This window comes from Terrapene carolina, unplaced genomic scaffold (assembly GCF_002925995.2).
Source record: "Terrapene carolina triunguis isolate 2854851 unplaced genomic scaffold, T_m_triunguis-2.0 Scaffold714, whole genome shotgun sequence".
In the NCBI taxonomy this organism is placed as follows: Eukaryota; Metazoa; Chordata; order Testudines; family Emydidae; genus Terrapene; species Terrapene triunguis.
This window is the reverse complement of record NW_020665065.1, coordinates 4,531,538-4,592,485: the sequence shown is the minus strand read 5'-3', so window position 1 is coordinate 4,592,485 and position 60,948 is coordinate 4,531,538. Positions and strand designations below refer to the sequence as shown.

Genomic DNA, 60,948 nt, shown 5'->3' with positions numbered 1-60,948 from the left:
TAGGGGCAGCCAGAGGGCTCCACACACTAACCCTGCCCCAAGTGCTGCCCCTGCAGCTCCCATTGGCTGGGAACCATGACTATTCACGGCCTGCCATACAATTTCCATGCCCAGATGTGGCCTTCGGGCCAAAAAGTTTGCCCACCCTGGTCTGTATATTGAGCTCTTTCTATGATTGTCCTGTGAACCAATGAATAAGGTATATTTTTAAATTGCTTATTTTAAATCTTCCTTGTCTCTTTAGCCTACAAGCAATTGTCTCTATAAAGCATTTGTGGTCTGCTCGGTAAAGGTGCTGAGCACTCTCAAACCCATATGTGGAGCTTCCCTTCTCTCAGGATTGGGTTATTGGCATGACTGAATACCAATGATAAACATAAAATGCATAGCAAATGTCTTATTTGCTGCAACAGTCATAATGCTTCCATTTGACCTCCTCATTTGACATATACAGCACAGGACCTCTTGAGACAGCTAAAGAATGTTAAAGGTAAAGAAAATAATAGCAGTCGACAGTATATTAATACAGTAATTATTCACAAACTTTGCACAGCCATTTAGAATTTCCCTTCAATCTGATAGAAGACTATGTGCTAGCCAGAATTAATTTTTAGACTATCTTAAATTTTAATAAATGTGTCAAAAATAATTGAAAAAGATACTGGATATTGAAGTTTGCACTCCTTGATCTTTCCTTTACTTGAATTTCTTGGTCAGTTTTGCTCTAATGTTTGTAACTTGCTGCACTGAATCCCTTGATTTTGCTGTACACAGTACAGAGTTCATATTGTGCCATGCAATGCAGTGTGTATATAAAAGATACTCAGAACATTAATTGGATGGTGCTGTATATGGTAAACTTCTAACCCTCTCCTTTGTTCTCACATAAACAAAAACCATAGCCAATGGATCCTTGGGCAAAACCGAACAGATTAATGAACGCTGCACCCGGATGCCTCTCGTTTAATTCTTGTTTTTAGTTTCTTGAGTTCATTATTGTTTTTGTCAATTATTAGACCATAATCCACAGTTTTCCAGGCCTCTTCATAACGGGGAATTTCAAAATAATGTTGTGCAATTTGGTGAAATGTTTGGGCCAAAAATTTCCTACCGGGGCCATTAATGATGCTGCACAAGGCCAGTGACTGGTCTAGTTGCAATGCCCGAATGTACTGTTTAACTGCGGCTTCTGTGTCTGCAAGTGATAAGAGTATCTGACCCTTTGAGCAGTGATCCTCCACTTGAGCTCTCAGGCCATGAGACTCGTGTTTCTGGATCACCTTGTCCACGTCCTTTAAAGCCTGGCCATATTCCTTCAGGTGCATTAGGCAGGCAGCACGTTGCCGAAGGTAGCGTGGATGATTGTTGCTTGTTAAGATAGCCAGTGAGTAATAATTTAGAGCCGTCTCATAGTGATGGTCCTTAATCAATGCATTTCCTTCCTGGGCGGCTACCTATAGACAGAGAAAGTGCTGGTAATTATTCCTTTAAAAATGAGCCAAACAAGTAGTATTTCAGCTACTATACACATCCATCCATCTGTTTAGTCTTTGTACGCTGTGTTGTTTCCTCTCTCTAATACGTTTATGGTTGAAGTTCTGTTTACTGCCTTTGATAGAGTCTGTTCTACACATGAATTAGTCTCTGCACGAAGGCTTTTCTGCTGAGCACTTTCAGTGCTGACCCATCTCTCCGTTCCATCGATACTATCCCTAACTTTAAGCATGTGAGTATTCCCAATGACTGCAGTGAGATTACTCATAGGCTTAATTTAGGCATCTTGCTGAATCAGGGCTTTAGAGTCCGCTAGCTTCTTCGTTAGCTTTGTCCATCACAGTCCTTTGAGCCATATCGCCTCCATAAGGCCCTGATTCACAAAAGTATTTAAGCACATGCTTAACTACATCCCTATTCATCTAAGCACTCAAGCCGGTCTTAAAGGCAAACACCAGATATTCAAATATCAGCGTGGAAGTCCCAATCACATTCAAATGTAAACTTGAAAGGAATTTTGGTCTTGGCAGCCATTCCCCCATGGAACAGGGTCAGCTGCCTGCTCAACACAACCATGGGCCCGGACGTCACTCTGCAGGACCCTGCCTCTGCTCTCCTCTTCAGGGCCCCTTAATAACTCAGTCCGGAGGGAAGTTAAACATTCCTCTCCTGGGGTCCTGTTTCTTTGGTCCTTCCACACTGACCTTCCCGGCCCCAACCCCAGTTCAGCATCTCTGTCCCCTCCGGTGGGAGTCGTGAGCCCTTCTTCCCAGAGCTGGGTCCTTATCAACAGTCACTCCCAGGCTCTGACTTCCCAACTCCCCTGGGGTCAGTAGCTTCCCTGCAGGAGCCTTCCTGAACTCCCCCTCTCCCCCCATCTTCCTGCTGCCCTTTATAGGGGAATCGCTTAATCCTCCATCAGGCCCCATCAAGGTGAAGCACAGGTGGGCTGAAGCTCTTCCTTCTGTGATGAGGTGTTGGCTGGCCGCTGGCCTCCAGCCCTTAAGGGGAAGCCACCTCGTTACCCCCTAAAACAATCCTCTACAGAGTGTGTGTTACTAAAGAGGTTAAATGATGCATTATTTTCATCCAGGTTGTCAAAGAGCTTTGCTTTTCTGTGCCTTGTTTACCCAGCTGTAAAGCAGGAACACACTGACCAGTGTCACATGGTATAGGGGTTTGTTCATATTTGTAAAGGTGCTTAATGTCTTTCCTACAAAACTAGACCAGACAAAGCACTAGAAAGTCCCTCATGCAAAAGTCCTATAAAGTATGATGGAAAAGGACCACATTAGATTTATAGAAATTGTTGCAAACCATAGAATTGAACAGAGCGTGGTAATTTATCCATGGGTTTTTGACTGCTTTTATAGAATCGACAACAGGGGACATTTTTGTGTGTGTTAAAGTCTATAGGGTGCGGAGGGTAAAAAAAACTACAGAAAAGTCGTAATTTTCCATTATACAGTGGACTTTCTCATAACGGCTAGATTAGACCTCAGAGGTCTTCTCGATCTCTAACTTCAAAGATTCTATGGAAAGACTAATGAATAATATGTAAAAATGGACCCAGACTTGCAGTTCTTGATCATTAGAGAAAGTTATTAAAAATGTCAGGATATGTCCATAGTGGAACCCCTCCCATCTGAGACAGCAAGTCTCAGAGCCCAGCTCAGCTGACTCAGGCTCATGTGGCTTGTGCTACGGGGCTAAAATTAACGGTGTAGACGTTCCCGCTTGGGCTGTGGAACTGGCCAGAGGGGTGGGTCTCGGAGCCCAGGCTCCAACCCGACCGGGAACATCTACATTGGTATTTTTGGTGAGCCTGAGTCAGTTCGCCCCGGCTCTGAGACTTACTGCCACCGGGTTTTTTTTTTTTTTTTTTTTTTGCAGTGTAGACACACCTTCAGTTTTGTTCACTAGAGGTGTCATGCATGATTTTCAAGGGTTCTAACACGTTGTGTCTGTGTAATCTTTCCAGGAAAGTATCTGAATTCTCTTCATTCTCGGATGAGCTTTTGGCGGTTACTGTGAGCTGTTTGTCACCCGCGGCTGACAACAATAATTACCTAGTTGATATTTTCTTCATGCCCCTTGGATAAGACACTTTCCTGGAGTCTCTGTCTATAGTAGCAGCACAAAGGGTCTGTAAACCTCTTGTGAGGGCTGTCCCGTGGGAGTTCTGAAAAGGTTAGCCTGGGATTCAGTGAATTTCACAGACTGTATTCCAAACATCTGCTGATAAACCTATGTTTTGATTTGGGAAAGAACATGCGCTTAGTTACTTTGGTTTTTGCTAAAATTTCCAATGGCATTTAATAACTAAGAAGCCTATTACTGGAAAAGTGTCTGGAAATGTAGTCTTGTATCTCTAACGCTATTATTAGTTCAAATCCAATCTGTCCTGGTCATAGGCGTTGACTTTCTAATGTGCCGGGGGGTGCTCCCCCCGGTTCCGCCCCAGGCCCCGCCCCCACTCCACCCTTTACCCCAAGATCCCACCTGCCCAGTCTCTTCTTGCCCCGTTCTGCCCCCTCCCCTGAGCACGCCCCGCCCTCGCTCCTCCTCCCTCTCCCCCAGCGCCTCCTGCACGTTGTGGAACAGCTGATGGCAGTGAGCAGGATGTGCTGGGGGAGAGGGAGAGGCGCTGATGGGGGGGCTGCTGGTGGGTGTTCAGCACCCACCATTTTTTTTCTGTGGGAGCACCCTCGGAGTCAGCGCCTGTGGGCCTAGTAGTGACCACAAACTGTTACCTAAGATATATTGAGAGACATCTTTCCAATGGCGAAATGATGAGCTACATGTCAAGTATCCGTTTGGTTGTGGGAGCAGTGAGGGTCATGCAAGCTTGGTATTGTGCAGTTTTGCAAGTTTCCTCCAGGGACAAGAACGCTGCTACCCAAAAGAATCAGGGTCTAATGGGTATGACCCTGTACTAACAAAATCCATAGGCACTTTGCCATTGACTTCAGTGAATGCAGAATCAGGCCCTATTTTGGGGATGTGTACTTTTGTTATTTCTTTCTCAGTGTGTTCCTTCTGAAGTCCAGTTTCCTCTTTTTAAACTGCTATGCGCAGAAATGAAACCCCTTTAATGGAGGAAACAAACCACGAATCGCAGACAGAGCTATCTCTTGATGGAAACAATTTGCTCCTCTCTGTTTAAAGTGCGGTTCTGCTCTGAAAGATGACTGTATACAAATTACTCCCTTTTAGTCAATTGCTCTGTGCCTTAGCTGTAGACAGAGTTGTATACTCTCAGATTAGGGATAATAAAAAAAATGTGCTACTTTTTACTTCTGGTCACAGTGCAGAGCCAGCCCAGCAGTAGAATGAGCTGAATTATTATCTGATTCACACACCCTCAACAGGTGGAGGCCCAGCTGGAAGGCCAAATTCTAGCTTCTTTCACACATTGAAGATAATGGGGCTGCACAGATTCAACTGGGGATAAAATCCGATTGGCAGAATCTTTGTCACGAGTGATGATGCATGAAGCAGAAAGACCCTTGACTCTTAGATCCTCAGTTGCATTTTAAGTCTGGTGGTGAGAAACCCCTTCAACACACCAAACGAAGGGTCATTGAGAGATGATTAACATGCAAGCTCATCACGCCACATTTACCTCGTCACTTTTGGGACAGCTCCAACAAGACAGAGAACAAACAGATCTTCTGAGAACTGTTTGGATTTTGCTGTTTTCATCTGCTTTCGGATGGTTTGCATCAAATTATTTAAGTTGTTCCCGTGCATTATGTCCCTGTCACAGTTTCAGGACAACTGTGCCTGTACTCCTCCTCCATGGTCCATCAAGGGCACTCCCTTTAGGCATCCAGCTCTCAGCAGCACCACACTTAGGTGGACGCCAATGTCACACTCCATCCTGACCAGGGATTTTAAGTCTACACAGCTGCCTGCCTTGCACTCTGTTATACCCAGCAAGCCAGTCTTCCTGAAAAGGCCAGCACCTGCACTTTGCTTTCTCTCCCAGGGCAATGGCCAGTGTGTCATCCGCAATTACAAGTTATCACACAACTCCTTCTAAGCAAGCACATTTATTATGAAGGTAAAAGCATTATAGAGAAAACATATAAAAGACAATAAAGAACCTACATGCATGCTAAAAACCTTAACAGAGGTCACCCACCAGCTCCAACCTGGAGTTATGGTAGATTTTAGTCCTTCAAAACCCACAACTGGGTTTTCCTGGTGGTTACCAATTAATCCATCTTAAATCCAGAACCAGAACAAAGACTGGACAGATCCAGCCATTTCTTTATACAGCTCAGGCCTTTGACCTTGGCTTTCTCTAACAGGCAATCAGCAGACAACGACCCTCTCCACAGAGCATAGGTTCAAACATCTGGGTTTTTGCATAACTGGAGTTGGGGAATTTGCATTCACCTTTCCCCAGAGATTCCCCAGGAAATCCACTTAACACGTATTGTCCCCAAAGTCCTCACTTGTCAGGCACATTTTCAGTATAGTCTTTGGAACTTAATACAATAAGGTCTTGCAAGGATATTGCAGGAAACCGCCATATCTGTCAGAGTACCAATTCTGCTGGCTCATTGTTTTCATTCAGCTATACCTGAAGCAAAACGTGACAAATAATTCTGAAGAACCCATGATAAGAACACAAAGGGGGAAATCTCCATGTAAACACCCATGTCTTTGTAGCAAAGATGGATCTAGACTGAGAAAGAAAGATTCGGGTTTCAGGGAAAACTGGCCATCTGATGGTTTTGCTCACCATTATTCTTGAACGCAAGTTAGCTATGAGCCCTTGTCAAAAGGAAAAACAACAACAACAAACAAACAAAAAAAACCCTCACAATCCAACAACACGACTCAGAAGGCTGAAAGAGCCACATAATTTTTTAGGTTCAGAAAGATCAATAAGGAAAGTTCCATCAGAACGATGTGCCTCTAATGCATTTCTCATTATTGCTAATACTAATAAATGAAGCAGTGCTTTTACATGCTGTAGCAGAGGGAATACTTAAGTTATAAACAACACGATCACAAACGTAAGTCTTAGGCAAGGCTCGGCTAAGAGCATTTAAGCCCTGGATGGCTGGTTTCATTAGTGTCATCATGAATTGAAGCAGATGTTTTAGCCTGTGTCAAAAAGCTGGCAGTTGGGGAAAGCATGTAGCCTTCTCAAGTGCTACTGGTGAGCAAACCTTCCAAACAGTGGAAGATTTCAAAAGTTATGTCACAGCGCTTCTTGATATGATGTAATTATTTCTTCAATGACCCGTTTGTTTTCAGACTGGCCCAAGGTTGGCTGGCCTTGAACATTCCAAACACATGGGGCCCCTCTGGGTGAGGTTGCTTCCTGATGAGTTTCTCTGAAATTTCTATCAATGGCTCCACCTGCAGAATCTTTCGGTGGGAGATGGATGTGCTCAGCTGGTCACAGGACTGGGCCCTCTCTTAGGCCCGATGCAGGAAAAACTTTAGCCCATATTTAACTGTATGCACCTGCTTAAATCCCATTGGTTTAAAGGTGCTTAAAATTAAGCATGTGCTTAAGTGCTTTCCTGAACTGAGGTGTTAGGGGAAAAGGAGGTAAATGCTGGCCTTCCTTATTCTCTTCCAGCAGCTTTAAGCATTGTTTTCATTACTTGGTGTGAATTCTAGTGCTAGTGGAAGGCTTTTGACTAACAGCTGTGGAAAATGGAGTCCTCTACTCCAATGGTTCTCTAACTAGGACCGCTGCTTGTTCAGGGAAAGCCCCTGGCGGGCTGGGCTGGTTTGTTTACCTGCCGCGTCCGCAGGTTCGGCCGATCGCGGCTCCCACTAGCCGCGGTTTGCTGCTCCAGGCCAATGGGGGCTGTGGGAAGGGCAGCCAGCACGTCCCTCAGCCCGCGCCACTTCCTGCACCCCCATTGGCCTGGAGCGGCGAACTGCGGCCAGTGGGAGCCGCGATCGGCCAAACCTGCGGACGTGGCACGTAAACAAACTGGCCTGGCCTGCCAGGGGCTTTCCCTACACAAGCGGCGGCCCTAGTTTGAGAACCACTGCTCTACTCATCCATAGTATAGATACAGCATAAACAAGCTTGCCTCCCACCAAACATTTACCCACTTCTAGGGTAGATCTTTTGTGTGCACCCAAAAATTCCCTTCTATGGAAAGGGCAAGGACAGGGCCTATTAGGAAAGCTTATTTAGGACTTCAGTAGTCTATAAGCCCTGTACCGGCTCTCTGAATTTCACCGCCAGTGCATGGCTTTTTTTGAGGACACTGCCAGTTGTGATGGTGATTTTTATGTCACACTGACATGGCTCAACCAGGAACTGGGTTGAAACCCCACCACCTCATTTCACACAGGTTACTGCATGGGCACTATATGGGCATAACTTCAAATTATTGCCAGCCGGAGCTGGATTAGAACTGGTTATGACTCAATGAACCCACTTAAAAGATGCGTCAACATCCGTGGTCAAATCTGAGAGCCTATAAATACTCCTTTTCCTGATACGGAGCAACTCTCTGCTCCTAATGGTCTAGGCAGAACTCAAGGCCAGTCATTCCTACATTAAGAATGTGGAATTCTATTATGACCAGGCTCATCAACACGGAGACTCACACGCCTGCACCTAGAAATGCATGACTCGGGGCCAGATCCTCAGCTGCTGTAAATCAGTGGCGCTCCATTGACTTCAATGGATCTGGCCCTAAAGGTGCCAGGTGGTTTATCTGAAAACAGGTCAGACCTCTGTTTGCCTATACAATGTAAAGGTCACCAAATGTAACATATTTAGAGCTGTTTTGAAAGCAACTATCCAATATATTGGGATTTTCTTAGCTGCCAGATTTTAACAGGAGGTCAAGATAGAACCAGGAACCAAAAACCCCGCAGCTTTATGTCAGGAGCGTCCTAACACGACAGAATTTTTCCCCTGAGTGCTAGATCACATTGCCCTAAAAAGCACAGGGCATTTCTTTGAAATACATGTTTGTACAGTTAAAAGACAATGCTTCACCCTTTTAAGGATAAATATTTTCTCAATGACAGAGAAACCACCTGTGCACATTTCTGTTGCTGTCTTGAAGACCTTTTCCTGTTGGCTCCAATCTTTATTGATTAACTTTGCATTGAACTTCGTCGAGCAGGAATCAAGTTAAGCTCAATACAGCAGAGGCAGCTCCGATTGTTAAGTGAGTTTCTGCTTTGACTCCTCTGACAGAAAGCAGGTATCCCTGACATTGCTGGATTAAACAAGCTGGTTGGTGGGAAATTATGAATTACTCCCCTCAACCAAACTCACAGGAAGAGTTTGTGAGAACTAAATTATACTCTTCTGTTTCCACTACTGGAATAAACATGTTTATTATAGTTTATTATAACGGAATGGCAGAGGGCCCATTTGAATGTACAGTACCGATAAAACACACGCATTAGCAGCCCAGTTTGTACAGCTGCTTCTGAACAAAGACACTTATAAAGCAACTACAGAAAGGGTGTGCAGGAAACACCATGGAAAGCAGGCTTAACTTTGCTTTACAGCAAGTTGCTTTGCAGTCAAGAAACATCTTTCTTTTTTCCCCATCACCAACCTGACCTCGACTATTTAAATGTTTGCAACAGGAAAAATTAGGGTGAAAGCAGACTGCCAACTCCGTATGCAGATAAGCTTCTCTCCTCTTTCAGATTGTTGTTAAGGCCTTTGGCTGAGATTTTCAAAGCAGTTTGGGGCTTTGAATGTCAACAGGACGTATGTGTCTAAATCCCCTAGATTGCTTTGAAAACCAAACCAAAACCTCTGTTTTCCCAATGACTAGCACTGCTCTCAAAGCCAGATCTGAGTTTTCCTGCATGCAATAGTGTGTGGAATGGGCCAGCATGCTGCCTAACACTGAGGGCCAGTTTCAGATGTTGCTGGAATCACACCAGCTCACAATGGGGCTCCACTGGGCTCTGAACGTATTACTGTGGGGATGCAGTTGCAAATAGCTCAGGGGAAAAAACCCAACAGCTGGTAACCAGCAATAAATTTTTAACCTCTGACATCAGAAACTGCAGGGTCGGACAGAGCAAGCTCCTTTTCTCTGACCTTCTGGAGTCAAATAAATCTTTCAGTCTCTTAGGCCCAAATGACCTTTCTGCTATTTTCAGACTCCTCGGCACCGGTATTCCTTGACTGTAAATACCCTCTGTAGTGGGAGGGTTTTATTATTTGTAATTACTTTGCTTATTAAGTTTTTAATAAGGGCTTCTTGCTAAGTGTCAGGAGATCTCTTTTCACCACCCTTTCTCATGCAGATAGCTTTTCATTTGTTTTAACTTCTTGGACCAGACTCCAGGATAACGACGACATATTTCTACAGCCCCCTTTGTCCCCAAACACTTTAGCATCAACGTGTGCAATAATACTTTTCTTTCTGAGTAGTTAGAGCAGGGACTGGGGGAATGGGGTCAGGACTCCTCAGCTCTATTTCCAGCTCTGCTACTGATTCCCTGGGTGACCTTGGGGTGACTCACTGAATAGTTCTATGTCTCAGTTTCCCAGTTTATAAACTGAAGGTAACAATGGAACCAACCCCACCAGGGGTTTAATTAGGATTAACTGATTCATCTCTGTAAAGCACTTTGAGGTCCTCTTTTACTTATTTTAGCACAAAGTCTGTCCAATCGTTTCTGTGCTTTTACCAAGAACTTCCTTTCACACACGGGTATTTAAATTACCATGTGTGCCCAACAAGGGTTTACAGGTAAAACACCTGGAAAACAGCCCAGTGGGGATTTCAATCACTGAACCATCCGGGGGTGCTTAGTTCACAAGTTTCATTCTGGGCTAATCACTAATAAAAATAATTGCAGCAAGTTGAAATCAAGACGAGTGTTCTGTGAAAAGACCTCCAGGTGGCTGAGGTCCAAATGTGCACCCAGTTCCACCGTGCGTGAGATTACAGACAAAATATTCAGAGAGTCTAGTTTTATTTTTAATACTCCTATCAACTTGCTTCTTTGAAACCAGCCCAGCTGCCTCCTCTCTGGCAGGGGAGAGGAATATTTCAGATTAAATCAGCCACTGGCAAAGGTTTTGTTCCGGACCCATTGCCAAAGCTGCCCACAAAAGGCAGAAAAAAGCTGGCTCTCCTGCTTCTGAAGATTTCATTATCTGTAGCACCACTGAGTGCCCCAAAAGTCAGGCTGGTTTAAACTGTGCAAAAATTAGATTTTTCTTATCAGCAACTTGAAGGAACTCCTGTGCTTTCAAAGCAGTGAGCAGGGATATAGCTATGAGACTCCCATACAGACAGAGTGACCTGGCCACTTGGGGAATTCAGCTGTAAACCTTATCTTCACTGAGAGGCACCTTCTCTTGGGTCTCCACAGAAACACTTGATTGCACCTTTATCTTCTTTATATTGTTGATGGTTGCAAATTACTTCTAATATCTCCTAGCTCTTCCCCCAGCAGAGTGAACTTTGTATATTATCCAGAGGAGAGAGGCTTTTTTTCACGGTAATGGAGCGTATCTAGGGACTGGTAAATTAATACTTGTTTACTTATGTCCTCCTGCTGGTTCACTAAAATACATACAAAGTACTCCTCTCAAGATGCATTTAGAGTATCAGCATGTTCCTTGTTTTATAACCCAGGAGAAAGCATAACAATATAGCTTCCCACCAGAGCGCACACAAACCACAATCCATAAATTGAATAAAAGGAAGCAAACTGATTCTGATTAGGAAGGAGCATTCTCAGAACACAGAGATTCTGGGTAATTGGAATTGCAGATGCTCAAGTGAATATTAGCGCTGCTCATCATCAGACTGACCTTCTCCTGGTTTATCACTTTTCAGAATAAGTGATGCCTTGATGCATGCAATACCTTGGGCAATGGTCTTGTAAAATTTCTATTTATTGGTCCATTTCACCCTCCCACCCATATGGCCCTTGTCACCATAGTATTTGAACTAAATAGGGTTAGGGTTAGTCAACACTTGGAGTGGAGACTTCCAAGGAATTCCCATGAATGGTGCAGGAGGTGGTGCTGGTGACTCAGTACAGACTGAATCAGGATCACTGATTATACTCAAGCAATAAAAACAGTCATTGGGTTCAAACTGAGACTCAGTCTCCCCTCCAGAATCAAGAAGGAGGAGGAGGAGGAGGAAGGCAACTATTCATTCCTCCGTTATTTAACCCCCTCTCACTCCTCGGCAAGCTTGGAGTTCTGCAAATCACAGGGCCCGGTGCTAAGTAACAAAAAAAGTCCATGTTACCCACCATGCTAAGCCTAATTTTGTCTCTTTCCCAAGCCACTAGCAGGCGGCACAAGGCTCCCAAAGTGGATCTGTTTATTGTGGCTTTAGAGGAGGCATCAAAGAAAGATGTACCTGCGAGAGGTTCTGTCGTTGCTTAGCGTCTAAAAAGTTCAAGAGGAATCCCAGCTCCCCGGGGCCTTTCTCAGCTAAAGTGCTCAAGGAGCGAGCAGCCGGCAGCATGTTGCTCCTCTTCAGTTGCAGCACCACAAGTCGAGCGTTGGCAGATTTGTCGGCTATCGCCTGGCCAAACGACTCCTGAAGATGTAGAAGGGCGTCCTCGTACCTCCCTGTTGGTCAATATAAATAAAGTGACTAATTAATATAAACCCAGCCCAGAAAGATACACCCAGGAAACCTACAACAATTATATCAGTGTTACAGCCAAATCACTCTGTTGTTCTAAGCTGGCACCGAGGGTTTTGATTTTCACCTTCTACTTGCAATAATCAACTTTTAGACTATGGCAACAGATGCTAAGCATTTGGAGTTCTTTTGTAAGTGAATTGGTTACTATGGAACAACTAACTGAGAATCTGTAACCATGTCTGATTGTCTTGGGTCTTCTAAACATTTCCTTTGTTTTCATCAGTATAAAAAAATGTGACTTTCTCAACCAGTTCCCTGTGACTCACTATGCTGTGACTATGATCACGCCATCTCTAGCCTGTTAAATTTTGGGACTAGAAGGGACCAGGTCTCATCTATGTTCAGCACTGAGCACCATGCTGGCACTAGTCAGATGTGACATAATCCCTCCTTTCAGTGCAGAACTCAACTCAGCTTTAACTGTGGAGCTGCCACTGGCCCCCCCATAAGAGTAAATACCTGCCAGCCTGTTCAGTAGTTAGGTTGGGAGGTCTCAAAAGAAGGGCCCTGTCTGAAGTGTAGCTGAAGTGATGGCTTCTGGGTCGGCACTGGTGATGACCTTGCATGGGGATAATAGGCCCCTTTCCCATTCCAACGCTCTCTTGGAAGAGATATAACACGGAGGTCATGCCCACTGAAGATTTCATAGCCTTTTCCCAAGAGGTGGGGTGTTAGCCTGAATGTCCATCCCATTCTAGTTTGAGTTCTCACCTTCTGCCTCCTTACATTCACCTGCAGTTCCAGGGCGATGAAATATTCTGGCATTTCTCTCCTAAACGGTTGTATAGTGTGGCTGTGAAACACTTGCTGCCTTCTATCCCAGGAATCTCGACATTCCCACAATAGGCAAAGTGATTCCCGCATGCAGCATATGTAAAGTACTTTGGGGGTACACAGTGATGCATAGTATCATGGTATCTATAACCGAACTCTTACAGTTAAAATGACCTGCTGAACAGGAGGAAAAGAACTTACCACCTGCAATTAAGATGTCTGTATATAAGATGTGACATCTTGCTTCCTTGCTGTTAATTTTAATTAAAGATCCACCAATCACAATGAGATCCTTGAGAGTCTCTTCCTTTGGAAGGTCCTTATTGGCAACAAGTTCGGTTAACACAATCCTGCAGTGGTCAAGTAGCCACTGAGTGATGAGCACTTGGGCTTCATGCTTTAAGGATAGGATCTCTGGGATTACCACTGCTGCATCCTCTTTGAGGGCTGAAGTCAAATCCTGCACTGCCTCCTACATGGAAAACAAGAGCTAATAATAAAATAATAATAATAACAACAATAATCCTATAATAATGTGTTAATAATTGGCCCCTCTCTAGTGACTTCTATTCCCAAATCTGACACTGGCACACTGTGGGATCTTGGGCAAGCTGCTTAGCCTTATTGTGCCTCGATTTCCCCATCTGCAATACTGGGATCATACTATTAATAACCTCACAGAGGGGTTCTCAGATTCAATGAACTACTGCTTGTAAAGTGCTTTGAGATCTTCAGATGTGAGGTGCAAGAGAAGGACAAAATGTTATTTCTGAGAAAAGAATAAGCTACATAACCAGAGCCCTAATTTTGCAACCAAGAGATAGAAGGAATAGAAGTTCTTACTAGTGACCTGCTGAGCTGCTTCCTAAATGGAGCCATCAGCAGTGTGGACTTCGGATATGTCTACACTACAACTGGGAGCGTCTCCCCCATCACTAGCGTATGTCTATCTAGCACTAGCAAGGTTCAAGCTAGCACGCTAAAAATAGCAGTGTGGATGTTCCAGCTTGGAGTCTCAAGCCTAGGGGTGATGGGGTAAGTCTGCAGTGTAGACATACCCTTAGTGTCTGACATTCTGCTGTGCTCCAGGAGGCCTGATAGGGTGTGTGCATGGGAAAGAACCAGCTAAAATTCCTCACCACGGCATTCAATTCCATTCAGTGGGTCAGCGCATTGATCCAATGGCAGTAAAGCCCACCAGCTTTAGAGATCTTCTTCACCTCGCTCACACTTTGGGTAGACAAGGAGAGAGGAGGAAATACAGCATAACCGTGCGAGTCAGATGGAGTGTCTGATGACCCTGGATTCATTAGAATTCCAGTCCTGGTAGTTTCTCTCTCTCTTTCTCTGTCTCCCAAATCTCAGTCTGACTCCATCCAGACACTCCCCACCCCCACCGCTAGGAGAGAGATAGTAGAGGACAAGGGGAATGAGTAGCAAGTAGCTTATTCCTCTGGTAGGCTGGAATGGATTGTTACTCCACCATGCAGTCCATTAGAAAAACACTCTTTGAAAAGTTTAATTAGATTGAACAAGAAAGATCATTACAGTTCACTTTTATGCTCCTTTAAAAAAAATTTCCAAAGCCAAAATGGTATTTAATTAAAGCTTTTTAAATTAGTTTGTAAACCAAAGAAACAAATGCCTTCCATTTCAATAAACCATTCAATAAGTAATCTGACTGGCAAAATTAAAGCCTATTGCTTATTGTGATGTGCCTGCTATCTCAAAAAGCAGGCAAGCAAGCAATCATGGGACTATCATTAGGCAACCACTGGGGGCCTCTTATGTGGAATATTTTGCATTTAAAGGCCAATTAATAATAACATTTTCTATATCAATTCTGTTTAATATTCATAAAGAGGTTTTTGGAAATCACCTTCATAACGGTCTCCTTTGGTAGGATCTGGGAGGGAGTATTTCTCCTCATCACCTCTACACTGTCCTTAATACATTCATGGAATCTGTCTGTAAACGTAACCTAGCTCTGTTAGTCCCAGGACAGAGAACGTCCGGAGTGCTGCGTGACAGTACCGGTCCAGCCGTTGATCTGTGGATAATGCTGCATGTTGATTCATGCAAGGGACTTGGGAGCTAGGACACTTGGGTTCAAGTTTTGTCCATCACTCACTATCTAACATTGTTATCAAGTCATTTATTCACTCTGTGCCTCAGTTTACCCCTTTTGGTATATGAGTAATATCTGTCTACCCCAGAGGGTTGTTCTGAGGCTTACTAATGGTTTGTCTATGTTGAAATAAAAAACCTATGGCTCCGAGTCTCACACCTCAGGTCAGCTGACTTGGGCTTGCGGGGCTCAAGCCACAGGGCTATCCAGTTGCAGTGCAGACGCTCGGGCTGGAGCCCGGGCTCTGAGACCCTCCTCCCTTGCAGGGTCTCAGAGCCTGGGCTCCAGCCCAAGTCCAAACATCTACAATTCTATAGCCCTGCAGCTGAAGCCCCGTGAGCCTAAGTCAGCTGATCTGGGCCAGCCGTAACAGTGCCACAGGTCTTTTAACTCAGTGTAGACGTACCTTTAATGTTTGCTAAGGGCTCTAGGAATGCAAAATATTGCTGCCCCTTCTTCTGCCACAGGAACTGACTGTGATCAGAGTCTAAGGCAGGCAGCAAACTCAACTGCTGCTGACGCAGCTCCCTCTCCAAGATCCTGTCTACAGAACCTTGAATGATTAAAAACTAACAGCAACATAGCATGTCTTCCCAAGACTGAACATTTGCTCGCATGCTAAGAAGACAAACTCGGAAGACCACGTGTAAGTACCTTCTTGTGATGCCTGCCATGACGGTATTACGCCTGCCACAAGTGGAGCTAGTGCATGCCCCAGCTTTAACTAGATTCCTCCATGGCAATTGCACCGCTACACAAAATGTGCCTGTCCTTATCTGTGGTGATTAATGTAGGAAGGCTGGGAATGATGTAGAAATGGACAGTTCCATTTGGCAAGTGTAGCCACCTGCCATACATCCTCTAGCACATTTTAATGAATGATTTCCGTGCAGTGTGTTCATATCTGGCATGTACACAAAAGGGCTCAGACCCAGAGCCTGGGAGAATCTTATACAGTACGGGTGAAATTCATTCCTGCATAGGAGGCTAGCACAAGTCCTAAACATCAGTTCAATTAATTAATTAAGTGGGGCATAGGTCTTGCGTGGGGCGTCTGCATAGGGGTGACTTTTACCCTTTGAAATTTTTCTCTGTGCCTATCATTTTGCAAAGCTTTGCAAGCAGATGCTAAAGATCTCTGGTCTCGGCAGGTAAATAATGTTAGGCAAGCTGTTCTCTATGGCTGCAGGGTTGTCCTCTTATGAAACAGCTTGCAGGCTCAGAGCCTTAAAGTGTGGGCTCCTCAAGCGTGAGGCTTCCCCCCTTTTTTGTCTATCCAGCACTGAACATACACTCTGAGCTTTAATAATCGTAATAATATTTCTTGCCTAAATTGGAGATGAAATCCACTTGTTCCCCTGCCCCTGGCTTCCCTAACATCCACATGAGCATTTTGCAAATTGGGTTTTAAAGGAGTTACAACAGTGCAGTGAAAATGCACATTTGCTGTTTTATACTCTGAACATTTGGGAAACGGCAGGCTTTTAACAAGCAGTTGAGATGACCACCCAATGGGCTATGGAACATCTTGCCGAAATTGAAAGCAGACCTTCTAAAGACCTTGAAGGGGAAAAGCAGACAGCACGTGGAGAACTGGAACAGATTGAGCGCTAAGCAGGACTGCTAGCTAGACAGCAAGTCCAGGGCTTTGTTTCTGAAACTTTCTTATCTTAATGGCATCTTTTATTTCTTTCTCTTTCCTCAGCCTTGAGCCCTTAACAAAATCAGTACATGCTGCATCAGGTCCGAGATTTTATCCAGCAAAGGATCAGATTAGGCAGCTGGTTTCTATTATTTCCCCCAAGCTTTCTTTTACATGGACAAGCACATTCCCTGTAACAAACAAACAGCAGTTCAGATTGCTGGATGCCTGTCTCTGTACAGCCACAATTTGTACGGAAAGGGAGCGTGATCTAGTGGTTTGAGCATGAGACTGAAAGTCAGGAGTTCTGGCATGGAGTCTCTTCCCCACTCTCCTGCTGACTTACTTAGTGACCCTTGGGCAAATTACTTAACTTCTCTGTGGTTTGGTTTCCCCATCTGTAAAATGGGGATGATAAATACAGCCCTACCTCAGGAAGGGGGTTGTGAGGGTTGATTAATTAACCTCTTGAACACCTTGAGCTCCTGGGATTAAATGCTTTATAAATGCAAAGCATCATTACTATTTAATATGGGTATTGGAGTTGGTCATGATATAATTTCTAAATACTTAGGCTGGCACATAATCTGGCCCTATCACAGCCATGCAGGAGAGTAAAGGGGGAGTAAAACACCTCCCCGCTTGGCCTCCCTAGATAGCCATGCTAGCACTCCCCATATCATGGCTGGGCCATAGGGATGAGGGGATAAAGGTGGGGCTGCCTTGACCTGTCTCTGAGCAGGTAGATGGGGAGGGTCTGAAGGTAGTTGGAATGTTAGGTCCTTTGCCTCCATGTGCCAGGCAATGGAACTGGCAGGGTGTGGTGAGGAAGTCAGCTGCACCAGTAAAGCGGTGGTGCAAATGATTTCCCCGTGGGAGAAAAAGAGCATCAGGGAAGGAGCTGAGACTGAGTCACATTTACTTCCCAGAACTCCTCCTGGGGTGCTGCAGATGTGCACTGCCCCTTGCCCAAAGCTTTCAGCAAATGTGCAATCTCACCCTTCATAGCTACAGACCCCTGGGGTTACAGGGCCACAGCTGCAATAAAAATGCTAATGACGTGACTTTAAAATTTCTCACCAATAACCCCTTAGATTACTAACCCTAACAGAGTGGTCAGATTCTAACTGACATAATAGTTTAACACCCAATTCTACAGCACTTACTGATGTGCCTAGTTCTATTAACTTCTCAGCCTAGAAGGATGCTTCTGAATATAAATCACAAGAAATAAGCTTCATAAAAAGTCAGTAAATATTCATTTGAGGGCTGCAGGTCTGTTTAGTTCCTATTTGCATTTCACTCCTGTTGCACAATGAAATTAAAACTACTCAATTTCACATTTGTTTACAAGATTCTAGTCAGTTTCACTTTCTAGTTCTGGCACTCTGAGAGCGGTGCAATTTTGGGGTTGCAAGCTTACAAGGGAATGCGTGAGCTATTCAAATATTTTCACTGACTTTTTGTTTTTTAAAAGAAGAAAACATTCTGGTTGGTACTCTTTGTTTAAAAAAAACCAAAAACCTCTTACATTTTATTGAAATGTTTGAGTAAGACTGCAAAAGGTATAAATTTTGTCACAAGCCATCAACAGTGACAATATTTTTAAAATATTCATCTGGAAGAAGGGCCAGTTGTTATAAATGAGGCAACTTTCTTCCAATGGAAAAAACAAGAACAAATCAAGAGTCAGTTCTTAACTTGATATGAATGCTTTGGATAAAAAGCAGGAGGGTCTGTCTATATGAAAGTCTATGATGTTGGTCCACGTATCTGTTTTTTACTTGTTTACTCTCATCAGTTTAATGAACAAACCACAGATCATACAGCTTCAAGCACCTCCTCGTCTCATTCTATTAGTGTCTCTGCATAAGACACTGATCAGTTTCCATCTTTCCAGGAAGCGGCCCTGATCCTATAATGAATCCCATCTCCTGGGCTTCCTGTAACGTCCTTAACCACATCATAATGGTGGAGTTCCCTTGGATAGTTGAAATACTGCTATGAGTACAGGCTGTAATGGTTTGTATCTTTGAACTTGTATCTTTCTTTGTTAATACTCAGAAAAGAAGTGCAGATGTCTCCCAAAACACAATGAATAGATTTTCCGTAAAATTGAATCACAGAGATATATTGCATTTTGTTAGCAATTTGTCTCCAATAGCTGGCATTTGCCCAATGTGTGGGCATGGTTTCTTGCCTGAGCATATCTCCTTCAAGGAAAATTTGCATCAATGGTGTTATAGCTGGACCAAGCAGGAAAGGAGACGGACATAGACACAGAGAGAGCTAAGAGAAACACAACTTCCCACTGTCCTCCTTTATTGTTCTGACTGCAAAACACAGTTGCCAACTTTCACGTGGTAAATAAGCCCCCCGACTTTCACAATAAGCCAAAAATCAAGCTAATCCCATTTCAAAACAAGGCCAAAACAAGCCAATCCCTAAGAATCCCAACACTCTCTGTGGGCTGGTCCACACTATCAGCCCAATTCGGCGGGTAGAGATCGATCTTCTGGGATCGATTTATCACGTCTCATCTGGACGCGATAGATCGATCCCAGAAGCGCTCCCCCGTCGACTGCGGAACTCCTGCTCGCCGAGAGGAGGAAGCGCTGTCGACGGGGGAGCCTGCCTGCGCCGCGTGGACCCGAAGTAGGTAAATTTAGTTCGATATAGGAAACGTCGACTTCAGCTACGCTATTCTCGTAGCTGAAGTTGCGTTTCCTATATCGATCCCCCGCCCCAGTGTGGACCAGCCCTGTGACTAGATCCCCCCAGCGTGCAGTCAGGGACTGTGGTGGCCCTGCTGTGCACCCCTGACTCTCTCTCCCCCTTGACCCTACTTGCCCCTGCTTGCCGGAGCCGATAAAAAAAAAAAAAGAAGCAACAAGGTACAACAAGCAACAAGCCAAAAACTAGCCAACAAGCAACTCACAAGCTAATTAAGCCAACAACAAGCCCAATTTCTGTGTTTTTTCCACGGGTTTGGCATGTCTGCTGCAAAACTGAAACCAACACAAAAATGAGGCTGTACACTGTGTGTGTGTGTGCGCGCGCGTTCAGACATTTAAAGGGACAGGACATCAGAAATGGGAGCTAAGTTTTGGACAGTCATATTTGACCAAAATAGCTGAATGATTAGTATAGATGAAGAGGGGTGGCACAAGGTCATGTAAATCCAGCATCAGTCCTCAGAATAGGACCGAAGAAAGTACACAAGTGGTGCAGAGGACTTGTTCTCACACCCTCTGCATAGGGGTGAATTTCACCCCACCAAAAGAAATTACTAAAGCAAATTCCACTATAATAATTGCTCCAGTTCTTCAGAATTAAAAAACAAACAAAAACCCTTAAAAATATCACACAGAGCTAATAGTATTGATATCAACCAGTGTGGAACTACACAGCGACAGATTTACAGGGATCTCCTCAAATCTAGACATCCTTCCTCAGAGACCTTACCCTTTGTTGTCATCTTTTTAACATCATTCCTGGAGTCACCACTCCTTCAAGCAATAGCTCCCTGGATCACAGCACAGTATCTGAAAATCAGTACCGGTAGATGCCATCCAGCTATTTGTACCACTAACGGGTAACAGTGCTGACAGGGACACTCTACACCAAGATGGTGGCATTTTTGTTATATATTTTGGAAGGTGATTGATTGGGTGAAATACCTAAAAATCTGTCTTTGGACACACATGCCACTTGTACTCAAAATGAGACATTGCAGCCTGCTTGTAAGTGTTAAGAATGTTTGGTATGTTAGTTCTCGACTCTGTGAAAACACAAACGTCTCTGAGCATATGAAATGTGGCAGAAGGAGGGTCACTGGATCAGCTTAGGCCAGCGTCTTGTTTTAATAACAGAGGGGCTATTGGCTAAAAAAGGATTTTAAGATTGTCAGGAGAAATCACATCTCTGCAATGTAAACCATCTTGGCTTGGCTGCTTCTGGTTACAACTTGTTTGCAAAGTCAAAGGATATTAAACCTGCTTCTAATGAATGTGCATACAATGTTCCCGATGTTCATTCACTTGGGAAAGGTTTTTGCATGGATTGATAACTGCAGTCCAAGCCAAAATAAACATGAACACTGTGGATCACTTTCAGGGGGCTTTATATCATGTAGTTCATCTCCCGACAGAGACATTTTTCACTTTTTACAAGATTTTGCTCTGACGTCAGGCAGGTGGTTCTGCTGCACAATACCCATGACTAGGGTGTTATTTACTTGTATACAGAAAGGTGGCATGATTACAAATAGGGGAATTGTTAAAGATTAGAAGTGGACAACAGAGAAATCACAAAAGAGTCAGGACATCTGGGTTCTATTTCCAGCTCTCCCATTGACTTGCTGCGCCACTTTAGGCGAATTAGTCAACATCTGTCCAGTGCTTCAAACATTGCAGGTGGAGTTTCAAAAGCATTTATCATTGATCAAACTCCACTCCCACTGAAGTCAACTCCCATTAACCTCAGTGGGAGCAGAGTTAGGCCAATGCTGACTGCTTTTGAAAAATGCCACTCCTAAAGCACTATGCAAATGCTAGATACTACTAGATAGAGTGGGGAGGGGCAAGCATCTTTACTTTTTTTTCATTTCACCTCTCACACATAGGTTGCCTGCTGAATTTTGAATACGCCAATCCCCGAGATGGAATATCTTTGATGGAGACAATCATATAAATCATACAGCTATTGGAGGTGAGCAAATTCACAAATGCACCCCTGAATCTGAAATTGCCAAATTCCATCCGAACAGCCAAACATTGGCTCAGCTCTGTGTATGACCTGGGGCAAGTCACTTAGTCTCTCTGTGCCTCCTTTTAGAGATTTAGAAAAAATATGTCAATACTAATACTTGTCTAATTATTATTGTTATTATTAGAATTGCAGGATTACCTAGGGACCCCAAGCATAAACCAGGACTTTATCGTGTTAAGCGTGGTACAAAAAGACAGTCACTATCTGCAAGAGGTTACAGTCTAAGCAAGGACCTCACGAGGGTGTTGTGAAGCATTCTATAGAAAACATTGATGGAGCCAAACCAAGACCCCAGATCCAAATTCTCCCGGGAGGGAATTCATTAAGGATCCCATTTAGAGCCTACTGAAATCAAAGGAAAGACTCCCATGGGATTTGGACCACACTCTCAGTACTTCACTACCAATACCTTGCTCCGCTCTAGTCAGACCCATCGGAGGGGTTTGTATGAACTGAGTGTGTATCTGTGTGGGGGAAGGATCTTGGTCCATTCCCTAGTGAACAGATGTCCATATCCTAGCTGGCCCCCTTCAGGGCCAAGAATTGAATAGGCCATGGAGCCTGAGCTATCTTTGCACCACTAGAGGTGTTCTTTTCCAACTGAAGGTTAAGGAACACTGGTTAGGCAATATGTAGGGGGCTTACATGGATGCTGTCTAGGCCAATGCTGACCTGTGGCTAAATCAAGGATTTTAGTGTCTAGCTCACTCAGTCTGGCACTATTCAGCTAAGCACAAAACGTGACATAAAGCCTGTGCTTTGTTTGACTACATACATGGCAGCACATGGCTAGAAGTTCTGCACGTTTTTCCCCTGCAGAGAGAGTTGCTGTTTCATCAGTGAGAGAGAGATGCCCTATGGACTCTCTATCAGGTCTCTGAGCCTTCTCTCTGGTATTTCATTCTGCAACCTACAGGAAGGACTTCATGGGACAGTTGTGTGAGAACTACGTGGGTCTACACCATACTCAGCATGAAGGAAGCAGCACAGGGTGCATGCTTGGCACAACCGAACGCCTGCACTGGGCAAAGCTCACCTTGTGCAGAGGGTCAGCACAATGCCTATGACAACCACTCTGCTCCTTAAACTGGCACTTGAGCGAGCCTTACGTGGGGTCTGAACCTGGCACGATCACTCTGATGTGTGGAATTGGTAGGAAAAAAGGCTTCTCAATGCCCTATCATACACAAATAATCACTTTCCATTCCCAAAACCCAGGATGTGCCCTGTACCAGGCTAACCACTTCTCTTGGATGGATGTCTAAAGGAGTGATCTGCCAACAGCCCAGCAGGGTTTGAGACTCAGATCAGAGCGTTGCTCAGATAGAATAATGTTCTTGATAAAGTGCTTCCCTGGCTGTGAGACTCCGTGCACTGGAAGAGAAGTCACAGTATTCCAACAGCCAATACAAACACAATAAAACGCTGGAGGAAAATGAGGCAACTCCTCCATTGCAGAGAGTGAGGGAGAGGAGCTCTGCGGATGCCAAAATAATTGGATAAATAGACCGAGAAAAATATTCCTGGTGGAGGGAGGAAAACACATTTAGACCTAGTAATTCTAAGCACATAATTCAGGAAGGAGTTGCTGTCATGAAACAGTTTCTGTTCTGCTCCTCTGGTATAAATCCAGCGTTAAGCCACTCAGGCCAATGGAATTACTCTGGACTTACAGAGGAGTAAATGAGTGCAGAATTTGGCTCAGCAGGTGTAAACTGACATAGCTCCAATGAATTCAATGGAGTTGTGCCAGTTTATAACAGCCAAGGACCTGGCCCAGTACCTCCAATGTTGCTTTGAGATCTACTGATGGAAAGTGCTATATAACAGCCGGGTATTATTATTATTATTAATACTGGCCCTGCAAGAGGCAGATGACGCAGGCAAAAGTCTGACATGTGCCACTTAGCTTGAGGGTAATGAATGAAGCCCTGAAGTGTGACATACCACAAATCATACATGGATGTGCTGTGTAGATGTAGCAATATTGGACATATTATGGTTTGGCATCTAGTGCTGCTTTCCTCTTCTTCCACTGGAACAGACAATGCAGCAACAAATGTCAGAGGGGCTTTTTTGTAGCATTGCATATGATTGCATGGTAGTGACGCAAATGAGGATGTGACTACGAGTTCTTCTTCCTGTCCTCTAGACACAGGCAATTGAGTTATTAATGGAGGGGGAGGAAGAGCAGGATACCGCTTTGAGCGATGGCTTTGATCTTGCATCACATGCTGCCTGAGAGCAGCATGTTTCTGCTTTGGAGCCTAGGCAGTGAATGATCAGGGCAACAAATCTACAGAAGTACCCTGGGCCACATTGGATCAGGCCTTTTGCATGCAGCAGAGCATTTGAATAATCTCAACGGGCGTCTGCACACACAGCCCACATATTTGACCATTTACAAGACATTTTTAGACCTTAAAATAATATTTCATCTTCTTGGCCGTGTTAAGTGCAGCCCACACATACACAGTGTGGCGCTCTGGCCCCTATAGATACTGGGCCACATGTAGAGGCGAATGAGCCTGCTATGATCTTGGCACTAACATATCCGCCTTTTTCCGCTCACACAGGTGAGGCTTATGCGCAGATCCAGAGATGCTCCGTTCAAGCTCCATTGCTAACAACCCATCCAGGACATTGTGCAATACAGTGATTCTCACCCAGGGGTATGTGCACCTCTGGGAGTATGCAGAGGTCTTCCAGGGGGTACAGCAACTCACCTAGATATTTGCCTAGTTTTACAACAGGCTACATAAAAAGCACGAGCAAAGTCAGTACAAACGAAAATTCCATACAGACAATGACTTGTTTATACTGCTCTGTATCCCGTACACTAAAATGTCAGTACAATATTTATAGTCCAATGGATTTATTTTCTAATATGGTAAAAATGAGAAAGTAACAGTGTGGCTGTGAAACTTTTGTATTTTGATGTCTGATTTTGTAAGCAAGTAGTTTTTAAGTGAGGTGAAACATGGGGGTACGCAAGACAGATCAGACTCCTGAAAGGGGTACAGTAGTCTGGAAAGATTGAGAGTCACTGGTGTAATATATACACGGACTTAGGCCCAGGCATCAGTACATATAGGGCCCAACCTTCACCCCACTTGAATTCGATGGCAGATTTCCCATTGATTTCAGTGGGGGCATGGTCAGACACATGGAGCCTGAGAGAGTTCTTGCAAATATTTTATATTTATTGGGCAACACGTGACATTAATCCAACAATACCTTTTGCTGGTTCAGGGCAAGGTAAATGAATCCCCTTCCGCTCAGGGCCTGTACGTTTCTAGGGTCCTCTTTCAAGATGGCATTAAAATCAAAAATAGCGGTTTTCTTCTGGCCAAGGCGTCCATAACATCGGGCCCTGGTGAGAAGGGATTCTTCAGCGTGGCCACCTGGGCAAGAGAGAAATGTGCAAATCAAACAGAAAGGATGATACAGCCGTCTAGTAAGAGAGCTCCAAAACTGGGACTGTGGGTGAAATCACACCCCAGGCAGCATGCTCTGCTCCACAAAAGCCCTATTTAGAGGACTTAGGTGGTACGTGGCCCTTTTGCACCCTCGTGTAGCACGACGTAATGCCAGCCAGCTATTCAGCTCTGAGCCTGGGGTAGAATAGCAGGAGACTGTGTTGGGGCTCGGTCCTCAGTGGTTGGAAAGCTGGGGAAAATATTTAAGCAGAATGGTGATGAAGAAACCTATCCAAAAAATGCAAAATTCTCCCCAGTGCACAAGAACCTAAACACCCCTTTCAAGCCCTGAGGATCTAATCCTACTTCCCACTGAACTCAATGGGAATTTTGCTGTTTGATTCAGTGAGACCAGTATCCAGCTCTTAGCAGAGTGTTTAGTGGTTCAACAGCGCCTTTCACCTGCACGAGGGGAATTACATGGGACTGAAGTGGTGCTTAGGGTTGGGCTGGCTCCCCACACCGAGGTGACTTTCACCCTTCAAGACTAAGTGTGTGAGGGGCACTAAAGAGATTATTTTGCACATGAAGCCCAGCAACATGATGGCTCCAATGTTCAGACTAGCATGCAGTGGTTTATTTGCACTCAGCTGCCAAATACCGATGCTGCAATCAGCATTTGCATCCTGTATTTCCTTGCGCTTTATCCTGTTGCTAAGTTTAGTTCTGCCCTCCTTATGCTGCGTGGCATCCAACTCTGCGACTAACACCATGGACTCAATAGATGGCTCCAAGTGAGCAGAGACTGCCTCTTGGACAAGTGAGACTTTACTCTTCACTTTCCCAGTGATAGTTGCTCTTTGGAGTTTTTATCAAGTAACTGTCCAAGGTCTCTTGGATGTCTCCTCTGAAAGCATAATTGGTTCTTAATGCCTATTTGAACAGTGTAATTTGTTTTGATAATCTCCCCACCCCCCCATAACCTGATGTGTCTGAAAAATGAAGGAAGGAAAACGGTAACTTCCCAAGTGAAATTTCTAAAATGATTCCACCCCAATGGACATATTCCTGACCTCCCTCCCACATTGCTGCACTTGCTACAGTTACGATAACCACAGGGGACTTGAAACCTTGAAAACATCTGGGGTGGGAACTGCCCCGGCATAGAGAGACGCAGCTGTTTGGTTTCTGTCAGCTGCAGCATTTTCAATCAGCTGTTAGCTGCACCCCTGCCATCCCTGCTGCACACAGATAACACATGATGCAGCCAGTTACACGGAAAAGCGATCACATCTCTTGTGAGCTTGGCTGTTTGCATTTTCTCTCTCTCCAACCTTCCATATGGAAATGGCCCTTGTCACTGAGGATGAAAAGCCAGTATCAATAGCGTGGGCTAGATTGTGGCTTGGACTTACATATCAGTGATGTGGGGTAGGAGCCCCCTTACTTGCGGAAGCTACCTGGACCTAGGGGAGTGGTTGGGATGGGTGGGAAATGGGCAGAGCCCCCTATGCGCTGGCTGGCACAGGGGGGTGGTATAGGCCAGCCATAAATTACTATCCCCTGGAAGCAGCAAGGACGCAGGCAGAGAATCGGGACTCAGTTGGGGATGTGAGTATAACCTCCATTCTAGCTGAGGTAAACAAAAGTGTTCACAGCTGTTCCACCGCGCTAGAGATGGTGGCAAGGTTCATATCCCTATGTTACATCATGATCATATCACACGGCTGTGGAATCTCCAGAGCCATTTCCCCATAGCCCCTCACCCAAGCTCTGATTGTCTCAGCTGCTAACCAAAGCTGCTTTCCCTTAGTGACAGCGCTTTTACGAATGGCATGTTTCTTGCATTCCCCTACTCAATGCCTGGGCCAGGATTCGTACATCCGCGGAATCCTCGTTCCCCAGCAGAGGTGGAGAAACCAGGCTTTGCACATCAGGCAACGAGAGAAAGAAGAATATAGAGTCTGAGGCAGAACTCCAGTTAAATACAGCAGTTGAAATCAACAAGCAACCAAGGTGTGCACTACCCAGAGAACGGCTGTCTGACCTTCGGAGGAATAGGTGTGCCCTAGCTCCTTAACTGTAACGTTGGGGGGGAGGATTCTTATCTCACAGTTGTGAAAATTAATGAATGCTTGTGAGGTACCCAGATATTTAATTGATAAGGGCCATATAAGTACCTAGATGAATAGCTGCAGTAAACTTAGCCATTAACATTATGATTTATTTCACCCGTTCAGTAATAAAGGAAATTAAAAACTGTGCACAGCTTCAATGCTTTCCCTTAAAACGTTTACAGCATCTGGCTCAGTGATAGTTAACCAACAATTATATTTTTACTCAGTAAAACAAAACAAAGACATTGGTGATCAAAGGATTTAAAAAACTAATAATAATGTTTTAGCTTTTTAAAACATTTATTTTATTTGCTTTTAAAGTGTGTACATGGGGAAAATAAGCTTTCACCGAAGTTTTCCATAAGGATAGAGGATGATTTACTGCCACCTAGTGGAGATCCACATATGGAGTGCTGCAGGACAAGTTTTATTTAAAGTCTGAGGCATTCAATTTTAGTTAGATCAGTGCAAGCAGATCCCTGTGTCTGTGTGGATCCAACTACAGGACTGGGCCCCTGACAAATTACTGATTTCTCCCTTCACCCAAAAAACAACTTTACCTGCTTTGTAAAGTATTTTGAGATCCTTGAATGAAAAAGCAACATGCAAAGTATTTTTGTTCTAATTTGGCTTTAAACAACAATAGATGATGTTCATACAAAACCCTCTAGGCCGCCTCACAATTAATACAACTTGCAGTAACATAATGATGACCATCCAGCAGTTTTAAATAATCATACATGGATTACAAATGATCGCAGCCAGCCAACAAGAGAAAATCCCTTTCACCACCCCAGAGACATACCCTCAGCCTTCCCACAAAGCATGCCAAACAACTGGATTTTGCACGGTGTCCAGAAGGCCATTAAGCCTAGACTATATTGGACCAAGGTGGGGACAATTTATTGTTATTACTTAAAGGGCGGCCCCACAGGTGTAGATTTGTGCAGCTATTTTCATCTGTGTTATGTTTTAAAACAGATATATAACAATGAAAAGAATAATTGTATTTGAAGAAGTTCCGTAGAGGCAGCAATCCTTGTCCTTTTGGTGGCTAGTACATAACAAAAAGGCCTAGCTCTTACGTAGCACTTTTCACCCATAGAGCTTAAAGAGCTTTACAAAGGAAAGTAAAAATAACCGACACTGGGGCACAGAGAGGAAGTGACTTTCTCAAGGTCACCAAGCAAGCAATGGGACCCTTGTCTGCCTTTTCCAGTGCTCAGCCCACGAAGCCACACGGCACAACTCTGCATTTGCCAAGAACTATTTGTGAAAGGATCTCAGAGTGCCACAAAAGTCTTATCTGAGCCTGACAGCACCTCTGACAGGTCTGCAGGTCCACCCATTTAAAGCCACTATACTAAAACCGACAGGTTAAAAATAACATGTACAGCAAGTCGGTGGCTGAGCTGGCATAGAACACAGGAATCCCACAATGGTAGTTTTGTTTTCGTTGATGCTGTCATCGCATAGAATATTGAACTGTAGTAGCATTCATTTCAAAGAGCAGCTGAGGATGGAGACCAAGATGGAAAATATTTACTAAATCATCCAAGTCCAACGCTCTCCATCTACCTGCCATTATCCTAACGTGTCAGTGTTTGAAACGTCCTGTCAAAAAGCCAGAGCCAGCTAAAGGCTCCTGGTGAATAAAATGAGATAGCACTAAATAAATAAAATAATATTTTACTTCTCAGATGAGCCTTCCCACAGGAAATGCTTTGCCAATTAGTCTTGGGAGAATAATTTCAGCATGCTGTATGCTGGAGATAATCAATTTCTGAAAGTGACTAAGAAGATATGGGAAAAGGCATCTCTAACAGTGATCTATGAAAATAGATAGCGGCTGCTTTTCTTAGAGCAGATGTGTAGCTGCAATTTGTGTTATAATCTAATACTTTGATTGCAGCAGTGCGCTACATTCCCAGTCAGAAACAGGGGCCCCAGTGTGCCAGGTGATGCACAAATGCAGTCCCGTCTCCAAAGAGTTTACAAAGACAAAAAGCAAAAAGAACGTTGTGACAAAGCTGGAGAAGGAAGGCAGAGGGTACCACCAGTAAGATCATGCAGTTACATAGATCAGTCAGGGGCACAGATTGCTGGCCCTAGGTAAAATAAACAAATCAATACATAGTGGATCTCCGCAGCTAGCTGTCATTGCTTTCTGATTATGGGCAGGTGTCCCAGCAGAAGTGGGTCTCCTGAAGGGATTTGAGGGAGGAGCTTGTAATTAGCTACATATGAAATTTTCAGATGTGGCCCATGTTTTTTGTTGGCTTATTTGACACCCAGAGTCTCTGAAAAATTGGGGCACCAAGTCAGCAGCCACATTTGCAAATGTAACTGTTAGGAGAGAGGTGCAGTCAGTGGAAGTTCTGAAAACCAGGCCCAAGATCTCTGAAGCTGGGCACCCAGAACTGAAACACTCAGAGTTAGTAGATCCTCTAGATAATATAGGCCTAAGGGAAAGACTCACATTGACATCACTGAGCTTGGGATCAGGTCTTCAGTAACCTGCCTAAGGCCATACACACTGGGCAGACCTGGAAGCAGAATGCAGGTCTCCTGGGTTCCAGGCTTGGGGCCTTGTCTAATGGAGCACACTACCTTCCTCATACATTAAATACATAGATACTTTATTTTCTCTGTTTAATTTTTATTGCTTGCAATTTTAAAGGTAGGGGAGATTAAAAGGGTTAAAAAAACGTTTTTGCTTGACAGAGATGACCACCCAAGAGACTCAGAACAGACAATAATCCCATTGCTTAATATGCCACTAGAAAGTGTTCAGATATCATGGTGCTGAGGGTGGTATAAGAACCTACATAGAAGAGAAGAGAACCCAATTCTCTTCTGGTACAAATGAAACCAGTGGCGCTGTGATCATTCACCCAGCAGTAGGCTTAGAGTTTTTCCAACACTTGCTTTGTTGAACTTCCATCTTTGCATTCCGTTGGCCCTCATTTTGGTGGGTTGTTGGTCAGTTTCCATTTCATGTTATTTCATTTGATGGCCGCTGTTTTAGTCAACATTTGCCAAATTGACAACTAGCAAGACCTGCTTTTCAGAGCAGTGCGGAAGGCTCACAAAGGTGACAGCTGCTCTTTTGTGGCTGTATTTATTTATGTACCAAACCCTCTTAAGGTTATTTGAGGTTCCCTCAGAAGAGGGATTGCTCAGCATTCCTTTTCTGCATCTTTGTCCTTGAAAATGTCTGCACGCAGTTAAGAGAAATCCCACAATTGCAGTTTGTTTGGTTTCTGCTGTGTGTCATGAAATTGCTTTGATCAGGCAGTTTGGGTTGAGTTTCCTAGGAAACCTGGAAAGCGTCTCTCTAGGAAGTTATAATGGTCCCCTCTCCTCCTTCACTCATTGGTGGGAACTGGACCTGGACCTGTCAGAGGAAACAGTGTGGTGCTGCAGCCAAGGAAATGAGAGGTGTTGTTGGTATTTGGCACCAAACCAAGAGGGAATGGCTTGAAAGCACCTCTCCATTATACCCTAGCAAAGAGCAGCGTTCCATTCTAGTGCATAGCAAAGGGAGACACACTACCTAATGTAGCTCCAAAGGGGCATGATATGGCAACTTAGCCAGTATGGCCAGGCCCCAGCTAGTTAGGAGGACACCTCTGAAGGTTTAGTAGATATAACCTACAAGTGGCAGGAAATTGGTAGAAAGAATACCCTGGATGAGAGGGGATACTGGGAGGCAGAAGCAGAGCCATTTAGCAGTGAAAGGAGTTGGTTGGATCAGATTGGATGGAATCAGAAAATGTACACTACTCTGGTTTGGATAGTAACCCAGAGGGGTCTGTCCCACTGTCTCGCCATATAGTGCCATAGGTCAAGAAGTGTGAATGTGTGATATTACGATTCCCTTTCCTCTGATCCCCAAAAATCAATCATTTGGCTATGAAATGTACAATATATTCATCTGAAGGCTGCAGAGCATGACTCTCTCGTTCATTCACACACCTCCTTCCTTTCAAAGCAATTTCGATAAGCATCTTCATGTACTGAGGATTGTGATCAATAACAGTGGTGTCCCCATATTGGATCCATTGTAATTTTTTTTCCCTTAGGAGGTCAGTGAGTGCAGCTTTTTGCACAGCTGCCTGGAGAGATGTGCCAGAGGATGCCCATTTAGCAATTCCTTTTCACTTACAAGACTTTCACCCTCAAGCTATGCTCCAAACTTCCTCACCAAATGTTATTAATATTTGTGGGGCTGTAATGATCCGCGCCAATAAAAGACCATGTCCATTTCTTAACAAGCATCTGCACCAGCAAGTGGGAAGCTGATAAGCCAGAATGCACTGAGCTACCTCAAGGCAATTAACAGTTTTCCTTTTCTTTTCATGATCTCACTTCTTCTAGATGCTACTGTCATAACATTTGCTCTGAGTGAAAGTCAGATTTCCATAAGAATAGAGTTCTGCTTAGAATGTGCCAGAGACGTTTCCAAATTAGCTCAGCCCCTGTCTTTGGGGAAAGCTGAGATAATGTTTCACCTCTAATGCATCCAGCCAGGTGTGTAACCTTTTAGCAAGGAATGCAATGTAAAGGAGCAGGGAAGCTCAGCAGTGGGTAAGCGGGATTTGGGTGGCATTTACAATATTTACCATACGTTAACACAGAGGAAACAGAACATATCCCATCAACATTACTAACATGGGAGGTTTCAGGGCACTAAATGGTTTAGCAAACTGAGAATGAGATGCGGAGCTTTCTCTGGCTACGTAGTCTGGTCCAGACTGGAACTAATCCAGCAGCCATTCCAAACCACTTGCCATCTGTGTGAAACAAACCCTGTGTGAAACAAGGCAACGATCATGGGGAGAAGTTTCAAAAGTGATTTAGACACTAAGGACCCTACGTCAATAGGACTCCATTGTAAAATTTTCAAATGGGCTTAAATGACATAGGTCCCTAATCCCACTGGTGAAGTGGAGCCTGAAACCCTGGGCTCCTCAGTGATATACTTTTGAAAATTTTACTCTATGAGCCAAAGTGAACAGATGACCACAGCCTCAAAACACCATTACAATCATTTATGAGAACAGCCAGAGTGAGTCAGAGCAATGGTCCATCTAGCCCACTATCCTGGCTTGTGATAGCAGATGGTGTCAGATGCTTCAGAAGAAATGAACAGGTGATCCATCCCCTGTTGTCCAATCCCAGCTTGTGGCAGTCAGAAGTTTAGTGACTCCCACAGCATGGGGTTGTGTCCCTGACCATCTTGGCTAATAGCCATTGATGGATTTATCCTCCATGAACTTATCTCATTCTTTTTAAAATCCAGTTATACTTTTGACCTTCACAACATCCCCTGGCAATGAGTTCCACAGGTTGACTGTGCGTTGAGTGAAGAAGTACTTCCTTATGTTTGGTTAAAACCTGGTGCCTATTAATTTCATTGGGTGACCCCTGAGTCTTGTGTTATGTGACAGGGTAAGTAACACTTCCTTATTCACTTTCTCCGCACCTCTCATGATTTTATAGACCTCTGTCATATCCTCCCCTTAATCGTCTCTTTTCTAAGCTGAACAGTCCCAGCCATTTTAATCGCTCCTCGAATTATTAATTACTTACTTTACAGCAGTGTCTAGAGGCCCCCATTGTGCTGGGTGCTGCACAAGGACACAGAGAAACTGTCCCCTTATAGAGCTAGCATTAGGCATAGACAAGATGTGGGAGGGGAAAGAGAGGTGAAGTGACTTACCCAAGGTCATGCAACAGGTCAGCAGCAGAGCTGAGAACAGAAACCAGATCTCCTGAGTCTTAATGTGCTGCCCTCTCCGCTAAAGGATGATGCCTTCCTCCTGCTAGCCGTGGCTGGGTTCTGCAGGGGAATGTCCAGATGACCAGGATGACCAGCACGACTTTTCACAGAATCATAGACATGTAGGGCATTTCAAGAGTCATCAACTCCAGCCCCCTGTGCTGAGGCAGGACCAGGTAAACCTAGACCGTCCCGGACAGGAGTTTGTCCAGCCTGTTCTTAAAAACCTCCACAACCTCCTTTGGAAGCCTATTCCAGAGCTTTACTCCCCTAATATCTAACCTAAACTGCTGGGAACTAAATGGAGCCCAATCAACTCATTTCACACCAGCCACAAAGTAGTTGTTGGATGTTAAGGACTTTGGTCATTGTCTATCTGGGCCACTTCAAAGCCAGTAACTTGGAGGAGCGTGATCATGGCATACAGAACCCTTCTCCTGAGCCACTTACACCCCCCCCCCCACCGTAAAGATTTTGTTTGCATTTTATCATCATGTTTAGAGGGAAGCAGAAATAATGGATGAGGATTGATGTCTGTCCACACACTGGCCTACTTCCCACAGAAGTAAACCTCTCATAAGCCTACCTGATGCAATGATAGCAAAGGAAAGGTTGGCAATAGCTTCTTTGACGTAAGTATCTCGCTGCTTATTCTTCAGGATGGTCATAGCCCTGGAGTGGCAGTGAGTTTGCATCAGCTTCCGGTCTTCGTCTTTGAAAATATCCATGATCAGCAGGAGGCAGGAAGTGTCTCCGATTTGGATCACTTTCTTTAGCAACTTAAGAAGGACAGAGAAAAAGGGGAGGAGGGTTAAATTGACATACGTGGAAATCAGAAAGGATCAGAGGCAGCTGGAGTCTAGGGTGACCAGATGTCCCGATTTTATAGGGACAGTCCCGATTTTTGGGTCTTTTTCTTATATAGGCTCCTATTACCCCCCACCTCCTGTCCCGATTTTTCACACTTGCTGTCTGGTCACCCTAAGCTGGACTGTGGGCATAGACGTAGGTAAACACTACTGAGTCTGACAGTCTGGGATTGAACTAGAGCAGTATTTCTCAACTAGGGCTCACGATCCCCAGGGATGGGGGTGGGGTGGAGGGTCACAAAGTGTCAACATTTTTATTCCAATTCTAAAGCAAGGAAAAAAACATTTTCCAAATAACTTCAGTGCAGCCCAAACCTTCAAAGTATGTGAGGTCAAATACAGGAGTTGTAACTTCGCCCCTTTCACATCCACACAGGGGAGCTTGCCACCTTGCTCTCCTACCAACCCTCACCCTTCAAGGTCAAATATTCCCTGTCAATCTCTTGAAACACACACAAAAATAAATTCGATGGGCTTTGCATTGCTATGGTTAACACACTTTATACTTTCCCCTTTATAATAAATGTAAAGGGGAGGGATGACATAAAAATGTTTGACTTTCCATAAGAGACCGTCAACCTGGAAAGGCTGACAAACACTGAACGAGAGCCTATCATTTAGAAGGATCTCCAATCTCAAAGTAGACTCCACAGCATGAGGAAATAACCAGTTTGGCAATGCAATATTTGGGTGTTCAAATGCAACAGCATGTTATTTTCAGGATAATCTCATGTCCAAGAAGAACGTAAGAACGGCCATACTGGATCAGACCAAAGGTCCATCTAGCCCAGTAGCCTGTCTTCCGACAGCGGCCAATGCCAGGTGCCCCAGAGGGAATGAACAGAGCAGGTAATCATCAAGTGATCCATCCCCTGTCGCCCATTCCCAGCTTCTGGCAAACAGAGCTGATGGACACCATCCCTGCCCATCCTGGCTAATAGCCATTGGTGGCCCCATCCTCTGTGAATTTATCGTGTTCTTTTTTGAACCCTGTTATAGTCTTGGCCTTCACAACATCCTCTGGCAAGGAGTTCCACAGGTTGACTGTGCGTTGTGTGAAAAAAATACTTCCTTTTGTTTGTTTTAAACTTGCTGCCTATTAATTTGGTGGCCCCTAGTTCTTGTGTTATGAGAAGGAGTAAATAACACTTCCTTATTTACTTTCTCCACACCAGTCATGATTTAACAGACCTCTATCATACCTCCCTTAGTCGTCTTTTTTCCAAGCTGAAAAGTCCCAGTCTTTTTAATCTCTCTCTGTGAGCACTACTCTCTCTTGCTCTGGATGGGCCATGAAGCATGGAAACAGCAGACATTTTGAAATAAAGGCAGGAAAAATGTTATCCAAAATTCCAAGCTTTGGAGTAGATTTGCTTTGAATTTGGGGAGAAAGCTTGGGTTGGTTCTTATTAGAAATGGTAAAGAAAAGGGAAAAGAATTGTGAAAAATTTCATGACCTTCAAAGAGAGCTGAACTGTACCATAATGGCCCCCAAAGAGATTCAGTCTGGTGGAGAGACTGGGGGAAGAATCTCAGTTACTTATCTGGGCCACAAAAGCAAAAATCAAGGAGTTGATGAAAAGTCATCAAAGAACCACCCCTGGGTAGTGCTTTTTACAGCTGAACTGACAATTAGGGTAAATGTGTAGGTCCAATTATCACAACAGAGGGACTCTTCCCTCTCATGTCCCCTATGGTGCTGAAGGCCACTGTGCTGCTATCTTTTGGATGATAACACATAAACCGATCATTAAAGATCCTATTTACAGTAGTCACAGGAAGAACAATGTTCTGGCTAAATGTCAACTCAGAAAAATCACATTCGGCTATGGTAAGTTCTCTGTGCACCTTCAGCCAGGTACTGTACTGACTGTTCAAAAAGCGGCTGTGCTCTGTTACACTTCGCCACAGGTGAATGCATTTTAGTGGTGGCTGACATGAACTTCATTTCATTCGCAAAGGGCTTTGGGATGGAAGGTTGCTGGGTAAAGGTCAGGTTATCTTTATTACCTCCTTTTAGAAAGCGTGCTTTCCATTGCACCAGCAAGGCAAGTCCACCACTTGGATAGGCATTTTTTCATATAAAACATGGTGCAAATAGAATAAAGAGGCATTGAAGTCAAAATGAACGTAGTGATTTCAGATGCTCCCTTCCCCCCACCCCTTAGGTACCAATTCTGATGAGAAAAAGCTGACACTAGGCTCCATTCTTCACTGCCATATGCATGCAGCTGGGCATGTGTAAAGCAGATGTCAAATCTCACCACTTGAGGATGGCACCTACCCTATACACTTCTGCAGTGATTGACACTTGCTGCAAAACAAGTGCAGGCGGAGTAGTGCAGGCATGTTTGCTGCCACATTATGGGGCAGGTGGCAGTGAGGGAAATCTGCTGCTGTCTTTCAGACACTGATCTTCAGGATTTTCTCACTGTTCCTGATGGCTATCAAAGCTTGCAAGACTTGGAAAATTGTGGAAAGGGAAGAAAACCTTCCACAAGAAGTTTTATGCCATCAGTTTCAGAGTTCAAGTGTGATTCCATCATGGAATATGCCCCTTTGGGTAACATGTCCTGGCCAAAGAGTAAAGCAATGGATTTTCAACCACTGTTTTTGTGCACATCCAAAAGGAAAAAAAAAATTGTGACTCCAAATAACAAGTACATTAAAAAGTTTGTTCAAAGTCAGACTTTCCAAGGACTATATGTGAACGCCGATGAGTGGTATCATTCACTCGGAGCTCTCACATTCTCAGCACATAGCACAGACGTTTTATACTCCACAGGGAAAAAATAACACATTTGGTTTGGTGGAATACTTTTCTCCTTCTCATCCGGAGGATTTATTACATAGTTTAAAAATGCAACAGTGTCCTCTGCTGGCAAACTCCGGTCATTTAACTGTTTAATCTTGGCAGTTATATCTGCTTAGCAGAAATAAAAATTCTTGAATCCCTTCCAATTTAACAAGCAATCTCCTTACGCCCACAAGCATTTGTCTCTTTTATCCAAGGACCCCAAAACACTTCTGCTAGTGATAATATATTAAGCTGAATATTTTTCTTACTCTATTTATATTTTAGTGGCACCTGCAATATGCTAGGCTCCGCCTAGATCTGCAGGAAGACACACTTTCTGACCAGGGAGCTCCCATTCTAAAGTAGGCAAGTCTTATTAATTATTATCACATTTGGATCAAATGAAATGCGGAAGTTAAAGAACTTGTTAAAGTTCATGCAGCAAGTTTGTGTCCATGAATCCCAGGTGTCCTGACTCCAAGAGCTTTGCTGTAGCTGCTAGATTCAGTGCCACTGCTACCTCTGTGTATCAGATCATGGTCACTGATTTCCTCCTCCATACGTATATGGGCCACTGATGCTCTCCCCCTGGGATGCCGTACATTGTTAGGAAGTTACAATGAGTGGATGCGGTTTTACTGTGGCAAAATACTTCTTCCTAGAGTTTCCAAACTTGGTTTCAGTGGGAACTGTGTGTATGCAATGAACATGATAACCTGTCTGCAGGTGCTGAGAGGAAGATTCTGAATATCAACTTACCTGGGAACTTGGGTGCTCTTTAAGACAAGCTGTTACCTAAAACCAGAAAGGGGAAGGGACCTCTGGTTCTCTTAGTAAGTACCAACCAGGGTCAGAGCTAGAAATGGAGTTCATTGTACCCCAGTCACTCGCCTTCCTGGTAGCTTTTCACCTGATGGGTCAAGTATTAGGTTTCCTAGGTGGGGTTGATGAGAGAATTAGATATTCTCAGATTTCAGGTGAACGTAGGATTTAAACTGCATTTCTCAATCAAGGATTTTCACCTGTGAGTAGAGTGAATCCACAGAGACTTGGTGGCAGACAGTAATTTTTTACCCATCCACTAGGGAATACATTTCATAAGATTACTGCTTTATTTGCAGGGCCATAAACACAGACATGTTCTCTGCTTTCGAGAGACATGAATCCGCTAGCCTGTGAGATCCTAAAATAAGGCAGCAGTTTGCAGATCTTCTTGCTGCCTCATGTAGGCACCGGGAAAGAGTCACAGAGACCCATTAGCAAGACTAGGTAGCTGCAGAAGAAAGGCAATAGCCTATTTCCTTCCCTTTTAAGGGAAAATTACCAATCCCATCAATGATATTACCATCCCGGCAGCACATTCAATCATGCTCTATCTAGTTAAAAGGCTCTGATGAAAGGTGTCATTAAATGCAATGTGATGAATGGGCTGCATTTGGTTGCGTCCTTGTACAGCCTGTGTTACAATCCAAGAGCTTCCCCTTCCAAGCCTGAGTTTGGATCATAAAAGTTCTGCTAGTGGCTGGGATACTTAAATCTAATTTTAGCTCTGAACTTCACCATGTCTCCAACCCTGAGTCTGCTGCTATGGAGTCTTGTTGCACACCAGAGATTTTAATTTAAGATGTGAGATGCACTTGACCAGGATTGTATTATTTTTGGTCACAATAAGGATGTTATCCCACATGTGCATGGCACTATTTGTGCCAAAGGCTCCACACTGCTGGGTGAAGGGATCTGTAAGTAGGTCCACTGTAACTATCCACAGGGAAGTGACGAAGCCCTGGGAATTCATCTGAAACTTTGCACTCCCCAGAATTAGAGCGGGTTGACAAGTTTTGAATTTGAAAATCTCCAGCAAGAAAAGGGACTCATTTTTCATGAAAATGTTCATGAAAGATGAACCCGTTTTCCAAGCAGCTCGTCCCAGAACTTTGTCAATATTCTTGTCCCAGATCACGACGCACAAATTGTTCATTTCTCGCAAACACCACTCACTGCGTACATACGGCATCCCTAACATCAGCCAATGAGAACTGTGGACTCCCCAGTCATTTCACCCACAGGACTTTGTCTCGCCTGTGTTGCCAGCCAGATGTTTTTTACCTGAGTCCCATCATACAAGAAGCCTTTCTTCAGCTGCAGCAGTGCCAGCCTTGCTAGGATGGGAGACCTCTGGGGATTCCTAGAGAGGGCTACCAAGAGGATTCTGTGAGCTTCTTCCACCCGATCCAGCTGGTACAGGGCATCGGCACACAGGATCTGAGATGCTTCATCAGAAGGGTCCAGCTCCATCAAGAGAGAAGCCAGCTGGTGAACCCCGAAGGCATCCCTGCATAAACAAAGGAAGAACTGATTGTAGTTCTGGTGGAGCTTCTCTATTGGTCAGACAGTGCAGCTGGCGCTGGATAATCCCTGTACTAAAATGGCGGCCAATCTTCACTGTCTCCAGCAATGGAGAACTTCCTGTCGCTTAAAGCCACATTGTAAACATTTCATCAAATGCCTATTTATAAACGAGCTTATAAGTACAGGTAAAAGCATGGCTCCAAAAGAAGGTACAGGTCCATGATGGGGACTCCTAGACACTATTCAGTACAAATAATAAAAATAGTAGGTAGAGAAAATCATGTATTATCTCAGTTGAAGAACTCTATCCTGCTAAAAATTGCTATAAAACACTAACACGTGTATATGGGAACAGCCTTGTTAGACAGCCTCCTGCTTTAAGAACACTGGAGTGGGACTTAGGAGATCTGGGTTTTAGTCCAGGCTCTGCCATTGGGTGACTATGTGGAAGTCATTGCCTTTCTGTGCCTCAGTTTCCCAATTTGTAAAATGGCGATAATGACACTGACTTGCTTTGTAAAGGGCTTTGAGATCTACCGAAGCAAAACACTATATAGACTTAGCTATTATTAATAAGAGACCTCTCTAAAGTATCCCCAATTGTATAGGCCAAACTGTGAGGTACTCCATTTGCCACCAAATTTTTAACCCATTTCTTTTCCAATCTTTAGAGCTGGTCAGAAAATAGTTGCGTATTTTCCAGGAAGAATATAGAAAGAAATGAAAAAAATAGTGGTTTTGAAAATGTTTTACAGCAATTTTCTGTTTCTTTGGCTGAAAAACTGAAAACTGGACACAAATGTTTTTGGTTTTCAATTCATCTTTGAAAAAGTCGACAATTTATAAAGAAATAAAATTTTTCACAACCCCTTCCGCTCCCCCTTTCCCCCCCTCCCCCGCAAAAAGCCATTAAAAAAATCAACTGAAAAATACAACCAGCTCTGCTAATCTTATTTATAGCACCCTCCCTGGGAGAAAGTGGAGCAGAAGCTTAAATGGATTTAGATGCCTTAACTCTGCTTTGATTTGTTTTTCCCCTTAAGTGTTACATTCATTAATTTAGCATTGGCCAATGGTACCAGACTGCCAGCCCTGGATAGGAACTTACTCTTTTATCCTCAAACCAGGTGCAGCACAGATAGCAGAAAATCAAGCCTCCCCTGCAGTCATTCACCCCTGATCTGGTAGGACCTCTTTTAGAGTGCATAGGGGAGTTGTCTCCATGGCCCATTCAGTGCTTGAACTCTGCTGAGACTTCCAGTGAGGGGGCCTATTAGCACCAAAAATGACTGTTTTGTGATGTGGATATCTACTCCATGAGAAACCAGAGTGAGATCCCTCCATCTCATTTCATCAAGGACACTGAGCAGCCCTCAGATGTTACTGGCTTTTGCCCACTACCAGTTTAGGCTGGGTTCCCACCAACCGGTGGCCTAGACATGAAAGGGTCTGTATCCCATTCCCATCCACCTGAACAATCAACCCGCCCAAGCCATACCCTTCTTTTGTCAGGAATCCATTCAGTCCTGCTCCTTTCTTTTGCCTGAAGGCTGAGCTGCCTTTTGGAGATGGCTTTTTCTGGAGTATCTTCTGCCCTTCTTCCTGGAGCACCTTCAGGAGCAGCCCTCTTTGGTTCCAGGGCACATAGGACTTGACAGTGAGGATGGTTTCGTCTAATCTCAGACGACAGGCAGTGATATAATCCAGGGCCGTGAGGTAAGGACTGCCACCCAAAATCCGGATAAGTCCCCGCCCGCACAGGGCTTTCACACAACTGTTGGGGTGTGGGGAGTCATGCTCGATGACCTTCTGGAAGTCCGGCAGGGCTTGCTGACAGTCATTGGCATGGAGGTAACAAAACCCTCGCAGGACCAGGAGGCTGTTGTAATAAGTATTTTGGTCAGACTCCAAGAGGTGGCTGCAGATCTTCAGAGCACTGTTGACGTGCCTGCTCAGCAGCTGGCAATCTGCCAGCCGGACACTCAGCTCACGCCTGGACCCTGGGGCGATCTGAATGAGGAACTGGAGAGTGTGGATGACTGGGGAAAGCAGTTCTGTGCCAGCATCATCTCGGAGCTCAGGCCGAGTACGCACAGCTTCCCTGTAGGCTGCAAACTCTACATCCAGGACAGCTCTGGCCTGTTCTGTAATCTTCTCAGTGTCGCAAGATGAGAAAAGCTCATCAAAGTGCTGCTTCGCTTGGCCAGGGCTTATCTTGAAGGCGTCTATCAAGTCCTGCATCATCTCCCGTGTCCGCCCACCCAAGGAGAAGTAAGCAGCAGCCCGGCCTAGGAGGACACCCAAAGCTCTCTCATCTCCGAGCTTGCTACCAGCAGATAAGGCCTCCATAGCCTTGCTGTAAACTGCCACACACTCCTCGAATTTATGTTTCTCATAGAAGTACGTGGCCTGTGCCTGGCATACCTGGATGCCATTCGGTGCCACGGCAACGAGGAAGTCATAACAGTCACCCAACTGGCCATCCAAGGCCCTGCTATTTGGGCCCATCTCCTGGTGCACTGAGAGGTAATCAGAGAAGGTCTGGATCACCAGTGGCAGGTGTTCCCTCTGCCTGCTGCGTACATATGCCACCGTCTCAGCCCGGTGCGTCACGAAAGCTTGGATATAGTCCACAACTCCGTTCCCAGATTGTGTCCCCGACAGCACCCAGGCCAAAGCCCTTGTCAGCAGCAGCTCCACTGAGTGTTTGGGATGAGTGCTGAGCAGGGCATTGCACCGGCTTACCACCTCTTCATAGCGCCCCTGCCTGAGCATGGCCTCCAGCTTGAATACAGAGGAAGCCAAGTTGTTGGGGCTTAGGGTGGATAGGAAGACTGCAGCTATTCCCACGTTGAGTGACACAATGGCCAAGTTGTTGCAGTGTATCCTGGGAATCTGACTTCTGCCTGTGCACCACGTCTCCAGGATAGCTATCACTTTCTCCCAGGGCCCCTTCCCAAGGGACTTTACTTTCTGCACTGCCAGGAGTGCACTGCAGCTGAATGCAGCCATGTAGAAAGCCGTGGCTAGCGGCAGCTCATCCATAGCTAGGTGCTGGTCCCCTTCCTTGCAGAGCCGCGTGGCAAGCTCCTGAGCTGACATTCTGAATACAGAGGCATTTACATCTTCAGCAAGTGTCGTTTCACACGCAGCCCTGTCGGGTGCCTGTAGAACAGAAATTAGAGCAGTTAAAACTAAGCACATTGCTCGTGGGTATCCATGTTTTTTCTAAGCCATCAAATTGACAGACACAAACAAGGGCCTCAGATGTTTTGAAGGTCACAGAGTCGTAAAAAGAGCAAAAAATTTGGTCACTGAAAAGTATGCATGTATAACCAAAAAACGGTCCCTCCCCCAAGAGCTCACGATCTAAGGATATGATGGTAGACCTTGGGTGGATACAAGAATCAGGGGGAGCACAGAATATGCTACCCAGATCTGCATGTGGAACAGAGAGGAGAAATTCGCCCTCAGTATTTAATGCTGAATTTTGTTGTTAAATTCCATTTGACAACATATATGAAATATTTTCAGTGTCAAATATTGGAGAGGAGGAATTTAAACATACTTGTGTAATAAACAAACCTACCATTACTCTGCTGCTGTCTTCCAACTATCTCCCTTCCCCATCAAGCACATCTTTCTCTATCCTCCAAACCATAGAGGGCCGTTCCCTCCCTTCCCCCAACCATGCTTTTGGACCCGTTGTATTAATTTAGATGGAACATATGGGCCCAAAGAGTCAAAGGTGTTAACAAAATCCAGTCACTGTCCAACACTAAACAGTTTTAAATGAAGTTTGAGGTTTGGTATGCAGAGACCTCAGCTTGGTAAACCCAGCATTACAAATCATTTAACCCTTTTATTAAAGATACAGAAAGCAAGGGAAAATAGTTAAAGCATTGGAAAGGTAAAGTATTAAGTAAGGCTTTCATTTTTAACAACATCTCTTGTTCCCTTTCCCTTTTGCTGCAGAGAGTTTTTAGAAGGAGCCACCCTCCCCTTGTTTGACAGTCTATCAGATGGTATCAAAGATGGCAATCAGAGGGGAAAAGAGAAGAAGTTAGCTGAGATGGGATGGAGCTGCTGTTATTGCTGCTGTTGTGAAGGTCCAATCCTGTTGCCTAAGAAGATAAAACAAGACAAATGCTCACAAGAGTGGAAAGAAAAGAACAGCAAAGCTGGAAAATGCAGCTTCTGGCTTTGGTATTGACCCACACTGCAGGAAAACCAGGCCCAGCACATAGTCTTATCAGCCACTCCGAGACCTGGCAAACAGCACCATGCCCACAGAGCAAGGCTTCGGGACAACAGTCTCATATCTCACCCCAGAGACCGCAATCTGCCCCAACGCCACATCAGAGAACTAGTTCAGGTCTAATTTCTGAATCCCCAGCTCTCAATAAAGTCATCATCCCTTATTGGCTTCCGTGAGAACAGAGGGTACACAGCACCTTTTACCTGACCAGCAAGTGCAAAGGTATATAGCCAGCTTTGGGCCCACAGAAGATACCATTTGGGGCCCTGTACTTGGTGCCTTTTATAACTTGTTTATCCAAAACATTTGCTGCATCATCCAAACTGAATGTTTACAGTTTTTTTTTTAAAAAGAGGAAATAAAGTGGATGCTCAGAATGCCAGTTCTTTGGTGCTGGGGCTCTCTTTTCATTTTGTGTGCGTGCAGCGCCTAGCACAATGGGGGTTAATTTCCAAATGCCCTTCCCTGATTCAGGAGTTTGCTCTGTCCGACTCTGCTCTGATCTGTGCTCCTCCCATCCCTTTGTCTGACCCCCTCCCTCCTCACCCCACCTGCACCATCAGACTCCCTCTGACAGCTGGACACTGGGAAAGAAACAACCCCCCCCCCCCCCCCCCTTTTCCTCCTGTTTTCCATTCCTCAGACATTGTTGCTTTTTTGGGCACTGGGGGAAAGCGAGGAAAGGGGGGAAGCAATTTCCAGCCTGTCTTTGTTTCTGAAGGTGGGGGGTTCGGGGGGGGGGGGGGGGGGGGGCAGACTATTGGCACAAGTAGCCAAGTCTGCGTGAATTCTACCTAGCTTTGGGATTGGAGGGGATGGGGGTCTCACATTCTCTCCTCCCACTACGAAAAGGTGGGAATCTACAAAGGTTAGACAGGGACCAAACCCAGAGCGGCTCACTCCCCAGACAATGGGACAGAAGAGCAGAGGAAACAAAGGGTAAGGGGCCGGGGGAGAAGGGCACAAGCAGGGCCTGGGAACTCACGTCTGAACACGCTCGCTGCGGTGGAGGTGCAGGGTGATCTCGGAGATTCCTTGCGGCTGCACTCAGGAGAAGTGGCTGCTGCTGGGAGAGATGGGGTGAGACCTGGCTGGCTCGGTTCATCCTGCCACATGCCCTGTTACCCAGGAGACGGTAAACACTAACACAGGCTTCTGTTCCCGCAGGCAGGGGATGGCTGCACAGTGCAGGCACACAGTCCATGGCTGGAGCACTGGGGGGCTTGAAGCCTGAACTGCCAGATCGATCTATCTATCTATCTATCTATCTATCTATCTATCTATCTATCTAATGACCCTTGCGGTCCCTTCTAACCCTATGATTCTATCTCTCTGTCCTACTAGTCTCATGCAGTGTAGTTGTAGCCGGGTCGGTCCCAGGATATTAGAGAGACAAGGTGGATGAGGTAATATCGTTTATTGGACCAGCTTCTGTTGGTGAGAGACCAGTTTTTACCTCACCCACCTGGTCTCAGCTAGACATTGCTGCTGGGCTGAGGTAGCTACGAGCTAGCTGCAGTTCCCCCCAAAGGAGGTGCTTCGCTGTCATGGCAGAGGCTTGTCATTGTCTCCCTTCTGCTCCCCATGTGGAGTCGGGTGAGACAGTGATGAAGTGGTGCCCAAAGTCATTCACCAGGGCTTGGCTGAGCTCCCTGACATGGCAGCTTGCAATGTTGTGGAGGAGGAAGCGTCGGGCCACAATACAGCACCTTTCTGCTGAATATCGCAAGGCGCTCTGTAAATGTGGGTCATTCAAATCCCACAGGGAGTTGGCTTCCTAACTTTCTTGGGCTCCTATGAAGATGCCAACCTCTGTCATTATTCAGGAAAAATGCCCATTGCAATCAGTGGTGGGGTCTGGCCCATGAAAAATGGAGAGGGCACTTCAAGATTTGGTCTAGGATGAACGAAAAAAAATTAATCATTTTTTAAAAATACGGTTTTGTTTTAAATGTAACCGTTTGGTCTGACCCAGTATGGCCGTTCTTAGGTTCTTATGTTCATTCCCTGGTGGATTAGACTGCAAACACAATGTGCAGTATGTGGATGGACAGCCAGGAAGGGAACCTGACACGTAAATAGAAAATGAAACTGACCACTCTATTTTCACTGTCCAAAATAGTGAAATGTGGAAAGGGAGCAAACAGATTCAATAGTGCACAATGGATTTTTGACATTATTAGTCACCAGGAAGGTATATTTTTCCAGATGTGCTCCCCTGACAGTGCTCCTTTAAACCAGGACTGATTCTGAAGTCCAGCGTTTCCTTGATCTGTATTCTTTGACATTCAGAGGGGAAAAAATTCCCTATGATTAATATAGAATTTTTTGACAGTTTATTAAGAGATTGCCCATTACTTGGCTTTGATTACTTTCATTTTAATTACCCTAATGAGCCATCAAGAAATAATTTAGTACTGCTGTCACATCAGGCCATAGGTGATATTGCTAGGAAAGACCGGAAGGCATAAAAAGGAACAGTTCTGCAATAGAAATCACATTAGCAAGGGCCGAGTTGATCAAACACATGGGCCTCATCCCTCCTCCACTGTGGTTCGAGCTCAGCTTGTGGGAATGAACACAATGAGGCTGGTGCTCTCGATGGGTTGCAGTCCATGTTTCAAAAATCATTACCCATCATTTGACTTCGCTGTGTAAGGGAGGGAGATTTCATATCACTGGTCTGGGCATCGCTTCCAGGGACATCTTGTCCCGTGGATACAAAGCTCAACGAGAAAGACAATGTCGTCCATTCATTTAAAAAAATAATAATAATCTTAGCACCAGATGAGATGAGGATTCCCTGTGCTCGGTGCTGTACATGCACATAACAAGAGACAGTTTAACAATCTAAGTGGACAAGACTGGAAAAAGGTAGGAGGGAATAATAGAGACACAGAGAGGTGAAGCAACTTGCCCAGCGTCATGATATACTGAGTCAAAAGCCGAAATAGACCTCAGGTTTCCTCGTTCCCAGGCCTGTGTCCAAGACACTGGATCATGCTGCTTCTCCCATATGGTAAAGAATTACTGTGATGCAAATGCTCAAACCAACACAGAGAAAGAGCAAGAAGAGTGTTTTTCCAAACACTAGTTAAATATTAAATACTTTACAATAACTTCTCCTGTTGTTGTAGCCAGGTGATTAATTTTTAAAGGGGGCTGGAGCAGGTAGGAAGTACAGATGGCATGCTAGCTTGCAAAGAGTGCTGTTCAGTTGGAATTACTTTTCTCCAAAAAGATACGGGCTGGGTGCTAATAAGAACTTATGATGATGATTGTTGTATTTGTTTCTGGAGTGTCCGCAATACTGACAAAGCTGGGGGCTACATATAACAGGACCCTGCCTAGAGGCCAAAGGCACAACAGAAGCATTATAGGAGAAACAATAGAACTCCATCATGCATATTTTAGACAGTATAATAAATCCACATGCTACAGACATGGATGGGAGTGGGGATAAAACCCCATGATCTTTGGGACCAGAAATATGGGCCTCTACTACTTCAGCTGTCACTGGTTTTAGGGCTTTTTTTCCTTTCTAGAGGATGTGGCCACTAGAAGGTGACAGTGACAAAGTCATCGTTATACCGACGAGGTGGCTCTTCCGACGTTTTTTGAAGCTTAGGTGGAGGTTGGCAGGAGTACGGAGAGGCACTAAATACATGCACGGAAGTGAGAGGGGGATGGACAGAGAGAGCGAGGGGATGTACTTCGGGGACCTAGTCCTTAGCCCATTGAAAACAAGGGAAAGAATCCCACTGACTTTAAGGGATTCTGAAAACACTTTAGTGTCAAGTTAGGGATGAACTAGACCCTCAGAACCTGAACAAGGCTTCCTGTGTGTGTGTTCAGCATTTGTCGTACAAAACCATATAGTATGTCCCCTACGTATTTGCAAGAAAGATGAAGAGTGTGTGCTGAGGAATGGATTGAGGAGGAAAGACTGAAGAACTTCAATACATATGATTTAGCTAACTTGTGAATTAGGGTAGCTTGACAATTGCATCTATGTGACATGAAGAGTGCAAAGTCCAAGGAAAGATAGGAGTTCCTTGCTTGGTGCAAGAGGCTGTAACCTAGGAGCAACGAGCTACATTTAGAAAAAGAAAACACCCCAAAAATGACTTGTGACCTGTCAGAGTGAGATTATCAATTGTGTTGCTTAGAGTCAAGGGGCCAAATCTTGCTCTCATCTACACCTATGTGAGGGTTGAGGACAATGGAGTGACTCTGGTGTCAGGGAGAGAAGGAGTTGGCCTGTATTGAATAATAGATGCCAGGTGACTGAGTGCTCATGAGACTGAAGTCAAGAGGCTCTGCTGGATGTCATCAGCTTTGAAGCCACATGATGAAATTTCATCCGCAAGTGTGTTCAGTTCCGTGCTCACTGCCTACCCTGAGAAGTAGATCGTTGGGAACTTGGATGTAAAATTGAGCTAAGGAACTCCTTTCTTGTCAAGGAAATCTGCACCCTGAACATCTTCTCCATGCCCCCTTCCTAGTGCTGTTAGAGCAGGAGACTAGAAGTGAAATCAAAATGTTCTGTTGGGAAAATCAAAACTCAACGTTTCATTTTAGCACAAAACCAAAGGTTGAAATATCGGAAGTTCCTTGTCTTGATCAGCTCTTCTTTTTTCTTCCACTGACTTGCTGGTTGCTGTTGGGAAAGCTGCTTTACCCCTGTGCACCGAGTGCAGAACAACAGGGGCAACAATACATCCCTGGGGCATGTAAAGGTGACCAATCAATGTTTGTGAAGTGCTTTGAGATCCTTGGCTGAAAGCTGTGACAGAAAGGAGAAGTCTTATTTCATGACTCAACCCCAATTTCTCTGCAATGTTTTAAAACTTTTTGTGCTGTTTACACTTCAATAAAGCCCTGTAGGAGTGGTCTTTACTGGATGACTTGTCCCATTCAAAGTGCTCTGCTCCCACCACCTGTTTTTGCCTTGTCAGCTGATCCAAGCACTCCTGTTCCTTATGTATATTTAATCACAAATGAGTCAGTACATGAAACAAAATTGATATATATCTATAGCTATATATAGATGGGTGGGGGAGAAGGAAAGCAGAAACCCTTTACTATTTTCCTATGCAACTGCCCGGTAACCCATGACTTTAGCCCAATTACAATTACAATGCATATGATCCAAGCAAAGGATGAAAGGATGTACTGGTGAAGAGCATTTGAACAAGATTACAAGAAAGTTATGGTCACTCTGTTCGAGAGAAGTAACCCTTTTATTAGTATTATGGAGATTAAACAACAACAGCACAAGCCCCCGAGGGTCACCCCAAAGGCTTTGCTGGTGCAGTTATTGTTTGGGATGGAGCTATGGGACACAACGATGCAGCAGCATAAATTAATTAGCTCCCTGCCTCCCGGTGCTAAAGGGGGTGAAGCAGAGCTCCCAACCAGCCAGTGAGGAAGCCCTTCTCATCCAAGCTGGGTAAGGGGTGGGGTTTGATCTTGGAAGAAGGCCCCTGGTTTCGTCCCAGTGTCTCCATAGATTCTGATAACTGCTGAGTGACCCTCATGCTAATCTGATGCAGTTGCACGTGGTCGCTGAATATTTGGCAAGGGCAACATTTTAGTTCCTGGGTGTCCCCTGGCAAGGCTTAGCAGTAATCAGTGATCATCTTTAACCACCTTGCATTCCAGGAGCAAAGCAATTGTCCCTACTAAGAAGAAAAAAATGAGCACCTAATTCTCTGAGCCTCCCTTGCCTCTGTGGAATGGACCATTCCATTAACCCTCTATTCAGCCAGTGGTCAGTTTTTCATCTCTTTATAGTTTTTGTAAAACATGATCCAGAGTGTGGAAGCCTGGGTCGTCCCGCGATGTGATATGACTTGCCTGATTCTTCGGGGGAAGCATAAAGTGCATTGCAGATGGATTGGTACCTCCCTAGTCATCGCTCCCCACTCCTTTCTTCCTCCCAATCCCTGCTACTCTAAAATCCACGTGTGTAGAAATTCCTGTTTGAAATCTCATGATCTGGCCTGTTCCAGTGGCATTTCCCATCCAGTTCTGCAGAAGTGAGAAATTCTGGGCCAGTCTCGCTCCCACTGACTGAGAAATAGGCAGATATTGAGGAACTTTTATGAATTGAACCTCAGAGCCTTGTACCCGGCATTTATCTACCTAGCTTGGGCCTGATTTTCAGAACTGCTGAACACCTACAACTCCAGCGGCAATCGAGGGAGAGGAAGGTTTTGCCCTGTGGTTCAGGCACTGTGCTTGGGCTTGGAAGATCTGGGTTTAACTCCTGGATCTGCCACAGGCTGCTTGTGTGGCCTTGAGAAAGGCAGTTAATCTCTCTGTGCCTCCATTCCCCCATCTGCAAAATGGGGAGAATTATCTTTCATATCTACCATCCTTTGCCTGTCTTGTTTATTCAGTTTGTAAGCTCTCTGGGGCACACTCATGTGTGTGTGTGTGTGTGTGTGTGTGTACACGCATGCACACAAGGGGGCCCTAAGCTCAGATGTGGCTTCTGGACATTATTATTGTCAACATAAATAATGCTCATGTTTACAACCCCAAACTGGGTACTCAACTCCTCTGAAAATTAGTCACTCACTCATCTGAGCTTTGCAAGACTAGAGAGTGAGGAACTGGTGTTAATCAACCTATTTTACTCCTTACATTTCAATATTGAACTGCCAAACATTTTTCTCTCATTCTTTCCCTGCGCTGCAACTTTATAACCAAAAGGGATAGAAAAGCAGGTGACTGTGAGGGGTAACTGATTTGGTTACACTATGTTCCCAACTTATATTGGTTTGAACTAAGTTTATCAATCAGGCATGGAAACATTAATCACCCCGAAAAAATAACACACAGCGAAATGACTTTTCAAAATGTCGTTGGTATAATTATCAGCTTGCCCATTACATTAAATGCCACCATTTATAACTGTAATGTTTAAGTATGCAAACAGTAATTAACTTGGTAATGAACTGAGGACCCCTGTGCCTCTCCTCCCTCAGCTAATTTGCATGTTAATTATCATTAGCGACTGGGGAAACAAGTTATAAACAGCTTAATTAGCAGCTTAATCATTTTTACAAGAAAATGCGCCACACTTTGATACATGAGCAAGAGTTAGATTAATGAAGTCAGATGAGAATGTTTTTCCAGCGTCGTTCCCGGACACAGCGCTGTGCTTAGAACTGGGAGACCTGGATTACCCACAGACACACACGCATCTCAGGGGTTCGGGCTTCATTTCACAAGCAGGGATTGTGTAGGTAGAGGGCTTTCTCCGCATCTAAGGAGGAACTGGCCTACTTCTCCATGTTGGAAAACAAACAGTCCATTTGCAATCATGGTGGAGTTTGGTGCTTTGTGATGACAGGCCATAGAACCATGAGACTTTGGGTCTCAGTGATAGTTGTCTGTTAACTGTGTTGTTGCCAGTCCTTTTTGCTGTCATTTGATTGGCAGACTGCTGTCAGATGCCTGGTCCAGTCAGCATCATGTTAGATACAGTGGGTGTGCCTGTGTAGTCCACACCCACTCAATGTGGAGCTCTGTACCCCTCTCCTGATGGATGGGCCATATGTGGAGATTGATGAGCCTGTTACAGCCTTGGCTAATGCAGTTGCATGTAGTAGCCCAGGCTGTCGAGGTCTGTGCTTTTAGAGCCAGAGGTCCTAGGTGCCCCACACACAGCGATAGCTTCCCATTGGGGTACTGAACCTGATCCCCCTAAGGACTTTTACTGTACGTACATATGGCAGCACAGCAGATCAACGCATTCTCAATGGCTCTAGCCTGGCATATTTCACAGCACAGCCAATGCCAGGGTTGCACATGGAAAACCCTGATCAATCCAACAGCTTCGCTCAGGGGTCGGCAACCTGTCAGAAGTGGTGTGCCGAGTCTTCATTTATTCACTCTAAGTTAAGGTTTCGCGGGCCAGTCATACATGTTAACGTTTTTAGAAGGTCTCTTTCTATAAGTCTATAATATATAACTAAACGATTGTTGTATGTAAAGTAAATAAGGTTTTTAAAATGTGTAAGAAGCTTCATTTAAAATTAAATTAAAATGCAGAGCCCCCCGGACCAGTGGCCAGGACCCGGGCAGTGTGAGTGCCACTGAAAATCAGCTTGCGTGCTGCCTTTGGCACATGTGCCATAGATTGCCTACCCCTGGCTTCGCTGATACATTCTGCCTTGATTTGCTGGTGCTTGCTATATATCAGCACAGGGGATGTATAGGTCTTCTTCTGAATGTGCACCCAGCAGCTGGGCAGATGTGTTCTTCCCTGTGTGTCAGTGCTAAGGCAATGCCCAAGAGGGCAGGCACTTACCCACTCGGGAGTGCCACTTTTGGGATAAGACATAAACACTGAAATGTGGGCCAAGATTTTCCAAAATCATTTCCTGCCCTTCAAAGGGGCCAGATTTTCAGAAAGTGCTGAGCACTCACGCTGTGCAAATCAGGGCCTTTTGCAGTCTCTTGAGTTAGGCACCTAGCAATCAAAGGTTTCCAATTCACTAGTCTCTTCTGAAAATGGTGGCCAATAATGCCTCCTTGTGGATCATATCCAGGGGGGGGGGTTTAGGGACCAAATAAAAGCCAGAAGGCAAATGTCACAAAGTGGCTAGTTAGACTCTTTAATAACAAAGAAAATTTGTTTATTTGATGGAAAGTTTTGAGGCTTTTTTCCTCCCTGAAAGCGATTGATTACAAAAGAGGCAGCGTTGGGATTGTTATTCAGAAACTTCTGATTTCTGCTTCTTTCTCTGCCACTAACGTGCTGTGTGGCCTAGGACTAGTCAGATAGGTCTCCGCCTCAGTTTCCTTATCTGAAAAAAGAGACAGGCAATTAGATCTGCTTGTGGAAGGTATTTTCTGTGAACATTTTTGAAAGAAATATACCAACAACTTGCATTTTTTGAAAATATTATTTGCTGACATTTTCTAGTGTTTCAATGAAAAGTTGCAAACCAAACTCTTTTGATTTTCAGGTTTTTTTTCTCTCCTTCCCTCTCAAAAAAGGGAAATTTTAGAAAGAAAGAAGTATTTTCTGCACAAATTTTTGTTTAAAAAAAAGAGGTAATTTTTCATCTCTCGCACACAAAAAATTCAACGAAAAAATTTCAACCCGCTCTAGTTGCTGTTATTATTATTATCATTACAATGGGGATGGATTTAATACGAAGGAGAAATAATTAGCCCAGTTTGGTCACATTGCTAGTGCCACGTGCCCCCATTTAGTCTAGACTAAGGCAGGGGGTTCCCTGGCATTGCTTTTCTGTGTGTATGTGATGAGGGGTCTACCTCACACAGGTGAACAGAAGGATAACAGGCAAGTAAGAGCCCGATTATCCCACCTGGCTGCACCTGCAGGTGCCAGGCTTGATTTGTTATTTGACCCAGCTGGGCAGGAGCTGGGGCTTCTTCACAAAAGAAGAAGTGAAAGCTACAGAGGTGGGCTAGGAGAGTGACCCAGGACAGAGACACCCAGGAGAGAGGAGGAGGTAAGGACTTCCCTCTGTATGGGAAGAAAAACCGAAGAAGGCCCCAGGGATGGAATTAAACCTTGTGGTGGGGCCTGGGAAGGGGGCAAGGCACAGAGAGGCTGTCCTGAGAGGTTGGTGTTCCAGCAGAGAAGGAAGGAGCTGGGAGGATTTAGGACGAAGGCAGAGACCTGGGAACCAGAGGAGCGGCTGTGTTAAGCACAGGCTGAGAGGGAAGCCGCACAAGGGGCTCGGCGGTAAGAAGTGGCCCAGGCAAACAGCAGTGTGGCTGAAGGTGCAGACCTAGTTGCTCTGTACAGGGTCCCAGAGCTGAGAGTGAGTCTGGATTCCCCTCCCAGCCCTGAGGAAGGGGTGTATGAGTCTGATGTAAGGACTATTGAGCCTGGGGGTGTCTGAAGATGGAGTGTCAAGCATGGGATGAGGAATAGTCCAAGAGGGGGCAGAAGGATCTGTTGCGTTGGATGTTTCGTTGTACGTTTGTTACCCGTGATGTGGAGCTGACCTGAGTGGAAACTCTGAGTGTGGAGTGCCTGCCTTACATGGTTAGGTAGAGAACTGATACTCCTTGGTAAGAATGACATGGGAATGAGGGAATTCAGACAGGTGACTTTCCCTGACTGGATTTCTTGTTGTTGTGACTAAAGGAGGCTTTGCCTAATGCAAAGTATAGCAACGCCAGAGCCATCGATGTGCTACATGCAGTGGCTACATATTCTTCATGGGTATCTGCAGGGATAAAACACGGAAGATTTGTCTTTAAAAATCTCAGGCCCCCTAGAACCTAGAATCTCTGGCCACTGTAGCAGTATTAGTCTGTTATCTTTTGTGGGCAGTTGCTAGATAGAGTCTGACATAGTTAAACTGGTCTGAAACATTCCATCTAGTATGGTGTGTGCGCACAAACCCACATGCACCTGTGTCTTGGACATACACAACTGTTTGTGCTTTGTGTGTGCAGTAAGGAGGTGAGAGTGAAGCGCAGAACATGAATTCCTAGGAGGAAGCATGGCTGTGGCTAGGAATTACGTGTAAGGCTTGTTCTGCTTGGCTTTCCTCTGGAGGTGGGGACCTTCTTTGCCAACATTTCCCTTGTCTCCCATTTCTAGGCATTGTTAACTTGCTGGGAATTCTTCTTTCATTGTTTCTTCTTTGTTATCTTTAAGTGGGCATCTGACCATGAAGCTATATAGATATATATTTTTATCAGGGCTTTGGACCTCACTGCAGCTACCCCATTTTACTCCAGCTGAGCGTCTTTATAGAACTAGCTAAAACACCCAACCTGTCCTTTCTTTGCAAGCAGTGAATCTCATGTAAAACCTGGAATGGGTTTTATAATTGAATGAATAAACTCGTAAACCCTACCTCAATAGTCAGATGAAGACTAGATAGCACTTTCCTGTGGGGCTTTATGCTTCTAGTCACCTTCTTGTTAGGTAATGATCTCCAGATGGGAACTCTCCCTGTTGCTTATGTAATGAATAAACGGTTGCCCTGAGAGATTTTTCCATGTTAATTTGCCAAGAGGGCTTTGTTTCTTGATCAAATGAACTAACGTGATGAAGGGGTGATGGAGATATTTGTTTGCAATATCATAAAAGCATTTGGCTGCAGAGGAACCGTGGTGTTAGACTGGGAGGTTTGGTATCTGACAGGGGCCATGGTCCATTAGGGCCAGTCGCCAAATCCCACAAAGTTCATTTCACTGCAGGCTTAAGCCAAATTCAAGCATTCTGTTTGCTTGAGTGCCAGAGGAATCTAGTGACTCAGTTCTTGGAAATAGCTAAATTTATTAAAGGTAACATGTTACACAACATTATCGGCTCAAAGGCACCCCCGGTGTTACTCCATTTTGACCCTATTGGCTGACTGTGTATTGAACTGTATCCAGTAGCAGTCTTCCCTTTGGGGGCATCTGGAGGCAACGCCATGCTCAGAACATGAGAAGATAAAATCACTGGTGGAGTTGGGGTGAAGCAAACGAGTAGCCAGTGCAACTAAATTAGATTCTTTATTCAAGCAGACTCCCAAAGGGCCTGATCCAAAGCCCGGTGAAATCAATGGAGTCCAGAGGACACAAAATAGAGAGCCCTCTTGCAACAAGTGTAAGTGCAGCTGAGGGGGTCACAGGGACTCGCTGAGCAGCAGCCAGCCTGAAGAGTTGTGGAGCTAGTTGGAGAGGTTTCTGATGTTTTTCTCTAGGGCAGCTTCATTTGCAGTGTCTACACGATATAAATCATTTTGGAATCACGACCTGTTCCCAAACTGGAGCACTGGATGCTGGATTCTAGGGAAAACTTTCTCATGAGTTCTGAGTGTGAATGTAAAGTAGCACCAAGTGACTTTGCTACTGAAAGAAAAAAGTATCCTTAGATACCACCATAAAACAAATGAATTTTGAGAACACATTGGTACTTACCTGTTTTCAGTGAGTTGTGTTATGGGATTATATATCTGGTATAAAGATACAGGGATTGCATATACAGGTAAATAAGGTGCTTTGATACCATAATGAGAGTATAGTATAGATACCTAAACAGACAGAAAAATTCCTTGTATGTGAATTGATTGACACTGTAACCACATGGTAAGTGGAGAATAAATTCCTGGTGGAGAAAGTTGATGCCAGTTTATATACTCTAATTTTATGGTGTGTGAAAAGAAATATCTGAATTGATACAATTAACTAACAAGCTCTAAACCTTTGGGGGTAATGTGACTGTCTGTTCTTTTCAAGCCTGGATTGTACTGTAGGTAATTCTCTCTGAATTTCATTCTCCTGTTATTCTAAACCATTACCAGTAGAGGGTACCAATGCACTATTTGTGTCTATACGGATAGTCACCTTTGGAAATCCTGAATCTTTCCTTTGTGTGGCTAAATTGGAGCCAGCACAAAAGCAGAAAGCTGTTACCTTATGGGGCTTGGGAGTTTTGCTCACAGAATTTGCACCAAATGGCTGGTCGCAGGAGCCTAAATGTGATGGTCAGAACAGAGGGGTTTGTCACGGAAACCCGAGACTCCAATTCTTTTCAGACTTGGAAATTAATTTATTTTGTGTCCTCTTCTAAATCTGTGCTGTGGGGCATCACTGGCCTGCCCCTCTGATCTCTCTCTTGTTTCACATGGGTCACGGTGCGGGGTGACTCTTTGAAATTTCCCAGATCAAATTCAGCTCAAGCAGGAGCGTGGCTTCTTCATCGAAGCATATCTCAATGGGCTTGAGCCACGTGTGTGTGTGTGTGTGTGTGTGCCCAGAGTAGCCTGGGGGAGAGTTTCAGAAAATCAGGCCCTCTTGTGGGATGTCTACTCTTTTCTACTTCCAATCAGTTGGGAAATATCACAATAATGGAATTTCTTATCATATCCGCTTCTAGTGCTAGCTGGGGCTCAAAAATGAAAAATAAAAGGTGAAGAAGGGGTTAACTGAACTGTATGCACCTCACAAAAGTTGTGGTCTGGAGTTTGGGTGAAGGTTTCCAGAGAACTAGTGCTAGGTGAGCTGGTTCATCCCGAATTAGGACCTAGAAATTCAGCCAGTATTTTGTCATCTTCAAAGACTATGTAAATTATGATGATCAGTGCAGAACATCTCTGAAGAACACTCAGGCGATCTCCAGTTTTGTATTCATAAGTGTCCTGTTCCCATTAACAGAATACAACCCTAAGTGGGCCTGAGGCATGGGTCTGTAATAAAGTGTAAATGCTAACTCCTGGTCCAGTTCAAGCCAGAGGAAGCTTCGCCATTGACTTCAGTGTGTCCAGGCTCTGACTCCTAATGTTGGTCTCTTCTGTTGAGAACGGTAGGAGTTTGAATCCATTCAAGATCAGCTGTAGCTGTTCACTGGCATCTGTGTAATGAGCTGGTGGCTTTGGTCTACTGTGGGCAGGTATAATTGAATGTCACAAGAAACCCACCCCCAAGCATTGTACTAATACACAGCACTTTTCATCCCAAGATGTCCATCCACTTCGTAAAGGTGGGTTTTATTATCCTCATTGTACAGATGGGGAAACTGAGGTGCAGAGATTTGCCCAAGGTCACATGCTGCGTTAGTGGTAGACCTGGGAAGCAAACCTAGATCCCCTGACCCCCAGTCTGCGGCCCTGTTGCCTGTATCATGTTGCTTCCCTAGTTCTACAAAGAGGCCAAGAACTGAATGGGTTTGGCCACTGAATTGGCCTCTCAGTTCTAGGGCTAATCTCTCAGGGCTGGCATGTGGTGTCAGGGAGAGAAGGTTGTATTGCTGCTGCCTGTGATGCACCTGATCTGTTAATGAACAGATGGCATTAGCTTCCGCAGCTCACAAACTGGCACCTTTCACGAGCACTAAATTAAAATATTATTATTGCACCTTCATGTTAGGGTAATGCCCAGAGTCCTCAGCCAGGCCCAGGCCCTGCCCTATGAATATAGACACAGATGACCTGTGCGCCAAAGAATTTACATTCTGAGATGGTAAATGATGTATGAAGGGTGGGAAGAAGAGGAATATAATTCATCTAGACATATTCATTTGCATTTTGTAATGTATTATTGCTAGATAAAGAGTCCACTAAATACTGAGAAATGGCGACTTTCCTGCATCACGCAAGAAGGTACGAAACTGATCCTCAGCTGGGAGAAATCAGAGCAGCCCACTGAGGCCAATGTGCAAGTCAAGGGAGCTTCTCTGGTTTACACTAGCTGAGGCTCTGGCCTGGTGTTTTATTTCCTCAGTCAGTGGCCCACGACACTTTCTTGCGAGGTGCGGTGCCCTCCAGAACGACATCCGGTGCCCAGAGAGCATCCCGCACTACGTTCCACATGTTCTTGATCAGCCCATGTTATCAGATAGCGCTGCTGAATGTTTCCTTTGTTACCGAACCTGGGGTGAACCTCTCTATCTTAATTTAAAGCCATGAAACGACAGCTCAGGGTTTCAGCATCCTCATTTAAACTTCCTCTTCCAGGCATTTATGCTTACGCAAATAGATAGACTAATCATTAAGAAAAGAGACGAGATGCTGATAGATAAAGGTGCTCAGTGGATTGTTTCTAGTAACCTGTTAATGCCAGGAGAAAGCCCCTCTGACACCTAGCACAAAGCCAGAGGCAGCTTCGCTATAGAATCCATCCTGGAGTTTTCTGTCTCACTTTCTCTTCTTAGCACTTTGGCTCATCAAGATGGCTGCTGGTAATCAGCCTGGATCTTTTGTTCCAGAAGTGTAAGTTGTTTGCCCTTGCTGCTTTTTTGTCTTGGCCTGATATTGTCCTTTGTCTTTGGGGCAGTCTTTGCTTTGAGCATGTGCAGTGCTTCCCACAATGGGGCTCTAGCCTTTGGTTGGTGTTGCTAATAAACCCGTGGTGGCATCCCGGCTGGCTGGTGTGGCGATTGCCAAAGCAACATATTTACTCAACCAGTTCTGGACCTGATCCTGCAAACCCTTGGTTTCAAGAAGCACGATATGCTACATACAGCAGGAAGAGTTTGTGGGATTGGGCCCTTAAGCCCTCCTATTTCCTGCCACTTGAGCAGAGATGTGAGTCCATCCAGAAGAACACCCAAGGGAGCTATAGGAAGGAGTCGGGAAAAGGAGAAAAAACAAGATGGCGGGAGCACTCTGGACTCCATTGATTTCACCGGGCTTTGGATCAGGCCCTTTGGGAGTCTGCTTGAATAAAGAATCTAATTTAGTTGCACTTGGCTACTCATTTGCTTCACCCCAACTCCACCAGAGAGCCGGCCTCTGTACACACATGCCCTTGTTAGAAACCCAACTAGGCAGTCGTTGCCTTCAGGGTGGTTCACCGACGCTCCTGGTCTGACAAGGAACCACTGCGACGCCCTTTGACGTGTCCTGCTTGTTCCTAGAGGCAGGACTGTGCTCTGGCCACCAGTTGCAGCACTGCTGACCCTTCCCGTGCAGCCTTCCAGAGCAGTGAGCGGCTGTTACAACCTGCCCCCAACACACTGCGCGCACACACGCTCCTTTCCCCAGCAGTCAAAAGAAGGAGATTAAAGAGAAGTAAAACATCAACATTTTTCTTTTCCTTCCTTCCTTGGCCCAAACCACAGGCTTGTCTTCATTCCTCTCTATTGTGATCATGCTCAGAGGCTCAATCCCACGGTTCTAGACACAGTGCAGACAAGTCCTTGTCCCAAACAGCTTACATTTTAGGTGTGAGATGAGAGGCAGGCGGCTACTGCAAATGGGGGAGCACAGTATAACCGTGAGCTGGGCACACAAGGGTCAGACCTTTGTGGGTATTTGAAATCAGCAGCTAGATCTGAATCCTCCAAGGTGGCCCTCTCTCTGCCTTCGGACAGTATCCTGAACTTAGTCCTGTTCCAATGACCGATTCCATCCTGGTTCCAAATGTGGGACCTTGAGCCTATCCTTTGATCTCTTGTCTTGTCTGTTGCATGGATTGGGATTGCCAAGAAACAGACCATTTAAGACAACAGCCTGTTCATTGTACTAGGATGTAAATACTAAAACAGGGGGGAAATCAAACCTATGGATTGATAGATGCCTGTAGTTTATAAGTTATTAAGCACTAGGTAACAGATTTGATTAATTTTGTGCCTGGAGGGTTTTTCTTTTCTTTTCCTTTTTTAAGAATTGGAGAAAACAAAATATTTTTCTAATTAAATAAATCTACGGTACCCGCTAATGGGGCCCGTCTGTGCGCTTGTCACAGGGCACTGGGAGAAGTGGAATAATGATTTTATTTTTTCATTAAATAGAATTATAGGCAGTTACTCAAAGCAACTGTGAGCCTAATTGAAAGAAAACCATTTCTTCTTAATTTACTTTCATGGTTCCGGATGATAAAAGAGTGTGTTCGCTGGAAAATTAAATAAAAAACACAACGCGAGGAAGCTTGAAATACTGCTCGGCCGGCACAGGTGGGATAGACGAGCCCGCTGCTAACATGACTTCCTTTTAACTTTAACTTGAAACTTTGAGTGAGTTTAGATACCAGGGTTTCCACTGAGAAGCCATGCTCCCTGCTCCAGCCCCTTCCCAAGGTTTTATTCAAGCCGTCCCTCCTTTGCTTCAAAGCCAAATCGCTTGAGTCTTAATTTAGTCATTCCCCCAAATCAACCATTCAATACGGTCTCCTGCTGCGGTGGTGAGCCTAGAGTTACATTGAGCCTTGGACTACGCTCCGGAGAATGTCAGTCAGAGGGAATGAAACCCCGCTCCTCATGCACTGCATGGACTACCCTACCCATATCTTAGCTCCACACGGCTAGGAGTAAACGGGGCTGCCCACGCCCTCTGAGGAGCAGATGGGGAATGAGTGGATCCTTGACTCCACTCTTCTCACACTCATTGCTCTCAGCTACTCAGGCCAATGTTGTAACCTGATGCTGGGGTAGGCCAGCAGGAAATTACTACCCCGCATGAGTAAGGGAGAAACAGAGCAGGAATTGTGACTCAGAGGGGTACCTATGAGGCACAAGGCCTCCAGGAGCAATGAAGAGTATGTATCTCCCCTGTTCAGGACTGCACCTAAAGGCACAATCTGGCCCATGGAGAGCAGATGTGAAGTAGTGGTCCGAGCAAGAGCCTGGGATTCAGGACTCCTGGGTATCAAAGTTTTACTTGCGGGGTGGGTGGTCAAGAGCTAGTGAATTGCACTACTGGGACATGCAAGTCAGTGTGCAGGGCTCTATTTCTTTTGCTGTTCTTGAAGCCCTTCAGTTCCCAGCACAAGCCTGTGGCTGTCCAGGGTCTGTACCCTGGGAGCTCTCTGCACCCTTGCAAGTAACTCACAGGATGGCCCAATCTCCCCTTCCATCACAGGGACTGGAGTGGGGAAGGCATGATCGTTTTTATCCCATGGCAACTGGGTGGGACCCCCAGAGACCACTAGGCTGGGCTTGGGAGTGCACTGGCCCATGCAGGCATGCTTCCCCTTGAGTGAAACTACCAGGCTCCCTGAGTGTGTGTGTTGCACTAGCACTTGAGAGGTTAAAGTAAGGAAGTGGGAGCTAATTAATTCCATTGTGAGGGTCCCTACATGGCCGGTCTACTGCCTGAGATATGGACACATCTGCTCGGGGTCACAGAAGCGAACAGTGGCTGCAGCACTGACAGGAGAGTCTGTTTCCACTAACTGTTCCTGCTACTTCTTACACTAAATGCTTCCTAAAAAAGGCATCAGATAATGTTTCCCTGTGACTGCTGTCAGACTCTTACGGGGCTGCCATTTGCTCCATCTTTTGGATCTACTGGGTCCAGGATGAGATTAAAACCATCCTCCAAGGAAGCGAGATGGCTCCTTTTTAATTTAGGAAATTAACTTTAGCTCTTCTACTGATGAAATTGAAGAGGCACGAGCTCATTCCAGGGCTTCGAATGGCCTTGGGTCTGGTCAGCCTATCGTGAGGTCAGGGCCAACTC

At 44.9% G+C, this 60,948-nt stretch overlaps 1 protein-coding gene across 1 annotated transcript; it reads right to left on the bottom strand.

The window, feature by feature from the left end:
• Window positions 1-932: 932 nt before the first annotated feature.
• TTC34 (tetratricopeptide repeat domain 34) lies at window positions 933-44,159 on the bottom strand. Its single transcript, XM_029913564.1, has 8 exons — window positions 44,040-44,159; window positions 40,295-41,961; window positions 38,554-38,779; window positions 33,368-33,560; window positions 24,698-24,864; window positions 13,122-13,392; window positions 11,853-12,067; window positions 933-1,454 (listed from the first exon to the last, which is right to left on the bottom strand). Exons 1-8 carry the CDS (start codon window positions 44,157-44,159, stop codon window positions 933-935), a joined length of 3,381 nt encoding a protein of 1,126 aa, XP_029769424.1.
• Between the last annotated feature and the right edge of the window lie 16,789 nt (window positions 44,160-60,948).

Bases quoted from the DNA above. Each gene is read 5' to 3' on its own strand.
- TTC34 (XM_029913564.1), bottom strand. From the start codon at position 44,159: ATGAACCGAGCCAGCCAGGTCTCACCCCATCTCTCCCAGCAGCAGCCA. The intron at 13,393-24,697 runs GTATTGTTGGAT...TTTTCCATGTAG, and splicing joins TTGCCCTGAACCAGCAAAAG to GAGGCAGTGCAGGATTTGAC. The intron at 1,455-11,852 runs GTACATCTTTCT...CTCTGTCTATAG, and splicing joins AACGACAGAACCTCTCGCAG to GTAGCCGCCCAGGAAGGAAA.